At 42.7% G+C, this 72,089-nt stretch overlaps 3 protein-coding genes and 1 long non-coding RNA gene across 7 annotated transcripts in view; 1 reads left to right on the top strand and 3 right to left on the bottom strand.

The window, feature by feature from the left end:
* LOC124085373 (signal-regulatory protein beta-1-like) overlaps positions 1 to 7,678 on the bottom strand; it is a 9,279-nt gene extending 1,601 nt beyond the window's left edge. The window contains exons 1-2 of one of the 2 annotated variants that reach the window (XR_009225807.1): positions 7,094 to 7,678; positions 604 to 718 (exon numbers count right to left, since the gene is read on the bottom strand). Coding sequence is in view for 1 of the 2 variants with exons in the window: in XM_058575482.1 (XP_058431465.1) it covers positions 7,094 to 7,459 (366 nt within the window). In the remaining variant the exon portion in view is untranslated. The remainder of the gene's footprint in view (positions 1 to 603; positions 719 to 7,093) is intronic. The other variant, XM_058575482.1, reaches the window with a different exon arrangement.
* A 16,035-nt stretch (positions 7,679 to 23,713) lies between these two features.
* On the bottom strand, positions 23,714 to 66,800 carry LOC124085372 (signal-regulatory protein beta-1-like). Of its 3 annotated transcripts, none has more exons than XM_058575480.1 (4): positions 66,662 to 66,800; positions 36,202 to 36,555; positions 28,274 to 28,388; positions 23,714 to 27,803 (listed from the first exon to the last, which is right to left on the bottom strand). In XM_058575480.1, the coding sequence occupies exons 1-3, from the start codon at positions 66,732 to 66,734 to the stop codon at positions 28,276 to 28,278; spliced, it is 540 nt and encodes a 179-aa protein (XP_058431463.1). In that variant the 5' UTR covers positions 66,735 to 66,800; the 3' UTR covers positions 23,714 to 27,803; positions 28,274 to 28,275. The 3 variants fall into 3 exon arrangements, with proteins under 3 accessions (XP_058431463.1, XP_058431462.1, XP_058431464.1); XM_058575479.1 differs by having other exon boundaries at positions 23,714 to 27,710; XM_058575481.1 differs by lacking the exon at positions 66,662 to 66,800 and adding an exon at positions 50,819 to 50,975 and having other exon boundaries at positions 23,714 to 27,710.
* Positions 30,903 to 32,647, bottom strand: LOC131423772 (signal-regulatory protein beta-1-like). The gene has a single exon (XM_058575483.1). The coding sequence runs from the start codon at positions 31,379 to 31,381 to the stop codon at positions 31,073 to 31,075; it is 309 nt and encodes a 102-aa protein (XP_058431466.1). The 5' UTR covers positions 31,382 to 32,647; the 3' UTR covers positions 30,903 to 31,072.
* LOC131423773 (uncharacterized) lies at positions 34,759 to 38,305 on the top strand. Its single transcript, XR_009225808.1, has 3 exons — positions 34,759 to 35,078; positions 36,971 to 37,060; positions 37,414 to 38,305. It is a non-coding gene; the product is annotated as an uncharacterized LOC131423773 (long non-coding RNA).
* Positions 66,801 to 72,089: the final 5,289 nt, after the last annotated feature.

Genomic DNA, 72,089 nt, shown 5'->3' with positions numbered 1-72,089 from the left:
GTGGGAAACATGTCCACATTCAGTTATCTGCTTATCTTTATGACACATCTCCTGAGAGCTGTGATGTCCTGATGTGGTCGTCCTGGGATGCCTGTTGTCAGTGGCCCAACAGCCCCAAGACAGGACTCTGAGCTCAGCCTCTCCTATGTACTGACTGTCCTCCCTTCTCTTTCAGCTTGGCCACACTGAAGGTCAGAAGGGGAGCAGCCCTGAGCAGCCCATCTAGAACTTCTCGACATTGCTTCCTATAGTAGAATCTTCCTGTCCATAGAGATCTAGTGGTGGACTAATCTAGAGGTGGCCTCCAAGTGACACACCCAATCTGATGCTCTTCATTGCGCCCCATTATCCCATCATCTCTGGGGCCCCTAGGAATCAGTGCACACCCACTGACAATCCTTGATCTCATTTCCTGCAAACCCCACACATTTCCTGGGAGCTGGGACTCCATAGAAGTTGCCCGATATCCTGAGGGTGCTGAGAGGTGTGTGGCTGGTTCTCTATACCCCCTGACTCTGCAGCTGTGCACAGGTGGGCTTCCACTCCCCCTGGCCCTGCCCCTTCTGCAGCAGCCTGTTGTTCACCCTCCTCCTGGGGACTTACAGTCAGGACTTCTGTTTCCTGTGGACGTAAATGGCAAAGACACTGACAGCCATTAGGGTCTTGAGTCCAAGTAACAGGGCTATGAGGTATGAAGCAAGATTACAATTCACTTTTCCTAAAATCAAAGGACAGGAGGACCATTAGAAGGGCTCCCGGGAGTCAGCCCCAGGAACCTGCGCTTGCTCTAACTGAGGCTCCCTGGGCCCAATGTTGTGAAGCTTGAGCACACACACCTGTCCTGGCTGCCCTGGTCAAGCCTGAGGCAGAAGCCCAGTCAGAGTTTCCTCAGTCCCACTCAACCAGCCCCAGGTCCCAGGGTGTCCTCACTGACGGGAGGTGAAAACGTGTGCTCCGTGCACACTGCCCACCCAGCCATGCCAGTTCCCTACTTGATCCTCACTATCCCATGGGGAGGGATTATCATCTCCTCCTGAGAAGGAAACCGAGGACTGGGCCCAGAGAGGTTACGCCCCATTATCCCATCATCTCGGGGGCCCCTAGGAATCAATGGCATATAAAGGTGACACCGTAGATAAAATGGACCAAAATTCCTTAAGAACAGCCTACCCCAATACACATATTAAGAAATCAATCATATGAATGGCCCTAAACTACTAAGGAAATTTATCATTTTAAAACTCAGGAAAAATTTCTTGATGCTCATATATTTTCCCAGGGAAGTTGCACCATGCAATTAAAGATGAATTAAAACTAATTCTGGTGCACCAAAACCAGCTATAAAATGAATTTTGGAAAAATCGGAATATATGCTCCAATTATTTCAAATTATTGGAGAATTTTTGTTAATTTTATGATAATAAGCTGTATAATAAACATGAATACTACCTTTATTATTAATTTTCTTATCTAGAATAATGCTGTTGGATTTGTAGAGGAATGTCCTCTATCATTTGACCATTCCAGATGTGGACTCCACTTGCAGTGGTGTGCATACCTGGCTAAGTGATGAGTAGATGGGATTAGGCAGCTCCCCCATGTATCTCTAACTATGAGGGAAACTGTCATTCACTGCCTACCTACCATTAGTCTTCCTGCAGGAAGGCACAGGGACAAATCCGTGGCCCATGAGGACCATGATAGGGCATGCTGGAAGGAAACTGGCCCTTGAAAAAGTCTTTTGGAGTCTGGACCCACTCCTGTGTTACACAGGGAACTAAGTCACACTGGGCCACAGAATGGAGTCTCCAGACAACTGTGGTGTTTGGGACAATGTTCAGGGGAGAGGGAACATTTCTTTCATTAGCTTTATAGGCTGGCGATTTCCTTGTCCCCAGGGACCTTAGATTTGCCTTGAGTTGTGTAGATGGATCTCCGGGTGTGAGGGCAGGAAGTCATCAGCAACACCCCTGTTGCTCCCCAGGGCCATCCTAGTCCTCTTTCACAGGGTGCAAAAAAGGACACTGGAGACAAGTTGAAATTTGCATGTTGTGATGGTGATTGAGGTTGCCACCACGGCTGCCCAGAGCCTTTGTCTTTCTGTGTGCATTTCCGGAATCCTTCAGTTTCTAGAAGACCATCTTTTTGGATTTTGATTGGAATTGTGTTGATTCTAGAGATGGGATCAGTGAGGAGTGATCAGTCCCTCTGAGTATGTATTCAGATTTATTCAAAAATCCTTTCAGAGCTGGTTTTGGTGCATCAAAATTAGTATTAATTCATCTCTGGATTGGTCCATACTTAGTAGCCCATCCTCAGGGAGTCCTTTCCAAATTTCATCCAGGAGAGACAGAATTTTCTAGGTAAGGAAACAGATGAGTATGGAAAATTCCAATATGGAATGGAGGCTGGGCAGAGGATAACAGAGTAAGGAGCAGGGAGAGGCCCCGAGGAAAGATAGCAGAGCACTTGTTAGGTGCAGAGACAAGAGGCAGGACAATAGGATAGGCTGGTCCCCTCCCTCCCTGATTCTCTTCTTTAATATCTGCTTATGTCAGAACACCCATGGAGAGATGGATCAAGCTCTTCACAGAGGAGACTCTTGGGGTGAGGATGGGGGCGGGATTGCAGCTGACTTGATGGTTCTAGTATAGATTTATAGACTTGAGAATTATTCTGTAGTAAACATGAATATACTTTACCACTTAAAAAAGAGACTGGATACAAAAAGACCCCATCAGCTGGAGTGCTTATCATGCCAGGAGATGTTCATACCCTGCTCTTTCTGAGACATTCAGCCTCTGGTTCCTGGAGGTGGCTGGCTGCCCATCATGTACCACCTGGCAGGTGAACACCACGTCCCTGCTCTGGGAACATAAGTCCACCAGGAGCCAGCTCATGTGGTTATATGTCCCATCTTTGTTCTCTGTGATGACTGAGGTGGATTCGGTCCTGGACACATTTCCATTCTCCACCCAGGGCAGCTTTAGGCTCCGGGGGTACAACTGCATCACCTGGCAGGTGACGTTCACAAGATTCCATGCCATGGTGGGCAGTGGGGTGACCTCTGTGGAACTGAAACAGCACAGGCAGAAGCTGTGACCTTATGGCACAGACAGCTGAGCTCCTCCCAGCAGGGCAAGGGCCTCCCTTGGGACAGTACCAGGTGTGAAGCAGGGACTCAGACATTGAAGGTTTGCACGGGAGTGAATCACTAACCACAGGGCCTGCCATACCAGAGGTGCCAAGTGACCAGCAGCTCCTCTTAGGGTAAAGTGAGTAAGGTTGACAGGCTGCCTGCAGCAAGTGAGCAGAATAGATGAAACCTCCCTGCACATCAAGGCTTGGCTCTGAGAGGAGCTCAGCAGTGGTAGTTGCTTCTGGTCAATGAAATGAAGCCACCACTGATGCTGGACACAGGGCAGGAGTCCACATGTGCATGGAAGGTGACAGCACTGCTGGGAATTAGAGCAAATGCTCCTGGGGAGCAGCAGGCTGGGTGGCCAGGTGTGGGTTGGGGTGGGGAACAGGGTCCTATACCTTGTATGGTGTCAGACAACTTGGCAGTCCCACAATGAGGAGGGCCCCCCTGCAGGGTGAAGTGGGCACCTTGCAGATGATCTGAGAGTGAACGTCCTTGGGGCCCAGGGTCACTTGGGCTGTGCTGGGGGGACACACTGTAGGACACACTTTCTCCCGTGGGGTCCATGCTGGTCTGGGTGTACAAGAGCTCATTCCCATTTTTGAACCACTTGAGGGGTGATATTTTGGGAGGAGAAGCTGTGGGACTTGCAGGTGAAGCTCACCATCTGCCCAGGTGTGGCCCTGGTCACAGGACCTGACACCACGGGAGGAGAAGGTCTGGCTGAGGAGGAGCATTGACAGACAAGTCAGGAGATTGGGAGACCCCCCTCTGGCCCCAAGTATGTGACCCTCTGCAGAACCTTGTGAGTCATTTTTATTTTTTTTGTTTGTTGCACTGGGGATCGACCCTCAGGTGCATGCCAAGTACATGCTCCGTCCCTGGGCTACACCCAAATGACAAGACTTCATTTTCTTAATCCTCCTAATGAAGCTCTGTGCATGTGTAGCCCTGTGTGGTGTCCCTTCTCTTTGTCTCTAGGCAAGCACAGCTGTCCAGGCAGACAGTGAGGACCGTCAGCCCAGGTGCTGCCCCAGGCCTGAGATCCAAGCCTTCCTCTCAGCACCAGGGCACAGCTATCAACCTCGTCAGTGAGGAGCTTGTGGACCTTTCTCACTCTTTTTAATATCTGTTTCTGCACGCTGACCTGGCATCCTTGCCACCCAGGGAACTGTTTAAAGAAGCAAATACAGGGACAAATAGCACCAGGACACCATCATGAATAGGGGAACAAGGCTGTTTGAGTTTCATACACATGTATGACATGTGCTGCGCAGCACGTCTCTTCCCAAGCCACACGGAGCACAGTTGGCTTTGATCACATAGGGCTGCCTCTGGAAAATCAGCAAAGAGTGGGGTGCATTGGCTCAGTCCGAAATCTCAGCAACTGGGGAGGCCGAAGCAGGAAGACTGCAATTGCAAGGCTAGGTTGGGAAACTTAGCCACATCCTGCCTCAAAATAAAAAAATAACAAGAGCTGGGGATGTAGCTCAGAGGTGAAGTGCCCATGGGTTCAATCCCCAGTGCTAAAAACAAAACTAGACTAAACAAATCTGGCAAACACAGGTCCTCCTATTGGCAGATTTTATTCTGTGCAGGGTTCATCCACAGGGGGTTATGAATTCACCGATCATTCTCATTTCCACAAATATACCATGGGTCTCACCTGGGCCAGGGACTGAATTGAGAGGGAGAGGATGAAGGGGTGCTTTTCTGAATCTGGGTCACTTTGCATTGGAGTCACAGGTCACTGAGTGCAGAGGAAGCCACAGGGCTAAGATTTTAGAATACAATTTCTAGGTGAAGCCAGGGACTGATGGCCCAGGCCCCTGAGCAGATCCTTAGGGCATTCAGGGGAGAGGATGAGCAGGACAATTACCTGTGGACAGGTACTTAGAGGGATCCTTTGGTGTCTCCAGATTGCTCATTACCACCCAGCACCTTCTACAGCTGTCACCAGGCAGCAAATGCCATGAATATTTGTATCAGCAAATATTGACCTCACTGCCTGACATGCACACAACACTCAGAGGGCACAATATGGAGGGTGTCACTGAAGAAGTGGAGTCACCCAGACCACAGCAGCTTGGAAGTCCCTACAGGGATTAGGGATTTGGATCAAAGGCCACTTATCAAGAGCTGCTCAGCATCCTAACACTGTCCTGAGCCCTTGGAGCCTCTCAGCTCTTGAATCCCCACCTGTCCCATGAGCGGGTCCTAGTGAGAGCCCATTATGAGATAAGGCTCAGGAGGGACATGGCTGGCCAAACTCACCCAGGATGGGGGAGAGGTGAAAAGAGCAGACTCCTCCACACAGGAGGATTGCTCAATAATTATTTCTGCAGATGGAGTCCCTGGCTAACGCTGGATCTGAGCTGGCTCTGTCGGGAGACCCTGCCACAGGGCCCCAGAGAGCTGAGCCCAGCACTTGCTGTTCTGAAGCAACCACACTGAGAAACCCTCCCATGCTCTCCTTCATTGCCAGAGGAAAACCCCAACTTTCCTTCTGTGTCTTCAGGACATCTAGCTCAGGGTTTTTCAGCCCTGGCTGTGTGTTAGAATCTTCTGGAGTAAGTGAAAACTTCAGATGCCCAGACCCACGTCAGAGATTTTAGAATACAATTTCTAGGTGAAGCCTGGGTCTGGGGAATTTTGTCTTCAGTTTTCCCCATGATTCCTATGCACAGCCAGTGGGGAGCCCCCAACCCCACCCACCACAACAGTAAGAACAACTGTAACATCTCCACAGGAAGAAGGCTTTGCCCTTGTTCAAATAATGGAGCAGTTCTGTGTGTCCTGCTGGGGCATCTCCCTGTGGAAGGAGATCGTGGCCGACATTCAGGAGAGGTTCTCCAGTCACTGTGGGCTTCAGGGTGTGAATGTCAGTGGCACCTGAACCTTGGGAGATAGATGAGGACCAGAGATGCTGCTCGCTGCCCAGTGGGTCAGGTCAGGGTCTGTATTGAGCCCCTCCTGTGCCCTGGCTCCTCTGTGGGGACAGTGTCTATCCCCAGGGCAGCAAGGAGCCTGGGCTGGAGTCAGGTCTGGGCTCTGTCCCCTCCTGGCATTAATGTGCTGTGTGAGAGAGGGCCTGCCTGGGCCTCCAGCTCCCCAGGTCAACAGGGGTGGGCACAGTGTACTGACCACCTCAGCCTCATGGCTTAGGAAGAGTATGCAGAGCCTCTCAGGAAACAGAAAGTGAGCACCTGTGCTTCCTGAACCTGGAACCCCTGTGTCACATACATGGAGAACACTCTCTGAGTGAGTGACCCAGCTCTTCTCCTACCCTGCAGGGCCTGTGAGGGCTGGTCCCTGAGACACAGGGATTTACAGACAGACCCAAGGCAAAGGCCCCACCTCTTGGCAGCTCCTCCACCAGGGCCCCAGGTCTACAGGGAACCTGAGCCTGTCAGAATCCTCCCAGGTGCTGTTCCAGGAGGGGAAGGAAGGAAAGCATGCCCTGGCCCCTCCCTGCTCTGGAGGGCCTGGTCCTCACTAGGAACACTAGCCTGGTGGGAGGAGAACTTTACCTGCTCTGCTCCCAGCTCTTTCCAGAGCATCCTGGGTGCTTCTGGCATAAAGAGAAGGGTCACCCCCACAGGGCAGTGCTCTCTAAAGGTAACAGATATGGTCTGGCTCTGTGATTGGCAAGTCCCTCAAACCCTCAGAGCCCTCAGCTGGGGAGCCACAGGACAGGCCAGACTAGAAAAGGTCAGGGCTGTGGAGCAGGCAGGTGAGGGGTGCAGATGCCCCCATTTGCCAGCCATGGAGCCTGGACCAAACAGCATGGCCTCCACAGGCCTCTGCCTCCCTGACCTGCAGAAGGGGTGACCGCAGGTCATGACATGAGCACCCAGTGCTGCTCCTGCTTCTTAGCTGTGGTCCCCAGGATGGAGGGTGTGACCCCGACCTCCTGTCCCACCCCAGGGAGGAGGAGGCAGCTGCACTCACCTTGCACAGACAACTCGGTGCCTGGTCCAGACTTGTCGATTTCTGGAACTTCACACAGTAGTAGGTGCCGGCGTCTGCTGGGGTGACATTACTGATGCAGATGGAAAAGTCCTTGTTGTCCCTCTTTGTTGCATCTGAGGGATTTGTGACTCGGGGGAAGTGGCAATCTTTGAAGTTGTAGATCAACTCCCGGCCTGGCCCTGCCCCCTTAAACCACCAGATGGACCCCACAGGGAGCAGGGCGGTCACAGTGCAGTGCAGAGTGGCCGACTCTCCAGCAGCGACAGACACTGACTTCTCAGGCTGAATCACCTGCAGCTCCTGTGCAGCTGCTCCTGGGGGAGACACAGGGTGGTCACCATTCATCCTGGGGGATTCTCTTGGTTTATCACGTGGTATCAGCAATGCCTGTCACTGACTGAGTGCCCACAGAGTGGCCTTGAACTCAGCACAGGGCATGTGTCCTTCACACTGAGCCTCCCCTGGCCTGCACCTCCACACTGTGAGACACCTGCCCCTGAGGCCCAGAGCCCTGAGCAAGGTGGAGGGAGGGGACTTAGGGCCTGAGCACCCCCCCCTCCTGAACTCTCATGTCACCAACCATGTATTGCTTTTTCCCTTTCTGGCCACTGGTACAATGGACCATGCCATTGGGTGGGGTCCTGTGGCTCCTTGAGACTCCTGCGTTTTGGGGGAGTGGTGGGTACAGTTAGTAGGAAATGCATTTCATTATGAGAGTCTCTGGCTCAGCTTCCTTGTTCCACAGAGATTCCCAAGCTCATGATGGGGTTTCCTTCATCACCTTGGAGTGATCATAGTGCATACAGCCATGAACTTGCAGCTCAAGTAAGAAATGAAATATTGCTGAACTCCTCGCATATTTCCCCACAGTAAAATTAAATTATATCTAATGCCGCTGTGACAAATGACTGCACACCTAGTGCCTAAGACAATAGATCTATCATGTTATGGTTGTAAACATGAGAAATCCAAATTTCCTACCACTGGGTATCCACCCAGGGGTCCTCATGAGAGCTATGTTTCATTACAAGGCTTTGTTCCCTATTCTTTACATCCAGGGGGGCTGCCTGAGCTGCTTCCCTGTTTCCCATCCTCCTATGACTCCACCCTCTTGCCGTCCCCATCCCATATCCTTCCCTAGCTCACCCCTCCTGCCTCCTTCTCCTCAGGACTTGGTGGGCCCAACTTGATTAGAGACCAGCACTGTGAAGCAGCTGTCTCCAACAAGCTCTAGGAAAATATGGAAAAGTAGAAAAGGAAACGTGGAATGTGATCAGCAAATTGAAAACATCAATAAAGGGAGAGACAGTATAAAAATACACGAAAGAGACATTTGGGGGTTGTAAAACTCAACTAACTGAGAAGTTCACTGGAGATTCCACCACAGATTGGCATAGGCAGTTAAAAATCATGAAATGTGGAGCAGGACCCATTGATATTGCTGAGTCTGCAAACAGAAAAGAAAAAAAAGGGATCTTAGAAAGACCCTAAAGTCCATTCAGGATATTACAGAGTACACTGACACACTTATGAGAACCCCAGAGGAAAAAGCAAAGAGAAGGGCAGCAGTTTATTTGAAAAAGAAATGTCCTCCACAATCTTGAATGTGATCAAGTATATGAATGTTCTAATCCAAGAACAAACTCCAGGTACCATCAACATGTGCAGAGCCACACTGAGGCACATTGTAGACCAATCTGCCAAAGCTAAAGGAAAAGAGAGAATATTGAAGCAGAAAGAGAGGCCTGTCCACCACATACAGGGTTCCTCCTAAGGTTTGTATCAAGTTCTTAATGATGGGAACCAGAGGCAGCAAGATGATGTATCTACAGTGTTGGAAAAGAGGTACTAAGAATTCTCTACCTGGCAAAGCTGTCCTTCAACATGAATGAGAAATGAAGATATTCCCACATAAACAGAAACTGAGCAGGTCACTGCCTCTAGAAATGTTCTGCAAGAAATTCTAAGGGAGTCCATTAAGTTGCAATGAAAGGATGTTAGATAATAAGGCCAAATTGTACCACAAACTAAAGATCTGTTGTATCACAAATGTTTTAAGCTTCCTGATGCCCCAACAAGCAGATATGAACACTCCATTCAGCCAACAGGTTCATCAATGCAATACGCTGTTCTCTGTCCCAAGTTCCCTTGCTGCTCTCCCTGGACTGTGATCTAGTGGCATCCACACACACCTGTGAAATCCCTCACAATGTTGGCTTGTGTGCTCTGTAGAGACCCCCAAGAAGGTTCTTGCCCAGGGGTTCTGTCTCTAGAAACTATGTTCCTGATAAATCCTTAATTTCTTGTGCCTCTCCAGGTGCAGTTTCCACAGCTCTGTTGGCTTGGGCTTTAGGTGGCTCATCAGTGGGATTAACCCTCCCATTGACAACACAGTAGAGATGAGGAAGGGAGGTTCTAAAGTCAGGTGCAAAGTCCCTGGGGCATGGCCTCTGACTGCTCATGCCTCACTTCCTAGCTGTCCCCAGTGGCTCCACTATGTTGCACAGCTCTCTGGCCTGCTGGCTGACTTGTGCCCTCGTGTGTGCAGCTCACTGCTGGTGCCTGTGTAGTTCTAGGAGGTGCTGAGTGTCCCTTTATGAGTGCTAGTGTGAAAGTCAAGGGGGCAGAGGGCCACAGAACAGCTGGATGAGCCTGTTCATAGTGTCCAACATATGGTGAGTGGCATTAGTGAGAGATAATTCCTTTTCTGGACTTTACATGGTTCCCCAAATGATTCCCCCTAAATGTCCATGCTGCTCTGCTGGCAGCCCCTTCTCTGATGCTTTCTTGCTGATGTTGATCCCCACCTCCCACCCCGTCCATGGCTGCCATCCAAGGTGATGGGTGGCTCCTGATACAAGGGGAACAGAGGAAGGAGCAATTTGAGCTCTCTTTCCTTCAGATGCCCAAAAATATAATTTGAGGTTATAAATCTTACTTGGGAAATGTGCTTGGACTTTGAAGTGCTGCTGCCATTGACAGGCTATGAGTCTCTCTCTTAAAATTAAATGGTCACAAATAAAGAATTTAAAAGACACAGTTGAGACCACTATTGCTCCTCTGGATTGCTCCCCTGTGCTCTGCATTAGTCAACTTTGTTTGCTGTGGTCAACACCTGACAACAACAACTTAGAGGGGGAAAGGGTATTTTGGGCTCACAGTTTCTGAGCCAGTCCACTGTCAGTTGGCACCAAGGCATGATGTCCATGAGTGGAGGGCGTGTGGTGGACAACTGCTCAGTCCATGACAGTGAGTGCAAGGAGAGAGAGAGAGAGAGAGAGAGAGAGAGAGAGAGAGAGAGAGATAATAGTGGTGGGAAGAGCAAGTGCACATGACAGTCCAGGGATGAAATACAGTCCTCAGGGACAAGCCCAGGGACTTCTTTCCTTCCGCCAGTCCACACCTGCCTATATGACCACCACATTGGAATTCCAACACACTCCTGTCAGATGGCAGTCATCAAGAATATAAACTACAGATGGTGGTGAGGATGGGGAAAAAGGAACCCTTACTCAGTGTTAGTGAAAATGCCAATTACTAAACCTACTATGAAAATCAGTGTGGAGCTTCCTCAAGAAACTAAAAACAGAACTACTGTGTGGTCAACTCTATCACTGCTTGGTATTTATCTTAAAGAATTGAAGTCAGTACACTGTAGAGAACTGTAGAGGTACGTGCTTACCTATTGTTATGGTTTAGACATGAGGTATCCCTTACAAGCTCCTGTGAGACAACGCAAGAACGTGAGAAGGTGAAATGATTGGGTTATGAGAGCCTTAACCTCAACAGTGTCTTAATCCCCTAAGTGGAATTAACTGAGGGTGACTGCAGTCAGGTATGGTGTGCCTGGAGCAGGTTGGTACATGGGGGCATAACTTTGGGGTCTTTATTTGTTCTGTAAATGCAGTTTTATCTTTTTCTTCTTCTTGGTGGCCATGTCCTGACCTGCTTATTCTGCCACATACATCTGGTATGATGTTGTGCCTCAACTCTAGCCCAGAGGAATGGAACCTCTATAGGCTGAGACCTCTGGAAAAATGAGCTTTCAAATTAATCTATTCCTCCTCTAATTGTAGTGTCAGGTTTTTAGTTCACAGCAGAAAATAAGATGACTAAGATACCCATGTTTATCACAGCACAACTCACAATAACCAAATCATGAAATCACCTAAGTGTCCCTCAACAGATAAATGGATAAAGAAAATGTACTACATTTACACAATGGAATTTTTGTTAAACCATAAAGAAGAATGAAATTACATCATTTTCAGGAAAAAATGTAACTGGAGATCATCATTTCAAGCAAAATTGGAGAGACTCAGAGAGACAAGCAGTGTCTTCTACTTGTGGAAGATAGAGGGGGAAAAACCAGAGTATCATGAAAGTAGAGGGGAGGAAAGGGAATCTGGGGGGGGGAAGGAGGGTGCAGAGAGGTAATGGGGCATTAGGGAGTGAATTTAATCATTATGTTATATGCATGCATGAATATGCCAGAAAGAAATGCATTATTTTGTGAAATTCATATGTCCTCTGACTACAAACAAACAAACAAAACACAGAAACAGTGAAAAAGAAAGAGGAACAAAGCTCCCTGGCATCTTTCCAGCAGAGGAGGTTGGATGACCTTTGCAGATCAATGTTGAGGGATGGTTCAACCTATGTCAGCATCATAGCTGCTGAAAGGCTCACAGCCAACACAGGCTTGCAGCCTAGTTAAGGGAGCAGCCTGGAGTCTCCACAGTACCTGTGCATTGGAAAAGGATCTCACATCATCTCCTCACCAAGCCCAGAGCCCAGGCTGCTGTAGTGGTGCCATCCTAAGAAGTGAGTTAATGTCTGAATTTTTACTGCTTGAGGGATTAAAACACTATATATTCCTCACTCTGGTAGCCCATAATTGATGAAATAATAAGGAATGAAATTAGTAATCAATGATAAAATAAAGAATAGAAGTTACTCTAACACCTGGAGGCTAAATCATATGCTATATAATGACCAATGGGTAGCAGAAGAAATCAAGAATGAACATAAAAATACTGAGAGGTAAATGGAAAGAGTGATACAATTCATTAAGATCTCTGGGACACTATGAAGGCAGTTCTAAGAGGAAAATTCATTTCCTTGAGCTCATTCATGAAAAGAAGAGAAATTCACCAAATAAATAATCCAAATCACTCTCAAAGCCCTAGAAAAAGAAGAAAAAAATCAACACAAAACACAGAACAAGATAGGAAATAATTAAAATGAGAGCTGAAATCAATAAAATTGAAACAAAAATAATTTTAATAATTGAAGAAACAAAAGGTTAATTCTTTGAAAAAAGAAATAGAAGTGATAAACCCTTAGCCAAGCTAACAAAGAGAATTAGAGAGAAAACTCAAATTATTAAAATTAGTGATGAAAAATAAAATATCACCACAGACACTACTGAAATGCAGAAGATAATCAGAAACAATTTTGAAAATATATACTCTAATAAAAATAGAAAATCTTGAGGTCATTGCCAAATTTTGAGAAACATATGACCTAACCAAATTGAATCAGGAAGGCAGAGAAAATTCAAACAAATGATTTTAAGCAATGAAATTGAAGATGCCATCAAAAGCTAACCAAAAGACCCAGGCCCAGGTTAGGCCCAGGACCTCCCACACCACTAGCAACCCACTTCGGAGCCCAAGCCCAGGTCAGAGTCCAGGTCCAGGCCCAGGACTGTCTGGCAGACCCATGTGGGAGCCCACGCCTAGGTCACACCCAGGACCACCTTAACTGATCCACCTGGAGCCCAGGCCTAGCCTGCCTCTGTCTTGGGACACTGCAGCCATTACCATACCTCCCCATGTAGTAGCCTCCACTTTGGGACAACAGAAAGGGTCAGGAGGCAGCTTAGTTTCAAAACAGGCAGCCCCAAACCTCTGTAAGGCCCCCACTTTCAGCCCCATCTGTGAAAGTGGTTGCATCCATCTTGGGACACTGGCTGGACTGGAAGCCCAACATCAAGGTAAAGTCCAGGTAATATTCTGGGTCACTAGAAGATTATAGGGTAGAAACTGTAATACCTCAGATCCAATCTGCAAGAAACGAAGACACATAGATGACATGAAAAAACAAGGGAAGAAGGTGCCCCAAATAAACCAAGATACTACAACAATAGAATCCATTGACAAGGCAGTTGATGAAATGTCAGAGAAGGCGTTCAGAATGTACATAATTAAAATGATCTGAGAATAAAAGAATGACATAAGAGAGCAAATACAGGCAACCACTGATCACACCAACAAAGAGATAAGGGAGCCAAAACAAGTAGCAAAAGATTAGTTCAAGAAAGAGATAGAGATTCTGGAAAAAAATACAATCAGAAATCCTTAAAATGAAGGAAACAATAAACCAAATAAAAAACTTAATACAAAGCATCACCAACAGACTAGGCCATGTGGAAGACAGAATGTCAGATAATGAAGATGAAATATATAGTCTTGAAAATAAAGTTGACTACACAATGAAGATGGTAAGAAACATGAACAGAACATCCAAGAATTATGGGCTAGTATCAAAAGACCAAATCTAAGATTTATTGGGGTAGAGGAAGAAACAGAGATTCAAACCAAAGGAATGCACAATCTCTTCAATGAAATACTATCAGAAAATTTCCGAAACATGGATAATGAATTGGAAAATCAAATACAAGAGGCTTACAGGACATCAAATGTACAAAATTACAACAGATCTACACCAAGACACATTATAATGAAAATACTTACCATAAAGAATAAGGATAGAATCTTTTTTTAGAGAGAGAGAGAGAGAGAAAGAGAGAGAGAGAGAGAGAGAGAGAGAGAGAGAGAGAGAGAGAGAATTTTTTTTTGTAGATGGACACAACACAATGCCTTTATTTTTATGTGGTGCTGAGAATTGAACCCGGGTTGCATCCGTGCTAGGTGAGCACTCTACTGCTGAGCCACAATCCCAGCCCAAGGATAGAATCTTAAACGCTGCAAGAGAGAGGAATCAGATCACATATAGGGGGAGCCCAATTCAGATCTCAGTGGATTTTTCAACTTAGACCCTCAAAGCCAGGAGATCCTGAAACGACATATACCAAGCTCTGAAAGAAAATGGATGCCAACCAAGAATCTTATATCCAGTAAAATTAAGTTTCAGATATGATGACAAAATAAAACACCTTTCATGATAAACAAAAGTTAAAAGAATTTACAGTAAAAAAAGCCTTCACTACAGAGCATTCTCAGCAAAATATTCCAGGAGAAGGAAATGAAAAACAAAATGAAAATCAGCAAAGGGAGGAACTACATTAAAGGAAAGGCCAATCAAAGGAGAAACCAAGTTGAGTTAAAAACCAAAAATAAACCAAAGTGCCTGGGAATACAAATAATATTTCAATAATAACCCTGAATGTTAATGGCCTAAACTCATTAATAAAAGACATAGACTGGCATATTTGACTTAAAAAAAGACCCAACAATAGGCTGCTTTAAGAGATTCTTCTCACAGGAAAAGACATCCAAAGACTAAAGGTGAAAGGGTGGGAAAAATGTACTCATTGTTTTCACATGGACTGTGTAGAAAAGCAGGGGTTTTCATCCTCATATCAGATAAAGTGGGCTTCAAACCAAAGATGGTGAAAAGGGATAAAGAAGGACATTAAGGTATTCATACATCAACAAGACATAACAATCATAAGTATCTATGCCCCAAACAATGGGGCATCTATATGTGTAAAACAAACCCGTCTCAACTACAAGAATCAAACAGATCACAACACAATCACACTGAGTGACTTTAACACAGCTCTCTCACCACTGGATAGATCTTTCAAACAAAAACTAAGCAAAGAAACTATAGAACTCAATAAAACAATTAATAATTTAGATTTAACAGACTTATATAGAATATTCCATCCATTGAAAAGTGAATATATTTTCTCCTTAGCAGCACATGGATCCTTCTCCAAAATAGACCATATATTATGCCATAAAGCAAGTCTTAGCAAATACAAAAAAAAAATAGAAATATTAACCTACATTCTATCTGATCATTATGGAATAAAATTATAAATCAATGACAAAATAGAAAATAGAAGCAACTCCCACAACTGGAGACTAAACAATATGCTGTTGAATGATGCTTGGATAACAGAAGACATCAGGGAGAAGATAAAAAAATTCTTACAGATATATGAGAACTCTGATACAACTTATCAAAATCTCTGGGACACTGTGAAGTCAGTGCTAAGAGGAAAGTTCATTGCCTTGAGCTCACTCATTAAAGAATAAAAAGCCAAAAAATAAATGACCCAACATTACATCTAAAAGTCCTAGAAAAAAAAAGAACAAACCAACACCAAAAGTAGTAGAATACAGGACATAATTAAAATAAGGGTGGAAATCAATGAAATTGAAACAAAAGAAACAATTCAAAAGATTGACAAAACAAAAAGCTGATTCTTTAAAAAAACAAATTGACAAACCCTTAGCTACCTTAATAAAGACAAAAATAGAGAAAACTCAAATTACTAAAATTTGTGATGAAAAAGGAAATATAATGACAGACACCACTGAAATACAGAGGGCAATTAGAAACTATTTTGAAAATTTATACTCCAGTAAAATAGAAAACCTCAAAGACCCTGACACATTTCTAGAGGCATATAATTAACCCAAACTAAGTTAAAAGGACACACAATTTAAACAGATGAATTTCAAGCAAGGAAATAGAAGATGCCATCAAAAGCCTATCAACCAAGAAAAGCCCAGGATCAGGCAGATTCACATCTAAGTTGTATAAGACCTACAAAGAAGAATTAATACCAGTACTTCTCAAATTATTCTATGAAATAGAAAAGAAGAAAACCCTTCCAAATTCATTCCAGGAAGCTAGTATCATCGTGATATCAAAACCAGGCAGAGATACATTAAGAAAAGAAAATTTCAGACCAATATCCCTGATGAACATGGGTGCAAAAATTCTAAATGAAATTCTGGTAAATTACATACAAAAACATATTTTAAAAATGATGCACCATGATCAAGTGGGGTTCATTCCAGGGATGCAGCTTGGTTCAACATATGGAAATTAATCAATATAATTTATCACATCAATAGACTTAAAGATAAGAATCATATGATTATATCAATTGATGCATATAAAGCATTTGACAAAACACAGCATCCCTTCATGTTCAAAACACTAGAAAAACTAGGGATAGTAGGAACATACTTCAACATTGTAAAAGCTATCTATGCTAAGCCCCAGGCCAACATCATTCTAAATGGAAAAAAATTGTAAGCATTTTCTATAAAAACTGGAACAAGACAGGGATGCCCTCTTTCCACCACTTCTATTCAACATAGTCCTTGAAACTCTAGCCACAGCAATTAGACAGATGAAAGAAATTAAAAGGATATGAATAGAAAAGAAGAACTTGCCGCAGTCTGTCTGGGCACAAAATAACCGAGCCACCACAAAGGCCTTGTAGATTCAAACAGCAACTCTTTATTCCCGAACTCTCACCGACACTCTACACACACGTTCTGGGAAAATACACTCCTTCCACCGGGCTCTGCGTACCAATACTCTCAGAACCCCGCGAGAACTCAACTGGGAACTCCAAAGGAGCGGGTACCTGAGGCAGCAGGATCCGCCCTAATCCTGGAGCCGCCCTATTCCCAGCAGGATCCACCCTAAACCTGGAGCCACCCTAATCCCTGAGCAGGGTCACCTTTCAACCCAAAATGCCATGTGTCATTTCTACTTGGCTATAGCTTTCAGCAAGAACTCAAACTATCATTATTTGCTGCTGACATGATTCTATAGAGAATCCAAAAACTCTACCAGAAAACTTCTAGAATTAATAAATGAATTCAGCAAAGTAGCAGGATATAAAATCAATACCCATAAATAAAATGCATTTCTATACATTAGTGATAAACCCTCTGAAAGAGAAATCAGGAAACTATCCCATTCACAATAGCCTCAACAAACAAACAAACAAACAAAAAACATGGGAATAGAAGACATAGAGACAAATCCATGTAAATACAGTTATCTTATGCTATACAAAGGCACCAAAAACATACATTGGAGAAAAGATAGCCTCTTCAATAAACGGTGCTGGGAAAACCAAAAATCCGTATGCAGCAAAATGAAACTAAACTCCTAGCTCTCACCATGAACAAAAATCAACTCAAAGTGGACCAAGAACCTAGGAATTAGACCAGAGACCCTGCGTTGAATAGAGGAAAAAGTAGGCCACAATCTTCATTACATCGGATTAGGCTCCAACTTCCTTAACAAGACTCCTAAAGCACAAGAAATAAAATCAAGAATCAATAAATGGATTGAATTCAATCTAAAAAGTTTCTTCTCAGCAAAAGAAACAATCAATGATATGGAGAGAGAGGATATATTTTGGGACCAAATTTTTGCCACATGCACATCAGATAAAGCTGGAATCTCCAGGATATATAAAGAACTCAAAAACTTAACACCAAATAAAAAAAACCCAATCAATAAATGGGCTAAGGAGCTAAACAGACACTTCTCAGAAGAAGATATACAATTAATCAACAAATATATGAAAAACTGTTCAACACCTCTAGCAATTAGAGAAATATATATAAAAACTACTCTAAGATTTTATCTCCCCCCAGTCAGAATGGCAGTTATTAAGAATACAAACAACCATAGTGTTGGCGAGGATGTGGGGAAGAAGGCACACTCCTGCATTGCTGATGGGACTGCAAATTGGTTCAACCAGTATGAAAAGCAGTATGAAAATTCCTTAGAAAACTTGCAATGAAGCCACCATTTGACCCAGCTCTCCCACTCCTCAGTCTATACCCAAAGGACTGAAAATCAGCATATTATAGTAATGCAGCCGCATTAATGTTTATAGCAGCTCAATTCACAATAGCTAAACTGTGGAACCAACCTATATGACCTTCAATAGATGAATGGATAAAGAAATTGGGATACACACACACACACACAATGGAATATTACTCAGCATTAAAAGAGAATAAAATTATGGCATTTGCAGGTAAATGGATGGAGTTAGAGAATATCATGCTAAACGAAGTAAGCCCTCCCAAAAAACCCAAAGCCGAATGTTCTCTGTTAATTGGAGGGGTGGGGCATGGGAAAAATGTAGGAACTGTGATAGCACAAAAGAAGGGAGGGGGTAAGGGGGCAGGAAAGATGGTGGAATGGATGGACATCATTCCCCTAGGTACATGGATAACTGCACATATGGTGCGACTCTACATTGTGTACAACCAGAGAAATGAAAAGTTGTGCTGTAATTGTGTATGATGAAACAAAATGCATTCTGCTGTCATATATAGCTAATTAGCATAAATAAATAAATGAATTTAAAAAAGTTGATCAACAACAACAACAAAAAAAGCACAGGAAGGATTGTCAGCCTATTTCGAACAGTTCTTCAAAGAAGAACTAACATCAATCCTCCTCAAATTATTCCATGAAATAGAAAAGAAGGGAACTCTTCCAAACTCATTCTATGAAGCTAATATAGACAAAGACACATCAAGGAAAGCACACTTCAGATCAATATCCCTGATGAAAGCAGATGCAAAAATTCTTAATAAAATACTGACAAATCACATAAAAATGTGGGAAGCCACCCTGGATGAACACACCTTTAAGTCTTGATGCACCCGGGTTCTGAACAATTATAGCGTCACAGTAACTTGGACGTTACCTCAGCTTGGCTCCAGGAGTAGGCGTCACCTGCTGGGGTTGCATTACACTCACCTGTTCTTTTGTAATCCTATCCCTTCTGCCTTTTTCAGATAGTTTTAGAAATAGTGTCCCACCCGCCCCATAAAAGCCCACTTCTGAATGTGCTTGCTTTCTCTCGTCAGCCTCTCGTGACATTCTGTTGCCCCCCTTTTGGGGACCCTGAGGCCGGGAGATGGGAAAGTTTTCCTGAAACTTATAAAAGGTATTCTGTGTCTGTGTGGTACTTTGCATCACCCCAAATTCACACAAGTGACTTTAGTTCTGTTGCCTGTGCTGGTCAGGGGCAGCAAAAAAGCATATAAAAAAGATAGTGCACCATGATCCAGTGGGGTTCATACCAGGCAAGGTTGGTACAACCTATGGAAATCAATAAATGTAATTCATCACATCACATTAAACCGAAAGATAGGAATTACATGATTATATCAATAGATACAGAAAATGCATTTGATAAAATATAGCATTGATTCATATTCAAAACACTAGAAAAACTAGGGATAGTAGGAACATATCTCAACATTTTAAAAGCTATCTATGCTAAGCCCCAGGCCAACATCATTCTAAATGGAGAAAAATGGAGACACTCCCTGTATAAACTGGAACCAGACAGGATGATCTCTCACAACTTTTATTTACCATTGTCCTTGAAACTCTAGCCAGAACAATTGGACAGAAGAAAGAAATTAAAGAGATACAAAGAGGAAAGGAAGAATTCAAACTATCCTATTTGTTGATGAAATGATTTTAAATTTAGAAGACCCCAAAACTCCACCAGAAAACTTCTAGAACTCAAAAATGAATTCAGAAAAGTAGAAGGATATAAAATTAAGACTCATAAATTGAGTTTCAATATATCAGTGATGAATTAACTGAAAGAGAAAATAGAAAAAAACTATCTCATTCATAGTAGCCTCAAAAATATTTGGGAATCAATCTAACAAAAGAGGTGAAAGACTATTAGAATGAAAAGTACAGAATATTAAAGAAAGAAATTGAAGAAGACCTCAGGAGATGGAAAGATCTCCCATGTTCTTGGATAGGCAGAATTAATATTGTCAAAATGGCCATACTACCAAAAAATTATACAGATTTAATGCAATTACTATTATAATTCCAATGATGCTCTTCATAGAAATAGGAAAAGAAGTCATGAAATTGATTTGGAACAATAAGAATCTCAGAATAGCAAAAACAATCCTTAACAAGAAAAGTGAAGCAGGAGGCATCACAATACCAGACTTTAAATTACACTACAGAGCTGTAGTAACAAAAACAGCATGGTTTCAGCACCAAAACAGACAAGAAGACCAATGGTACAAAATAGAAGACAAACAGATGCATCCACATACACAGTTCTCTTATACTAGACAAGGCAGCATAAAACTACACTGGAGAAAAGATAGCCTCTTTGCAAATGGTACTGGCAAAACTGGACAGCTGCATGTAGCAAAATGAAATTAAACCCATATATGTAACTCTGCACAAAACTCAACTCAAGTGAATCAAGGGCCTAGGCATTACACCAGAGACCCTGTACCTACTAGAAGAAAAAGTAGGCCCAACTCTCCATCTTATCAGCTTAGGAACCAAATTCCTCAACAAGACTCCTAAAGTGCAAGAAATAAAATCAAGAATCAATAAATGGAATGATATCAAACTAAAAAGCTTCTTTACAGAAAGGGAGATAATCAAGAATGTGAACAGAGATCCTACAGAATGGGACAAAATCTTTGTCACTTGCACCTCAGAAACAGCATCAATTTCCAGGATATACAAAGAACTCAAAAAACTTAACACCGAAACCAAACAAATGAAACAAAAATCAGAACCACAAACAAATAACCCAATCTATAATGGAAAAGGAACTGAACAGTCACATCATAGAACAAGAAATATGATTGATCAGTATATTGATCAATAAATATATGAAAAAATGTTCAACATCTATAGCTATTAGAGAAATGCAAATTAATACTAAGCTGAGATTCCATCTCACTCCAGTTGAATGATAATTATAAAGAGTACATGTAACATTAAAATGTTGGCAAGGATGTGGGGAAAAAGGTACACTCATACGTTGCTGGTGGAATTGTAAATTGGTGGAACCACTGTGGAAAACAGCATGGAGATTCCTCAGAAAACTTGGAATGGAACCACCATTTGACTCAGCTATCCCACTCCTCTGTTTGTACCCAAACGGCCTTAAATAAGCACACTACAGTGACATGGCCACATCTATGTTTAAAACATCTCAATTCACAACAGCTAAGCTATGGAACCATCCTAGGTGCCCTTCAACTGATGAATGGATAAAGAAAATGTAGTATATATACACAATGGAATGTTATTCAGCCATAAAGAAAAATGAAATCATGGCATTTGCCAGTAAACGGATGGAAATATCATGCTAAGTGAAATAATCCAATCTGAAAAAAAAAAAAAAAACAAAGGCCAAATATTCTCTCTGATGTGTGGAGGCTAACAACAAGGGAGGATGAGGAGGGTGAGGAGGGATGAATAGTTTGTTGGATTAGACAAAGGGGAATGAAGGGAATGAAGTGGGAGATGGGAATAGGAAAGGCAGTAGAATGAATTAGTTGTAAATTTCCTGTGTTTATGTATGAATACACTAACAGTGTAACTCCACATTGTGTACAAACACTAGAATGAGAAGTTATACTCAGTGTATGTAAAATATGTCAAAACACACTCTACTGTCATGTGTATCTAAAGAGAACAAATAATTTTTTTAAAAGACCAACATCACTGCTGTTATTTCATTTAACCAAGCGAAACTAAATTCCCTTGGAGTTTCTAGATCACTCACAATGACCACAAGCTGCCCCATGGCTTTGGAGGCAAACATCTTCCCCTCATGGTCTTGTCTACATATCATAAGAGCAACAGTTGTCTGGTGACCCTTTGCCTCTCTAGGACTTAGATGCTCTGTAAATACTGATCACTTCAACTGCTCCCCACAGCTACCAAAGTCTGATCAGGAGAAGATAGAGCAAGAACTGGACCTCTGGTGTGTTTCATCTGCAGGATGGCATGGCTTCCCCATGCTTAGTCCCTTACTGGGTATCAGAGGGGGTCACTTCCCACCAGCCCCTTGGCTAACTGAAGCCCTAAGAATTAACCTAGAGGACATAATGGGAGTCACAGCAGGGACATCTGCTCTCATGCCCTGTGCACATTCCCCTCCTCAGTGATTCCCGCCCAGACCACCCCATTTGCAGTAGCTCTCTCCCACAGAGTCTCCAGTTCCCTTTTCCAGCTGATTGTTTTCACTTCACATTGATCACTGTTCAATATGTCATATGATTTACCTATTTGTTATGTATTGATCACCACCATTGTCCCTAGAATGATCTTAGCTACACAGGGCAACTCCTTTGCCTCTTTTATGCCCAACACACTGCAAGTTTCTTTAACAGTTCCTGGCACACTGTAGGTGTTCAATCAATGTGTGCTTATTTTATGAATTTCTCAATGCAACACCCGCTGCATTTCAGACGTCTATTTGAAATGCAGAAATTTTGTAGAAATGGCCACAGGTTGATTTCCCATATAGAATACTTGGCAGAACAAAAGCTATTTGCCAAATATAGGCAGGAAGCAGAAGAGCCCAGGAAAAAAAAAAACCCACAAACCATCTTTCCCTAACCCCACCATTCTCTAGGCCCATTTGCAGAAGTTGTAGAAACTGTGTCAATCAGGCAGCATATGCCAGATTTACTGATTTCACTTACAAATTACAACTAGGCAGAGAGAGAGAGAGAGAGAGAGAGAGAGAGAGAGAGAGAGAGAGAGAGAGAGAGAGGAGAGAGAGAGAAGAAACAAGATCAAAATCCTCCTTGGGTGTCTAGACCACTCATGATTAATTAAGATTTACCAAGCCTTTGGAAGCAAAAAATCTGCCCTCCCATGGTCTTATGCTACACATCATTAAAACAGAGTCAGGTCCCAGTGTTTGAAGATGGGTGGTTGAACCATGAGCTCCGGATCAGACTATCTGTATCCAAACCCCAGCCCTAGCACTGCTATTGAGTGACCACAGAACTCCTGGTACTTCTGTTTCTTATCTATAAGGTGGGGTGACCAGAGTGTCTGCTGTGGGTATCATGATCACATGACAGAGAGTTGTACAGCATCTCAAGAGAGTCTGGCCCATGATGAGTGATCAAAGAATTGAGATTTATCACTCAGCAGATTTCCTGAGTCTGGAGCCTTCCACTGGCACCCTATGATGTAATAAGGGTAAGGACATTGTCACAGCCTGTGTCAGTCAACTTTTCATTACTGTAAGTAATACCTGAGACAAATCCACTGATGAAGAGAAAAGCAGGATGACAGCTCACAGTTTTAGAGGTTTCAGTCCAGCATAGATTGGCCCCAAGGCTATTGGGCCTGTGGGAGGTAGGAAATCAGGGTGGAGAAGGCAAGATGGTTGAGGACCTGTACCTCAAGGCCAGACAATGAGAGAGAGAGAGAGAGAGAGAGAGAGAGAGAGAGAGAGAGAGAGAGAGAGAGAGAGATCACTCCCTGCGTGGCCTTGAGGTCTTGGGGGTTCAGGAGTTATGAGGACTTAAACATTGATCCTCTGGAGAGATGCTCTGTGAGCTGAAGTATTATAATATACAAGTCATTCTTGTCACTGCTGTTTGCAGCATCAGCTGATGTGATGCCTCTGGCCCCAGCTGCAGGGGAGGCCTCCCAGAGACAGAGCTCAGGACCCTTGGTCTGGGCTCCAGATAATGCCCTGTCCTTGCCATTGGTGGCAGAGTTTGTGTTTGTCCTGAGTCCCTGGGAGTCCAAGGGCAGAGCTGACCCAGGGGCCCGGACAGAGGAGTCTCCCCAGACAGTGCTCACTCACCTGTGAGTCCCAGCAAGAGGGTCAGCAGCAGGACAGGACAGGGACACTGGGGCCGGGAGGCAGGTGCAGACATGGTGGAGCCCTGAGGAGCCTGCTCTGTCCCAGTGTCTGTCCTGGGGAGATCCCTGACTCTGCTCTATGGAGGGAACTGACACCTGCCTCCCTTGTTGCAAGAGGAAGTGACTGTGGCAGAGTGACAAGCAATTTCCTCCAAAATTGTGAAGTAGAAACCAGGAGCACAGACAGCAAAGGTTAAGGGTCTCTCATGCTGCATGTTTAGAAGGAACTGGACAGACCTCGAGGAACAAGACAAGACTCCTTCCCCTGGGGCCTGGGCTGGCTCCATATGACCCTTCATGGTTAGTTGGGCGTTAGTGATGGTCAATTTGGGAGTCCCAGGACAAGAAAGGTGAGCCCCAGAATCCTGACCCTGAGACCCTGGTGTGACTGGCTGGTGGCCTCACTCTGCAGCAGCCTCACTAAGCGCTACTCAGCAGAGGGAGGAGGAGGGGCCTGGGGCCTGCTCAGTGTGAAGGAGGGACTGGTCATTTCCTGCAACGGCCACGGATTTTTCTCTTTAAAAGATTATAGTTACCCGTAATAGTTGGTTCATCCTGACAAAACCATACATGCATGGAGTTTGGTATTGGTTCCGGGTCCCCTTTTCCCTCCCGTCCTCACACCACTTGCCTCCTCCTTCTTGATTTCTACTAGACTTTCTTTTGCTCATCTCTTCATTTTATTTTTGATTGTTTTTAAAATTTATATATACAGATGAAATTCCCTGTGGGATATTTATACTTGCACTTATCATGATTTTTAATGGCTCATTCCACATTTCCTCCCTTTCTCTGTCCCTCCCCTCTGACTCTTGATCTCCTTGTATAACCCTGACCTTTCCTGTGCTTTATCCTATCTTTTCTCCTTCTTTCCCTTATTTAACTCTAGCTTCCACAGATGAGAGGAAACTTCCCAAGTCTGATTTTCTGAGTCCGACCTGTCTCACTTAACATGATGCTCTCCATTTCCGTCCATTTTACCAGCAAATGCCCTAATTTCACTGAGGATAATTCCTCTGTGTATAAAAACCAGAGTTTCTTAATCCGCTCATCTGTTGGCAGGAGCCTGGTTGATTCCTTAGTTTAGCTGCTGTGAACTGTGCTGCTATAAACATTTAGGTGGCTGCACTCCTGCACTGAGCTGGTTTTAGATCTTTTTGAAAAACACCAAGGAGTGGGATGGCGGGGTCACGTGGTGGTTCCCTTCCTAGTTATTTGAGGACTCTCCATGCTGCTTTCCTGAGTGGTGGCCTTCACCACTGTGTGAGTTACACTTTACTGACATCCTCGCCAACACTTATTATTATTTGTACTCTTGGCATTCGCCACCTGACTGCAGTGAGATGATACCTTAGTGTAGAATTGACTTATATTTCCCTGACGACAAGCAGTGTTCAACATTTTTTCATATACACATTGGCCATTTGTGTTTCTTTTAATGTTTCTGTTTGATTTTTTGGACCATTTGTTGATTGGGCTACTATTTTTATTGTGATTTAGATTGAATGTATTTGAGGTCTTTACATATTCTGAATATTAATCTCCTGTTGGGGAAGTGGCTGGCAAAGATTCTCTCCCATTCTGTACAATCTTTCTTCGTTCCCTTCATCATTTCCTTTGCTGTGCACAAGATTTTAACTGATGGAATCCCTCCTTATTGATTCTTGGTTTTCTTTCTTGCACTTTGGGGGGTTTTGTTAAGGAAGTTGTCACCAGGATCTACATCATGGAATGTTGGCCCTATGTGTTTTTTTTTTCCCTAGTGGTTGTAAGCTTTCTGGACTAATTCCTGTGTCTTTGATTCATTTTTATGTGACTTTTATACAAGGTGACAGGTATGGATCTGGTTTCATTTTCCTACATATAGGCAGCTATCCAGTTTTCCCAGCACCATTTGGTAAAGAGGGTTTTTTACGAAATGTATTTTGTCAAATGTCAGATGGCTGTGAGCATGTGGGTTTGTCTCTGTGCCTTGTATTCTTTTCCATTGGTCTTCATGTCTATTTCGTGCCAATGCCATGCTGTTTTTGTTACTGCAGCTCTGTAGTATAATTTAAATTCAGGCACTCTGATGCCCCCAGCATCATTTTTCTTGCTCTGTAGTGCTTTGGATATTCTGAGACTTATTCTTCCAAATGCATTTAAGACTTTTTTTTTCCAATTCTGTGAAGAATGATATTGGCATTTTGATGGGGATTCCACTGAATCTGCATATTACTTTTGGTAGTATGGCCATTTTGAGATATCAGTTCTGCCTAGGAAAGAACATGGGATGTCTTTCTATCTTCTAAGGTTTTCTTCAATTTCCTTCTTCAGTGTTCTGTAATTTTCATGGTAGAGCTCTTTTACCTCATTGGCTAGATTAGTTCTCATGACCCTTTTTCTTTCTTTCTTTCTTTTTCTTGAAGTTTTGTGAATGGGTGGTTTTTCTGATTTGTTCTGTGGATGAATTTGTTCTTTGTTTTTCATTTTCAGTTTCATTAATTTTGGCTCTAATATTATTCTAATATTTCCTATCTCCTCCTGTTTTTTGGGATCAGTTATTCTTTTTCTGAGGATATGAGGTACAGCATAAGCCGATTTATTTGAGATCCCTTTATTTTTTTAAGGTAGGCACTCAGAGCTGTAGATTTTACTCTCAGAACTACTTTCATAGTGTCCCAGAGAGTTAGATATGCTGTGTCTCTGTTCTCATTTGCTTCTAAGGATTTCCTGGTGTCTACTCTCAATCCCTTTTGGGTCCAGTCTATATTTAAAGAATAAGCAACAGAGATGCAAGTGCAGTGAGGACAGGACACGTGGAAATGCTGGAAGTGAGATTAAACTGGACACAGGCGGAATCAGCGTAGAAGTAGCTGTCCTTGGTGTGTGGACTCATTTCCCACATGGGGACTTGCCTTTGGCAGACAGAGGAACCCAGTGAAGGTGATGTTACCCACCTATGCGAGGGGAGTGGTGGTGCCCAAAGGGTGGTGGTGCCCAAAGGGTGGTGGTGCCCAAAAGCTTGCTTCACATCTTCAATTAAAGAGAACCAGGCTGACATGGTGGAAACTCCCTGGATAAGTTTTTACAAAGCAATAAAACTCTAATGCTCAGTGTTCAATGTTTCAAATCACTGTGCACTAAGCACTCATTTTATTATTGTTTTCATTTCCCTGTATGGTTAAGATGAAAATTGACTGATATTTTAGGTTTTTAAAAATATTTTGACAAATCCTGCAAAGGCAGAAGAACAATCATTATTTTTCATGACCACTGTGGAGATGGCTTCCCAGGGTTTCAGTTTCCAAGGTCCTTTTTACAATCCTGCTCTTCATGGAGAGTGGTGACTGCCTTTATCCAGGACAATAGTGTTGTTCATAAGTGCTGAGGGAGAAAATCAATCGGATTAAGAAGAACTTTTTTTTTTCCTGGGTTTGAGGACACAGAGGAAGGAGAATAATTTCTTCTTATTAAAGCAGAATGTTTCATGTGAGAACCTCAACAAGGCTGGGGAGGAGGGGTAGGCAGGAAAAAGATGGCTGAATGACTCTTGAGAGTGAGGACTTGGGATGCTTGATGGCCAAGCCCAAGGCAATGGAGGAGAGCCATCCTGATGTATCAGGTGAGGCTTGCTTGTCACATCTGGGGAGGTGTCATGAGTTGCTGCCCAGAGGTAGGTCCCATGACCCTGCTCAGGATGATGAGTGCAGACTCAGCCATGGGACATCAAGGACTAGACAGAGGAGCAACAGGGGCCTGTGGGCTGGTGTCCTTGGGGGAGGCATGTGGAGCAGAGGCTACAGAGGCTTCTGGGCAGCTCCTTCTCTCAGGCTGAGCACCATGGAGCAGGGAGAAGGTGGCAGAGACGGAGGGTCCCAGGCAGCAGGGAGTGATGAAGGATCTGTGGGAAACATGTCCACATTCAGTTATCTGCTCACGATTCGTGAGAGTCTCCTTAGAGCTAGGAGGTCCTGGTGTGGCCGTCCTGGGATGCCTGTGGTGAGTGAACCAACAGCCCCAGGTTAGGACTCTGAGTCTCTCCTGTGTCCTTATCCCCTTCCCTCTCCATGCAGTGGGCCACATTGAGGGTCAGAAGTAAGCACCCTGAGAGCAGCCCACCTAGGTCTTCTCAACATTGTTTCCTGCCCCTGGAGGCCTAGTGGTGGACTAATCTAGAGGTGGCCTCCAAGGCTCACACCCAGTCTGATGCCCCTCATTGCACCCCCTCAGCCTGTATTCTATGGAGCCTTAGGACTCAGTGGACACCCAATGCCAACCCTTCACCTCCTCATCTCCTGCACACCCCACAGACTACCTGAGACCCCACAGAAGTTGCCTGAGTCCTGAGGGTGCTGAGGGGTGTGTGCCTGGTTCTCTAGACCCACTGACTCTGCAGCTGGGCACAGGTGGGCTGGCACTCCCCCTGGCCCTGCCTGTGGTGCACCCTCCCTCCTGGGGACTTACAGTCAGGACTTCTGCTTCCTGTGGACATAGACGGCAGAGACACTGACAGCTAACAGGATCTTGAGGCCAAATAACAGGGCGATGAGGTGTGAAACTAGTGTAAACATCACTGCTCCTGAAAATCAAGGGACAAGAGGGGCTCTTAGAGGGACTCCTAGATGTCTCTTCCCAGAAAACTGCACTTGCCCCAGGTGAGGCTGTGGGGTCCCAACAGAGTTGTGAAACTTGAGCACACACATGCTGTCCTGGCTGCCAGAGTCAAGAGATTCCTCATTCCCACTCGCCCAGTCTCAGGTCCCAGGGTGTGCTACCTGAGCAAAGGTGAAAATGTGTGCTCCGTGCACACTGCCCACCCAGCCATGCTGGTTCCCTCCATGAGCCTCACCATCCTGCGCAGAGGGATTATCATCTCCTCTTGTAAGGAAATGGATTCCTGGCGAGTTTATGGAGGGTCACCATTTACTGGAATCCAAACAAGAGAAGTCCCCCCTCCCCTTTAGCCTTATATGGTGATTCCTGAATTCAAGTTCTTTAGACCCAGAGAGTGATCCAGTGTCTCTGGGCCATGAGAACAATTTTCAATGAACATGCGCACGGGATGGGAGCCGTTCCATGGTGAGAGAGGAGAGCAAGCCTGCCCGCTTAGTACCGTGGGTGAGCTCAGTGACACTGTGTCTCAGGAGAGCATTCTAAGGAGCCTGCTAAGGAGGTGCAGTCTGCAGCAACGAAATCACTGGCTGGGAAACAGTCTGGTGAATCAAGGAAAAGGTTCTCATACTTGGGAGGGGCCTCAGTCTCCAAATAGCAGACCTCCCCTCCAGTGCTATGTCACCTGAAGTCTTTCTGTTGGACACACAAAGCCAGATCCTGGCAAGCAGACCTGTGGGGTCTTTGCATTTTTACCATTAGTCATTTTTGCTTTTAAGATGATGCTAACAAAGATAGAAAAATTTTTTAATAAAGAAAGAAATGCTTCCTTGTCCTTAAGAAGGAGAGGACACTTCACCCTGGTGCCCTGCAACAACAGCCTGTGCTCCAGGCTGAGTGGTGCTCTCGACTCCCCCTCAGTGGAGGAGAGCTGCACTCCTGCCCCCTCCTCCCTCTAGAAGGCACCAGCATCAGAGCCTGCCTGAGCAGGGAGTGGAAGGCCCCGCCCCTCTCCTCCCCTGAAAGCAGCTCTGGGGCTCCTCTGGCTTCTGTGGGGGCAGCTGAGCTGCTGCTTCTTCTCTCCTCAGGTGGGAGACACCCTGATGTTGATCCTGAGAACATTCCAGAAAGCTCCCTCATCCCCTATGCCCATCACAGAGGGCACTTCCTATGGAAACCCAGCTCATAGTAGAGTCTGGGAATTGGATTCTATAATGTGAGTTTGAACCTGGGACTCATCAGCTGGCTGGTGACATGACCCCAATGCTGGGGGTCAGTGGCACCTGAGCAGGCACTGGTCTGTGTTGAGGTGCCCTTGTTCACACTTCCACCAGAAGTGAACTTGTTTAACCTCAGGAAGGGAATTCTTGGCATCTGGTGCTTGAACTTCAATTGGGAAATGGCTGTTATTAGGCTCTGGCTTTGGAGGGCTGGTTCTGCACATCAGTCCTTTGGGGAAAGACGATGAGAAGCTAAGTGTGAGGTGTATTGAAAATTCCAATATGGAATGGAGGCTGGACAGAGGTCCACAGGGTAAGGAGGAGGGAGAGGCCCTGAGGAAGGAGAACAGAGAAGTAGGTGGGTGGAGAGACAAGAGGCAGGACAGTAAGACAGGACGGTCCCCCTCCCTCTCCTTCTTCTTTAATGTCTGTTGAAAGATCCATGGAGAGATGGACCCAGGTCTTCACAGTGGAGACTCTTGGGATGATTTCAGGGGACTTAATCTATATTTATAAACTTTTGAATTATTCTATAATGATTAGGAATACTACCTTGAGAGAGAGAGAGAGAGAGAGAGAGAGAGATAAAAAAGACCCAGCTGACTGGAGTGGAGACTCCACCAGGGAGACATCTTTTTTGTTTTGGGTACCAGAGATTGAACCCAGGGGTATTTAATCACTGAACCACATCTACAGCCCTTTTAATATTTAATTTAGAGACAGGGTCTTGCTGAGTTCCTTAGGACCTTGCTAATTTGCTGAGGCCGACTTGGAACTTGTGATCCTCTTGCCTCAGCCTCTTGAGCTGCTAGGATTAGACACCTCACCTGGCCAGGAGGTGTCTGTACCCTGCTTTTTCTGGTTACCTTGACATTTAGCCTATGGCTTCTGGAGGTGGCTGGCTGCCTGTCATGTACCACCTGGCAGGTGAGTACCATGTCACCGCTCTGGGCACATGAGTTCTCCAGGAACCCACTCATGTGGTCACAGGTCCCATCCTTGTTCTATGGGATAGCTGAAGTGTGGACGACACATTTCCATTCTCTAACCAGGTCACATGCAAGCTCTGGGGATAGAACTTCTTTGCCTGGCAGGTGATAGTCACCTGGTTCTGTGTCACTGTGTATTTTTTGGTGACCTCCACAGTGGAAAGAAAGACAGGTAGAGGGGGAGGACAATTAGAATTGACATGTGTCAGGTGAAGAAGGCAAGAGGCGGCTGCCAGGACAGGCCCACCCCCCCTTCCTCCTTAGTGTCCCTGTTGAAGGCCCCATGAGATGTGTGCCCAACCCTACAGAGGAGACCCTCAGAGTGTGGGTGTGGGGAGCTGACTAAGACGCTGCTGTGTTCCCAGGCTCTGGGTGCCCTGTGGGAAGGAGGGGTCACTGCTCTCACATCACAACACACAGAGTCAAGATGAAGTTTAAAGCATTCAATCAGCTGGGAGAGGGCTCACCAGGGGTTGCTCCCTGGGATCAGCAGAGACCTTCAGGGTGTAGTTCCTGGTGGTGGCTGGCTGCCCGTCATGCTCCACCTGACAGGTGAACGTCACATCCTCCCTGTGCACAGAGGAGTTGACCAGCAGCCAGATCATCAGGTTGAAGGTCCCGTCCTTGTTCTCTGAGCGGGTCGAGCCTGTTTCTGTCCTGGACACATTTCCATTCTCCACCCAGGTCAGCTGTAGGCTCTGGGGGTAGAAGTGCTTCACCTGGCAGGTGACGTTCACCTGGTTCCCTGCCATGGTGGGCTGTGGGATGACCTCCAAGGTGGGTGGAACTGAAACAGCACAGGGAGAAGCTGTGACCTTATGGCACAGACAGCTGAGCTCCTCCCAGCAGGGCAAGGGCCTCCTTCGGGAGAGGGCCAGGCATGCAGAGGGGCTCAGACACTGGCGGTTTGCACAGGAGTGAATCACTAACCACAGGGCCTGCCACCACAGTGGCAAGTGACCCCTAAGGGTAAAAGTGAGTGATGTTGACAAGCCCAGCTCCTGGCCTGCAGGAAGTGAGTACAATAGATGAAACCTCCCTGCACGTCAAGGCTCGGCTCTGGGAGGAGCTCAGTTGTATTAGTTGCTGCTGGTCAATGAAATGAAGCCACCAGCACATGCTGGCCACAGGACAGGAGTCCACATGTGATGGCAGGTGGCAGCACTGCTGGGAATTAGAGCCCAGGCCACTGAGGTCCTGGAGCAAAGGCCCCTGGGGAGCAGCAGGCTGGGTGGCCAGTGTGGGCTGAGGTGGGGAGCAGGGTCCTGTACCTCGGATGGTGTCAGACAAGTTGGCAGTCCCATGAAGAAGGCTCCCCTGTAGGGTGACGTGGCCCACCACACAGATGATCTGAGAGTGGATGTCCCTGGGGGCCAGGGTCACCAGGGCTGTGCTGGATACACTGTAGGACACACTTTCTCCCCTGGGGTCCACGCTGGTCTGGGTGTGTGAGAGCTCCTTCCCATTTTTGAACCACTTGAGAGTGATGTTGTTGTGGGGAGGAGCCGTGGGACTGGCAGGTGAAGCTCACTGTCTGCCCATGTGTGGCCCTGGTCACAGGACCTGATACCCTCGGGGGAGAAGGTCTGGCTGTGAAGGGGATTGACAAGTCAGGTGATCAGGAGGCCACCTCTGACCACAGCGAGTGACACTGTGAAGACCCTTCCTAGACGTTGCTTTGTTGTTATTATTATTTGCTGTCCTGGGGTCATCCTCAGGTGCATGCTGAACGTCTGCACTGTCACTGGGCTACATCTGTTATCAGGACCATGATGCATTTCTGAATCCTCCAATAAAGCTCTCTGGGTGCTGTGCTTATCCCTGTTGGTGTCCCTACCCTCCCGAGTAGGCAAGCACAGCTGTCCACCAGACGGTGAGGACCTGAAGCCCAGGAGCTGCTCCAGGGCTGAGGTCATAGCTTTCCTCAGCACCAGGGCTCAGGGAGGAACTGGGGACCTGTGTCTCCCTTTCTTAACAACTGATTCCTGCTGGCCTGCCCTGGAAAGATTGGCACCCAGGGGAGCCATTTATAGAAACAAATGCAGGGGACAAATGGCACCAGGACACCACCATGAACATGGGAACAAGGCTGGGACTTGGCCCAGTGCCACATCAGTGAAGTGGGAGTGTTGCAGTTCTCCTCCCAGGACACACTGGTCACAGCTGGCCTTGGAACATTTGGTAGATGCTTCTGGGAACAAGCAAATGCTGGGCATGTTGGCCCAAGTCTGTCGTCTCAGGGACTGGGGAGGCTGAGGCAGGGGGATTGCAAATTCAAGGCCAGCCTGAGACACTACTTGCCTCAAAATAAAATATAAAAAGGGTTGGGGATGTAGTTCAGTGTAGAGTGCCATGATTTCAATCCTCGACCAAAACTAAAAAACCAAACAAATGAAAACAAAACAAACCCAGGTACTTCTTTTCCAGACTTATTCTATGCAGGGCTCGACCACAGGTGGTTATGAATTCACCTCGATTGTTCCTCTTTTGACAAATATGCCATGGTCTCTCCTGGGCCAGGACTGAATTTGAGATGGAGAGGAGGAAGGATCCTTTTTTGAATCTGGTCTTCCCTGGGTCACTTTGCATTGAAGTCAGAGGTCACTGAGAGCAGAGGAAGTTGCAGGGTTAAGTTCATAACTGATGGCTAATCATAAGAGATGCAGACCAGGCCTCTGAGCAGGTCCTGAGGGCACTCAGGTGAGAGGATGAGCAGGACATTTGCCTATGGCTGGATCCTCAGATAGGTCTTTTAGTGTCTCCAAATTGCTCATCACCACCCAGCACCTTCTACAGTTGTGACCAGCAGCAAAAATCATGAAGGTTTGTATCAGCAAATATTGAGCTCCCTGCCTGACATGCACCCAACACTTGGAGGGCACAATATGAAGGTTGTCACTGAAGAAGTGGAGTTACCCAGATTGCAGCAGCCTGGACATCCCTACAGGTGTTAGGGACTCTAGTCATTGGCCACTTATCAGGAGCTGTTCAGCATCCTGATGCAGGCTTGAGCCCTTGAAGTCTCTCAGCTCTTGATACACACCTGCCACATGAGGGGGTCCTAGTGAGAGATGGAGATGGTTGGCCAAGGGCACAAGGGTGGGGAGAGGGAAGAGAGCAGATTCCTGTCATCCACACTGGAGGACAAGGTAACACTTGTTCTTTTTGTACTGAGCCTCAGTGTCCCCTTCTATAGAGAGTTCTTTTTTTTTTTAAATGTATGTTTTACTTGTAGTTGGATACAATACCTTTATTTCACTTATTTATTTTTATGTGGTGGTGAGGATCAAAACCATGGTTTTTCACGTGTAAAGCTGTCACATCTCCAGCCACTATAGAGAGTTCTTAAAAGCACCACCCTGCAAGATAAGGATGAAGGCAAGGGACAGTGCTGGAATGGAGTAGGTGCCCAATAAATGGCATCTGTGGCTGCTATTGTCACACCTTCTAAAACCACACATTCATTGTTCAGCAACAAATGCAGTGGGGACCCCAGGAACAGTCTCCATCCTGTTACTGCAGCTGCCAGGAGGACCCCAGTGAGAGGAGGAGCAGACACCCCACCCTCGTGATGGTGCTCCACCTGTTTTCTTGTCCCCCCACCAGAGACTGAGAGTCTACCCAGGGCCTCAGGCGTGCTCAGCAGGCATTCACCACTGAGCTGCACCCCCACCCTCTCCCTGTGCTCTTAAGAGTCCCCACAGGAAACAAGGTGGCAAAGTGCTTCTCACATCATGAACAGCATCACAGAGAACAGCATCCAGAGAAGCTGTTTCTATAACATTGGGATCTGTGAAGGGACAAGGGACAGATGCCTGAGTGACATTCTGGGTCATCAAGGCAGGGAGGGCTGTGTGCTGAAGAGCCAGGACTCAGTGGCTCCAGCTCCTGTTCAGAGACAGACACATGTCAGATGTGGGCTCCAGGCTGACGCTGGATCTGAGTGGGCTCTGTCGGGAGACCCTGCCAAGGGCCCAGAGAGCAGAGCCCAGCATGGGCTGTTCTGAACACCCACACCTGAGAAGGCTCCCACGCTCTCCCTTACTGCCAGAGGAAAAATACCAACTTCCCTTCTGTGTCTTCAGGACATCAATCTCAGGGGTTGAGAGCCCTGGCTGTGTGTTAGAACCTTCTGAAGTAAGTAAAATATTCAGATGTCCAGACTCATGTTGGAATTTTAAAAGCAAAATGTCAAGGTGAACCCTGAATCTGGGAGATTTTGTCATCAGTTTCCCATGTGATTCCTATGCACAGCCAGTGGGGAGCCCCCGACCCCACTCAGCATAACAGTAAGAACAACTGTAACCTCTCCACAGGAAGAAGGCTTTTGCCCTTGTTCAAACAATGGAGCAGCTCTGTGTGTCCTGCTGGGGCATCTCCCTGTGGAAGGAGACCATGGCCGACATTCAGGAGAGGTTCTCCAGTCACTGTGGGCTTCAGGGTGTGCATGTGAGTGTCTTCCTGAACCTGTGGGAGAGGGAGGAGGAGCACAGATGCTGCTCCCTGCCCAGTGGGTCAGGTCAGAGTCTGTGTTGAGCCCCTCCTGTGTCCTGGCTCCTCTGTGGGGGACAGTGTCTATTCCCAGGGCAGCAGGAGCCTGGGCTGGAGTCAGGTCTGGGCTCTGTCCCCTCCTGGCATTAATGTGCTGTGTGAGAGAGGGCCTGCTGGGCCTCCAGCTCCCCAGGTCAACAGGGGTGGGCACAGGTGTGAAGGTCCATGTGTGCTGACCACCTCAGCCTCAAGGCTTAGGAAGGGCATGTAGTGCTTTTTGTAGGAACCACACAGTGAGCACCTGTGCTTCCTGAACTGGGAACCCCTGTGTCACCACATGGAGAACACTCTCTGGGTGACTGACCCACGTCTGCTCCTACCCTGCAGGGCCTGTGAGGGCTGGTCCCTGAGACACAGGGATTTCCAGGCAGACCCAGGGCAAAGGCCCAACCTCTTGGCAGCTCCTCCACCAGGGCCCCAGGTCTACAGAGAACCTGAGCCTGTCAGAGTCCCCTCAGGTACTGTTCCAGGGGAGGAAGGAAGGAAAGCATTCCCTGCCCCCTCCCTGCTCTGGAGGGCCTGGTCCTCAGGGAGGGACAGGAACAGTAGCCTGTGGGAGAAGAACGTTAGCCTGCACTGCTCCCAGCTCTTTCCAGAGCATCCAGAGTGCAGATTGGCACACAGTGGGTCCTGGGTGCTGGTGGTATAAAGAGAAGGCTCACCCCACGGGGCAGTGCTCTCTGAAGGCAGCACACATGCTCTGGCTCTGTGATTGGCAAGTCCCTCAAACCCTCAGAGCCCTCAGCTGGGGAGCCACGGGGCTGGGCCAGACTGGAAAAGGTCAGGGCTGTGGAGCAGGCAGGTGAGGGGTGCAGATGCCCCCATTTATCAGTCATGGAGCCTGGACCAAATAGCACGGCCTCCACAGGCCTCTGCCTCCCTGACCTGCAGAAGGGGTGGCAGCGGGTCATGACATGAGCACCCAGTGCTGCTCCTGCTTCTCAGCTGTGGCCCCCAGAATGGAGGGCATGACCCCTGACCCTCTGTCCCACCCCAGGGAGGAGGAGGCAGCTGCACTCACCTCGCACAGACAACTCGGTGCCTGGTCCAGACTTATACTCCTTATCAACAGGGGTTGATTTCTGGAACTTCACACAGTAGTAGGTGCCGGCGTCTGCTGGGGTGACATTACTGATGCGGATGGAAAAGTCCTTGTTGTCCCTCTTTGTGGCATCTGAGAGAACTGTGACTCGGGGGAAGTAGCCTCCTAAGAAATTGTAGATCAACTCCCGACCTGGCCCTGCCCCCTTAAACCACAGATGGGGACCCACGGGGAGCAGGTAGGTCACAGAGCAGTGCAGAGTGGCCGACTCTCCAGCAGCGACAGACACTGACTTCTCAGGCTGGATCACCTGCAGCTCCTGTGCAGCTGCTCCTGGGGGGAGACACAGGGTGGTCACCATTCATCCTGGGGGATTCTCTTGGTTTACCACGTGGTATCGGCAATGCCTGTCACTGACTGAGTGCCCACAGAGTGGCCTTGAGCTCAGCACAGGGCGTGTCCTCACACTGAGCCTCCCCTGGCCTGCACCTCCACACTGTGAGACACCTGCCCCTGAGGCCCAGAGCCCTGAGCAAGGTGGAGGGAGGGGACTCAAGGGCCTGAGCCCTCCCCTGAGCTCTCAAGTGTCACCAACTATTTTTTGCTCTTCCCTTTCTGACCACAAGGTCACTGGCACTATATGGACTATGACATTGGGTGGGGTCCTGATGCTCTTGAGAGTCCTGAGTTTTGGGGAAGTGGTGGGTACAGTTAATGGGACATGATTTTGACATGAGTCTTGGCTCAGCTTCCCTGTTCCACAGAGAGTCCAGCTTATGATGGGGTTTCCTCAGCCTGGAGTGATCATGGTGCATACAGCAATGAACGTGCAGCTCAAGTAAGAAATGAAACATTGCTGAAGCCCCTCACATATCTCCCCACAGTACAACCACCTTGTATAAGTTTCTAATGCTGCTGTGACAAAGGACTGCCCACCTAGTGCCCACAGCAACAGAAATCTATCATGTTATGGTTGTGACCATCAGAAGCTCAAATTCGCTGTCACTGGGCCTCCACCCAGGGCTCCTCGTGAGAGCTGTTTCCTTAGGAGGCTGTTCCCTGCTCTCCACACCCAGGGGGCTGCCTGGGCTGCTTCCCCTTGTTTCCCATCCTCCTGTCCCTCCTCCCTCTTGCCTCCTCATCCCATGTCCTTCCCTAACTCTTACCCTCCTTCCTCCTCCTCCTCCTCAGGACCCTAGTGACCTATTGGGCCCCACCTGAAAAGAGACCAGCACTGTGAAGCAGCTGTCTCCAACATGCTCCTGGAAAATTGGGATGAAGTGGAAGGAAAATCTAGAATATGATCAGCAAATTGAGAACATCAATAAAGAAAGAGGATGTATTAAAATATTCAAGCAGAAATTTGAGTATTGATAAGCTTAATTAACTCAGAAGTTCACTGGAGATCCCACAACAGGTTTGAACAGGCAGTTGAAAAAAATCACAAAATGTGGAGCAGGATCCATTGACATTGCTGAGTCTGAAATTCAGAAAAACAAAACAAAACCAAAAAACCCAAAAAACAAATAACAAAAAACTTGGAATCTTAAAAAGAACCTAGAGTCTATTCAGAATATCAAAAAAGCATCGACAAACATATGAGACTCCCAGAGATACAAGAAAGAAAAATGTTAAAAGGTTTATTTCAAAGAGAAATATTGCCTACAATCTTAAATATGATCAAGTATATGAATGTTCTAATCCCAGATACTGAACAAACTTCAGGAACCATCAACGTGAGCCGACCCACACTGAGGCGCATTGGACACCAATCTGCTAAAATTAAAATAAAGCCGAATATACTGAAGCAGAAAGAGAGGAATGATCACCAGATACTGGAGAGCTTCCTGAGGTTTGTATCAAGTTCTTGATGATGGGAGTCAGAGGCAGTAAGATGACTGATCTAAAGTGTTGAATAAAAATATATCTAGAATTCTATACCTGGCACAACTGTCCTTCCAACATAAATGAGAAATGAAGATATTTCCAGATAATGAAAAATGAGTATGGCACTAACTCTAGAAATGTCCCACAGGAAATTTGAAGGGAGATCATGAGGTTGAAATGAAAGTATTGTAGATAATAAGGCCAAGTTGTACCAAAAATAAAGATCTTATAAATGTTTTAAATTTCCTGGTGCCTCAGTTTCCCCAAGAACAGATATGAAAACTTCATTCAACCAACAAGTATATTAATGAGATAAGCCATTCTCAACCATGAGTTCCCCTGTGGTTCTTCCTGGACTGGGAGCTAGTGGAATTAACACACACCTGTGAAATCCCTCATGATATTGGCTTGTGTGCTCTGCAGTGACCCCAACCAGGCACTTGCCCAGGGGTTCTCTCTAGGAACTGTGTTCCTGAAAAATCCTTAATTTCTGGTGTCTTTCCAGGTGCAGTTCCCACAACTCTGTTGGCAAGGTCCTTAGGGGGCTCATCAGTGGGATGAACCCTCCCATTGACTACACAGTGGAGATGAGGGAGGGAAGTTCTAAAATCAGGGGCAAAGTACTTCAGATAAAGCCTCTGACTGTTCGTGCCTTACTGGCTGACTGTCCCCAATGGCTCCATGTGTTGCACAGATCTCTGGCCTGCTGGCTGTCTTGTGCCCTGCTTTGTGAAGTTCTCTGTTCCTTTTCAGAGAGCTTATAATGCTCTCTACATTAGAGTACTGCTCTCATCTCAACCCCAAGAATGCAGATTGAGATACCAGTTCCTAGCCTTGACCCCAGCTACAGAATCATCCTACCACTGGAATCTGGAAAACCAGACCATGTGAATTGGCTATTGACCAGTGCACTTGTGTGGGAATGTGATTTGAGGTAAGATCCCTGCTGGTGGGTGTGTGCAGAGAAGTATTAGCAGCATTAGGGAGTGAATTTGATCATGTTATGTTTTATGCGTGTATAAATATGCCACAGGGAAACCCATTATTTTGTAAAATTCATATGTGCTCCACCATCCAAAAATACAAAATAGTAAAAAAGAAAGAGTAACAAAGCCCCCTGGAATTTTCCCAGATGCCTTTCTAGGCAGAGGAGGGGTGACTCCCCTTTGCCGAGCAATGATGAGGGAAGTTCCAAACTATGTCAGTGTCATAGCTGCTATGAAGATCAACTTTGGAGGGGATCCAAGATGGCGGGCCAGAGGGAGGCAGCATTCTGTGTTGCTCTCTCACCTGGGACTCAATTAGTGAGAGTACTGCTTCTATGAGAGTGATATTCCTGCTTTCTCACAGAAATAATAGCCACTGTGCATTTTCAGGACACCAGGCCTCAATGTCAGAGTAAGTCTCCCATCTAGTCACCCATGCAGAACTACCAGATGCCCAATGCGGGACCATCAGCATCAGCACCAGTGCAGGATTTTTGGCCACTCATCTGAGCAGAAATCCAGAATGCTGCTCCCATGCAGGACTCCTGGTAGCTATCCATGTAGAGAAACTCTGGCCACCACTCCTGTGTGGGCCCCCATTTACCAACATGGGGCTCGCCTAGTTTCCCTCATCTTGGGACTCCACAACAATGGAGATAGTCCCCTATGCAGGGTATCCTGCCTGCAATGGGGACTTCACAATGGTCTGAAGACAACCAGCTCATCTCTGAACACATTGCCCAATGCAAAGCCTGGCTCCCCCCACCCTACCCGACACCCATTGCTGAAAGCAGCCACCTTCATTTGGGTCACCTCATCACCATCTCTAGTGAGGGCAACTCCCAGTTTGGAACTGTGGCTGGCCAGGTGCTGAGTCCATGAGTTGGAAAGCAGTCTATGTTGTCTATGTGAGGGACATTCAGGGTCCAGCACACTGAATCCGGATACTGTATTAGCACATTAACTGCACTCAGCCCCATCACCATGGGAATCTGGCCTCCCATTGATGCATAGCACGTCCCTTTCCTTCTGCATTTCTGCCATTGACCATTGAGCCCATTGGTTTCCACTCATAAGCATGTTGCTAGCTCTTTGGTCACTCGACCCTCGAATAAATCTGCCCAGTAACAGGCTCTGCATAAAAACTTTCCTTTGCAATAATGAAAGGAATTGAGTCCTCTGAAACTGATCTCCGGAGGACTCTTTTTGACTCTGTTGCCACATCCTCCTCAGCTGTTTGGTGGGCTTCGGCTGGATCTAGTGAGCCCACATCCAGGTACCCAGTTTCCACCCTGTCCCCCTAGCAGCTGCTAGCCTGGCATGTGACTGCCCAACACAAAACAGCTCTTAGCAGCAGATGCACAATATTTTCTAAGTGCCCCACACAAGACCCCCAGAGAGAAAAGTCCCTTATTAGGAACTAGTAAGGGAGAGGATGAGTGAGATAGAGTTTAGAGACTAACACAGAGACCAGGAACTGGGAGGTCTTCAGGCAAAATAAGGAGATAAAACCAGGTGTTCACATCACATGAGTGGGCCCCAAAAGAGATCCTTGAGGTACACTCTCCCTTTGGGGACCACTGGGTGCCACACCTCACTCCTTGGTACCCTCCACCCAGGACCAACCTTCCTACCTTGGTTTCCTTCACTTTCCTGAGGGCAGAGATACCAGCTAACAATAGACAACCCCACCTATTGGGAGAAGGAAAGCAGGAAAGATCCTGATCTCCAACCAAAACATTCCTGGTTTCTTCATTCAAGATTATTTTTCTTTCCTTTTTCTTCTCCCTCTCTATTCTCCCACCCTCATATCCCCAACATATGTGAAACCAAGTACTTTGCATGAATTAGGATTTTGAGGACTGGGGCGACTGAATAGTATATTACAGTTGTGTTGAATATTCTTTTTTTCCCTCCAATTTTTACTATTTTAACATTTTTAAATTTTTCTTAATACACATGTGTTTGTTTTATATACTTTACTGTTTTCCCTCTTACTTGTCTACCTAAAATTAATTCCTTTTTATTCTGCTACTAACTTTCTTCTTTAGATTTCTCATTCACATTTCTTAAGATATAATAACTCTATATCCTCACTCCTACCTCCTCAGCATATCATCCTACAAATCACCTCCAGATCTTTGTTCACTGTCAGAAACTGTAAATGCTTTTTACAAACCCACACATTATATTGTAGATAATAATTGAATTCAACATTTATGTATATTGTGACCAAACTGTAAACGTCTTAATACTATTTGTTTTTAGGCTGTATATTGTTTATATTGGGATCTGTTAACATTGCCTTTCTCCTCAAAGGAGAGGTATTGGAACCCTACAGGGGCACTATAATCTTTATAGAGTAAAAACGGTAACACCTTGGATCTGCAGTGCTAGAAGGGAAGACATACAAACAGCATGAAAAGACAAGGGAAGAAAGAGCCCCAAACAAACAAAGATACCACATTATTAGAATCCATGGCCAGCACAGCAGAGGAAATTACAGAGAAGGAGTTCAGGATGTACATAATCAAAATGTTCTGTGAATTAAAGAATGATATATGAGAGCAAACCCAGCGAGCAAAAGATCATTTCGACAAAGCTACATAAACAAACATAGGAAACAAAAGACTAATAGGGAGATCGAGGTTCTAAACAAACAAACTCTTGAAATGAAAGAAACAATAAACCAAATCAAAGTTCAATTGAAGCATCACCAACAGAGTAGACCATTTGTAAGACAGAACATCAGACAATGAAAACAAGATATATTATCTTGAAAAGAATAATACCACCCAGTGAAAATAATAAGAAACCATCAGCAGAACATTCAAGAAATATGGAATAGCATAAAAAGACCAAATTTAAGAGTTATTGGGAGATAGAGGATAGCACAGAGTTGCAAAACAAAGGAATGAATAAAATATTCAATGAAATAATATCAGAAAACTTTTCAAACACAAAGAATGAATTGGAAAATCAAATTCAAGAGGCTTACAGGATGGCAAATGCACAAAATCACAACAGATCCACACCAAGACACATTACAATAAAAATGCCTTATGTACATAATAAAGAGAGAATATTAAGGGCCACGAGAGAAAGGAATCAGATTACACATTGGGGAAACCAATTAGGTTATGTGCAGATTTTTCAACCCAGACCCTGGAAGCTAGAAGGTCCTGGAACAACATATATCAAGCTCTGAAATAAAATGGGTGCCAACAAGAATCTTGATCCAGCAAAATTACGATTTAGATTTGATGATGAAATAAAAACTTTTCATGATAAATGAAAGCTACAAGAATTTACAGGTAGAAAGTCCCACTACAGACATCTTGGCAAAATATTCCATGAAGAGAAAATAAAAACAACAATGAAAATCAGCAGACGGAGGTATTACACTAAAGGAAAAACTAATCAAAGGAGAAATTAAGTCAATTAAATACCAAAAATAAACAAAAAATAGCTAGGAATACAAATCATGTCTCAGTAATAACCCTGAATGTTAATGGCCTAAACTCACAAATCAATGGACATAGGCTAGAAGACTTGATTAAAAACAACAACAACAACAACGAAAACCCAACAATATGTTGCCTCCAGGAGTCTCAGCTCATAAAAAAAGACATATACAGATTGAAGGTGAAAGGTTGGGAAAAATCATACCACTCCCATGGACTATGGAAGCAAGCAGGGGTTTTCATTGTCATGTCAAATAAAGTAGACTTCAAGCTAAATGTAATCAAAAGAGATAAAGAAGAACACTACATACTGCTCAAGGGAACCATACATCAACAAGACATAACAACCATAAATATATATGCCCCAAACAATGGAGCATCTATGTTCATCAAACAAATTCTTCTCAAGTTCAAGAGTCAAATTGTCCACAACAAAATAATTTTGGGTGACTTTAACTCACCTCTTTAACACTGACTAGATCTTCCAAAAAAAGCAAACAAAGAAACTATAGACCTCAATAATGCAATCAATAACTTAGACTTAACTCACATATATAGAATATTTTATTCTTCAATGAATGAATACACTTTCTTCTCATCAATACATAGATCCTTCTCTAAAATAGACCATATATTATGCCACAAAACAAATCGTAGTAAATATTAAAAAGTAGAGATAGTACCCTGCATTCTATCAGATCAAAATGGAATAAAATTAGAAATCAGTGATAAAATAAAAAATAAAACTACTCCAACACCTAGATACTAAAAAATAAGCTACTGGATTAATGGGTTGCAGAAGACATCAAGGAAGAGATCAAAAAATTCTTAGAGGTAAATGAGATCACAGATACAATATATCAAAATCTCTGGGACACTATGAAGGCAGGACTAAGAGGAAAGTTCATTGCATGGAGTTTATTCCTTTAAAGAAGTTAAAATCAACAAATAAATGATCTAACATTACCTCTGAAAGCACTAGAAAAAGAAGAACAAATCAACACCAAAAACAGTAGAAGACGGGAACTAATTAAAATTAGAGTTGAAATCAATGAAGCTGAAACAAAAGAAACAATTGAAAAAATTGACAAAACAAAACGTTGGTTATTTAAAAAAATAAATAAAATTGCCAGACCCTTAGCTATGCTAACAAAGAGAAGGAGAGAGAAAACTCAAATTACCAGCATACGTGATAAAAATGGTAATATCACAAAAGATACGACAGAAATACAGAGGATAGTTAGAAATTATTTTGAAAACTTATGCTTCAATAAAATAGAAGATATTGAAGGCATCAACAAATATCTTAAGTCATATGATTTGCCAAAGTTGAATCAGGATGTTATATACAATTTAAACAGAACAATATTAAGTGATGAAATACAAGATGCCATCAGAAGCCTACCAACCAAGAAAAGCCCAGGACTGAATGGATGCACAGCCAACTTCTACAAGACCTTTAAAGAAGAACTAATACCAATACTCTTCAATTGATTTCAGTAAATAGAAAAGAGGGAGCACTTCCAAACTCATTCTATAAGGCCAATATCACTCTGATTCCCAAACCAGGCAAAGACACATCAAAGAAAGAAACCTTTGACCAATATCTCTAATGAATACAGATGCAAAAATTCTCAAAAAATTCTGGCAAATCAAATACAAAAACATATCAAAAAAGATTGTGCACTATGATCAAGTGGGACTCATCCCAGGGATGCAAGGTTGGTTCAACACTCAGAATGTAATTCATCACATCAATAGACTCAAAGATAAGAATCATGATCATCTCAATAGATGCAGAAAAAGCATTTGACAAAATACAGCACCTATTTATGTTCAAACCACTAAAAAAACTAGGGATAACAGTAACATATCTCAACAATGTAAAAGCTGTCTATGCTCAGCCCCAGGCCAACATCATTTTATTTTTTAATTTTTTCACTGTTTCTATTTATTTCAAAAACATTTTTTATTTATTTCTTACATACATGACAATAGTGGAATGCATTACATTGATAATTGTCCATTCATAGCACAATTTTCGTAACTCTGTATATAAAGTATGTGCATTTAAAATGGAGAAAACTTGAAGACATTCTGTGTAAAAACTGGAATGAGACAGGGATACCCTCTTTCACCACTTATATATAACATAGTTTTTGAAACACTGGCCAGAACAATTAGACAGGCAAAAGAAATTAAAGGGATACGAATAGGAAAAGAAGAACTTAAATTAGCACTTCTAGCTGATGATATGATTCTATACCTAGAAGACCCAAAAAGCTTTCCCAGAAAACTTCTAGATATAGTAAATGAATTCAGCATAGTAGCAGGATATATAATCAACACCAATGTATCAAAGGCATTTCTATATGTCAGTGACAAATCCTCTGAAAGGGAAAGGAGGAAAACCATCCCATTTACAATAGCCTCAAAAAGATAAAATACATGAAAATCAACTTAATGAAACAGGAAAAAGTCTATACAATGAAAACTATAGAACCCTAAAGAGATGAATCAAAGAAGGTATTAGAATACGGAAAGATCTACCTTGCTCTTGGATAGGCAGAACTAATATTATCAAAATGACCATACTACCAAAAGCACTATATAGATTTAATGCAATTCTGATTAAAATCCCAATGGCATTCCTCAGAGAAATAGAAAAATCAATCATGAAATTCATCTGGAAAAACAAGAGACAAGAATAACTAAAGCAATTCTTAGCAGGGAGAATGAAGCAGGTGGCATCGCTATACCAGACCGTAAATTATACTACAGAGCAATAGTAATAAAAACAGCATGGTGTTGGCACCAAAACAGACTGGTAGACCAATAGAGGACATAGAGACTAACCCACAAAATTGCAATTATCCTATATTAGACAAAGGTCCAAAAACATGCATTGGAGTAAAGATAGCCTCTTCAACAAATGGAGCTGGGAAAATTGGAAATCCATATGCAACAAAATGAAATTAAACTCCTATCTCTCCCCATGCAAAAAACTCAACTCAAAATGGATCAAGGACCTAGGAATTAAACCAGACACTCTGTGTCTAATAGAAGAAAAAGTAGGCCCTAATCTTCATCATATGGGAATAGACCTCAACTTACTTAATAAGACTCCATTAGCACAAGAATTAAAACCAAAAATCAATAAATGGGATGGCCTCAAACTAAAGTTTCTTCTCAGCAAAAGAAACAATCTGTGAGGTGAAGAGAGAGCCTACATCTTAGAAGCAAATTTTTACCCCTCACACATCAGATAGAGCACTAATCTCTAGGATATATGAAGAATTCAAAAAGCTAAACACCATAAAAAATAACCCAATCAATAAATGGGCCAAGGGCCTGAAACGACTTTTTCAGAAGAGGATATACAATCTATCCACAAATATATGAAAAAAATTCATCATCTCTAGATTAGAGAAATGCAAATCAAAAATACTCTAAGATTTCATCTCACTACTGTCAGAATGCTTTTATAAAGACAAACAACAATAAGTGTTAGTGAGGACGTGGGGATAAGGTACACTGATACACTGCTGGTGGGACTACAAATTGGTGCAGCCAATCTGGAAAGCAGTATGGAGATTCCTTGAAAAACTGGAATGGAACCACCATTTGACCCAACTATTCCTCTTCTCAGTCTACATCCAGAGGACTTAAAAACAGCACTCTACAGGGATACAGCCACATCAATGTTTATAGCAGCTCAATTCACAATAGCTAAAATGTAGAGCCAACCTAAATGGCCTTCAGTAGATGAAAGGATAAAAAAATATGGCATATATGCACAATGGAATATTACTCAGCAATAAAAGAGAATAAAATCATGGCATTTGTAGGTAAATGGATGGATATGGAGAATATAATAGTAAATGAAGTTAGCTAATCCCAAAAAACCAAATGTTGAATGTTTTCTCTGATATAAGTGTACTCACTCATAATGGGAATGGGGGAGGTGGTGAGAATGGGAGGAATAGACAAACGCTAGATACGGCAAAAGGTTCTGAGGGTAGAGAAGGGGAATGGGGTGGAAAAGATGGTGGAATGAATTGGACTTCATTACTCTAAGTACATGTATGACGACATGAATGGTGTGAATATACTTTGTAGACATCCCGAAAAAATGAAAAAAAAAAAGATTCACTATAAACCTAGGCCTGGAGCCCCATTAGGGTAGCAGTCTGGAGTCTCCAGAGTAGCTGTGCATAGGGGAAGGATCTCACAGCATCTCCCAGCAACCCCAGAGCACAGGCTGCTGTAGCTTGGTGCTGTTTTGAGAAGTGAGAGATTATCTGAATTTGTACTGCTTGAGGGAATGAAACAGCTATATATTCTCTACTCTGATACCCCACAGTTGATAAAATGAGAATGGAATAAAATAAGAAATCAATGATAAAAAATACAAACTACTCTAACACCTGGAGAAAAATAAAACACCTTTGAGTGACTGATCAATAGCAGAAGAAATCAGGGATGAATAAAAAAAATACTTAGAGGTAAACAAGAATAGTAATACAATATATTAAAAGCAGAAGGTAGTCAGAAGCTATTTTGAAAATATAAACTCTTAGAAAATCTTGAAACATTGAGAAATTTAGAGACACATATGATCTACTCATTCTGAAAAAGAAAGACATAGAATATTCAAACAGATCACTTTAAGCAATGATATTGAATATGACATCAAAAGCTGACCAATAAATAAAAGCCCAAGACCAGATGGATTCTCAGTCTAGTTTTAAGATCTTCAAAGAAGAAGTAACATGAATCCTTTTCAAATTATTCCATGAAGTAGAAAAGGAGAGAAAACTTCCAGGCTCATTATTTTTTGAGGCTGGTAACACCCTGGTATTATGACAAAAACTAGACAAAGACACATCAATGAAAGAAAACTACAGATTAATATTCCTGGTGAACATAGATACAAAAATTATTAATAAAATACTGACAAATAACATAAAAATCATATTGAAAAAGTAATGCACCATGATCAAGTGAGGTTCATCCCAGGGATGCAAGTTTGGTTGAACATAGGGAAATCAATAAACATAATTCATCATGTCAATAGACCTAAAGACAAGAACCACTTTGTTATCTGAATAGATACAGAAAAAGCATTTGACAAATTCAGAATCAATTCATATTCAAAACACTAGAAAAACCAATGATAATGGAAACATACCTCAAAATAGTCAAAGCTATGTATGCAAAACACAAGTCCAACATCATTCTATATAACAAAAAATTGACAGCATTCCCTCTATAAACTGGAACAAGACAGGGATGTTCTATCACCACTTTTATTCAACATCATCCTTGAAACTCTAGCCAGAGCAATTAGATAGAAGAAAGGAATTTTAAAAATATGCATATGAAAAGAAGAACTCAGACCATCTCTGTTTGCAGCTGACATGATTCTATACATAGAGGATCCAAAATAATTCCACCTGAAAACATCTCTCAGAAATGAATTCAGCAAAGTAGAAGGATATAAAATTAATACTCATAAATAAATTGTATTCAAATATATCAGTAATAAATTAACAGAGATAGAAATTAGGAAAACCATCCTATTCATAATGGCATAAAAATATTTGGGAATAAATCTTAAAAAAAAGAGGTGAAAGACCTCTACTATGACAAGTACAAAACACTAAAGAAAGAAATAGAATAAGACTTTAGAATGTGGAAAGATTCCTCCCATGTTCTTGGATAAACAGAGCTAATATTGTAATGATGGCTATACTACCAAAAGCACTGTACCTATTTAGTGCAATACATATTATAATTCCAAGAATATTCTTCATAGAAATAGAAAAAGCAGTCATGAAAATCATTTGAAAAAATAAGAGTCCCAGAATAGCAAAATAATCCTCAGCAAGAAAACTGAAGCAGGAGGCATCACAATACCAGACCTTAAATTATACTACAGAGCTATAGTAACAAAAACAGCATGGTTTCAGCACCAAAACAGAAAGGAAGACCAATGGTACAGAATAGAAGACAAAGAGTTGCACCCACATACACAGTTCTCTCATACTAGACAAGGCACCATAAACCTACACTGGAGAAAAATATCATCTTTGCAAATGGTACTGGCAAAACTGGACAGCTGCATGTAGCAAAATGATATTAAACCTCCATCTCTAACCCTGCCCAAAACTCAACTCAAAGTGGACCAAGGACCTAGGCATTACACCAGAGACCCTGCACCTACTAGAATAAAAGTAGGCCCAACTCTCCATCATATCAGCTTAGGAAGCAAATTCCTCAACAAGACTCCTAAAGTGGAAGAAGTAAAATCAAGAATCAATAAATTGAATGGTATCAAACTAAAAAGCTTCTTCACAGCAAGGGGAACATCAAGAAGGTGAACAGAGATCCCATGGAATGGGAGAAAATTTTTGCCACCAGCACCTTAGATACAGCATTGATCTCCAGGATATATAAAGAATTCAAAAACTTAACACAAAAACAAACAAACAAACAAACAAATAACCCAATCAATAAATGGAAAAGGAACTGAACAGTTGCTTCATAGAAAAAGAATTATAATCAGCCAACAAATATATGAAAAATGTTCAACATCTCCAGCAATTAGAGAAATGTAAATTAATACTACAGTGAGATTCCATCTCACTCCTGTCAGAATGGCAATTATCAATAACACAAGTAACAATAAAATTTTGGCAAGGATGTGGGGAAAAAAGGTATGCTCAAACATTAATGGTGGGACTGCAAGTTGGTGCAACCCCTCTGGAAAGCAGTATGAAGATTCCTTAGAAAACTTGGAATAGGATCACCATTAAACCCAGCTAACACAATTCACTTTTTATACCCTACGAACATAAAATCATTAACTACAATGACATGGCCACATCAATGTTTAAAACAGCCCAATTCACAATAGCCAAGCTATGGAACCAACCTAAGTACCCTTCAACAAATAAATGGATAAAGAAAATACGGTACATATACACAATATAAACAAGAATAAAATTATGGAATTTTCCAGTAAATGCATGGAACTATCATGCTAAATGAAATAACTCAATCTGAAACAAAACCAAAAGCCAAATATTGTCTCATATGCAGAGGCTAACACACAACAAGGGAGGATGAGGAGGGAAGAATAGAAGTTCACTGGATTTAACAAAGAGAAATAAAAGGGAGATGCAATAGGATTAGAAAAGTCAGAATAAATTGCACATAAATTTCCTATATTCATATATAAATGCACAACCAGTGTAACCCCACAGCATGTACAACCACAGGAATGGGAAGTTATACTCCATGTATGTATAATATGTCAAAATACATTCTACTGTCATATATAACTAAAAAGAACAAATTTAAAAAATTTTAAAAAGACCAACAAACACCACTGTTATCCCATTTAAGCAGCAGACAGAAATTCCCCTTGGAGGCACTGGACCACTCACCAGGATCATAAACTGCCCCATGGCTTTGAAAAATTCTTCCCCTCACGGACTTGTCTACATATCATGAAAACAACAGATGTCTGGTGACCCCTTGGCTCTCTAGGACTTAGATGCTCTGTAAACATTGATCACCTCAACTGCTCCCGACAGCTATGAAAGCATCATCAGGACAAGATAAAGCAAAACCTACACCATGTGGCCTTTCCACTGGCAGGATCGGGTGACTTTCCTAGGCTTAGACCCTTACACAAAGCCTGGATATCTCAGAGGGTCACCTCTCACCAGGTCCCTTGGCTAGCTGGAGCCCTAAGAATTAACCTAGTGGATGTAATGGAAATCCGTGGACTGTAGGAATGGCACAGCCACCATCATACACCCTGGAACTCAGTGGGATGCGGCTGCCTTCCACCCCTTAACCAGAGCCTCCCTCTAAAGCATGGGAACAGGACAACACACCTTGCAAAGCCCAGGCAGCCTCCTGAGCTCAGGGCAATTCACCTCTCTGTTCCACACCTGGAAGTGGCTCCCATTTGAATCACAGTGAGAGGAACTCCCTTGAACACAGCAGGGGCATCTGCTCTCACAGCCTGTGCACATGGGGTTTCTCTATCAGGAAGCCCTTCTGCCAGAAAACCTCAGGGCCACTCCTGCCCCTCCTCTTAATCTCTGCTCAAATTCCCCTTCTCAGTGATGCCTGTCCAGATGACCCCATTTACAGTTCCTCTCTCCCACTCGTTCTCCAATTCCCTTATCCCGCTGACAGTTTTTAAGTTGCATTGATCACTGTTCAATATGTGATGTGACTTACCTCTTTGTTGTGTGTTGATCACCACCATTGTCCCTAGAGGTACCTTAGCTACACAGGGCAAATCCTTTGCCTCTTCTATGCTCAATGCATTGCAAGTTTCTGTAACAGTTCCTGCACACAGTAGGTATACAATAAGTGTGTACTTACTGTGTGAATTGCTCAGTGCAACCCTTCCTACATTGCAGAAGTCAACTTTAAGTGGGTACATTTTGTAGAAATGGCCACAAGTTGAGTTTCCCACACAGAATATTTAGCAAAACAAGAACTATTTGCCAGAAATAGACAGGAAGTAGAAGAGCCCAGGAGAAGAAAACCACAAACCCTTTTCCTCCACCATTGTCTAAGCCCATTGGCAGAAGCTGTACAAAGCGTGTAAATCAGTCCACATATGCATCGTTTACTAATTTCATATAGAAATTTAAACTTATTGCCTTAAAAAAGAAAGAAAAGACAAGAAACAAGATCCAAACCCTCTTGGGGTCTCTAGACCACCCATGATGAGCATGAGATGCCCCAGGTCTTTGGAAGCAGACATCTGACCACATGATGTCGTGCTCACACCATTAAAACAATGTCTGGCTATATGTAGGGTCAGGGCCACAGAGTTTGAGAAGATGGTGGTTGAACCACGAGCTCCAGATCAGAGCATCTGCACCCAAACTCCAGCCCTAGCACTGCCCCTGAATGACCACAGAGCTCCTGGTGCTTCTGCTTCTTAGCTGTAAATGGGGTGGCCAGAGTGTCTGCCCTGGGACACGGCCTCTGACTGCTCATGCATTACTCCCTATCTGTCCTCAAGGTTCCACCATGTTGCACAGATCTCTGGCCTGCTGGCTGTCTTGTGCCCTGCTTTGTGAAGCTCTCTGTTGCTTTTCCAGAGAGCATATAATGCTCTCCACCCTAGAGTGCTGCTCCCATCCCTACCCCAAGAATTCACAGTGAGATAACAGTTCCTAGCCTTGACCCCAGCTACAGAATCATCCTACCATTGAAAGGAACACCAGACCATGTGAATTGGCTATTGACCAGTGTACTGTGTGGGAATGTGATTTGAGGAAGGGCCTCTTATGGTGGGTGTGCAGAGAGGTATCAGGGGCATTAGATTGTGAATTTGATCATTTTATGTTATATGCATATATGAATATGCCACAGGGAAATCCATTATTTTGTAAAATTCATACGTGCTCCACCCTCCAAAAGAACAAAATAGTAAAAAAAAAAAAAAAAGGAACAAATCCGCCTGGCATTTTCCCAGAAACTTTTCTAGGCAGAGGAGGGGAGATTCCCCTTTTCAGAGCAATGATGAGGGAAGTTTCAAGCAATGTCAGCATCATAGCTGCTATAAAAATTCACTGTGGAGGGGATCCAAGATGGCGGGCCAAAAGGAGGCACATTCTGTGTCACTCTGTCACCTGGGACCCAAGTAGTGAGAGTACTGCTTCTCTGTGACTGATTTTTCTGCTCCTGTGCAGGAATAATGGCCACCATGTGCATGCAGGGCTCCAGATCTCAGTGTCAGAGTAGGTCTCCCAACTACTCACCTACACAGAACTACCAGGTGCCCAAGAGGAACCATCAGCATCAGCACCTGTGCAGAACTTATGGCCACCCACATGAGCAGAAATCCAGAATGCTGCTTCCATGCAGGACTCCTGCATGCTACCCATGTGTGGGAACTCTGGCCACCACTCCTGTGTGGACCTCCATCTACCAACGTGGGGCTCCCCTGGTAGCCTCCATCTTGGGACTCCACAGCAATGGAGATAGTCCCTGATGCACGGTAGTCTGCCTGCACCTGGGGACTTCATACAGGCTCCGAAGACAGCCAGTTTATCTATGAACACATCGTCCAATGACATTTTCCAGCTCCTCCCACCTGACCTGACACCCCATGCTGAAAGCACCCGCCTCCATCTTGGGTCACCTCATCACCCTCTGTAGTGGGGGCAAGTCCCAGTTTGGAACTCTGGCTGGCCAGGTGCTAGGCCCATGAGTTGGAAAGCAGCCTATGTGGCCTATGTGAGGGACTCTCAGGGTCCAGACACTGAACCCGGATACAGTGGTTAGCACACTACCTGCACTCAGCCCTATCACCATACCTGGCCTCCCTCAGGTGCACAGCATGTTTCTTTCCTTCTGCTTTTCTGCCATTGACCTTTTAGACCATTGGCCGCCACTCGTAAGCATGTCACTAGCTCATTGGGTTATTTGACCCTCAGATGAATCTGCCCAGTAACAGGCTTTGCATAAAAACTGGCCTATACAATAATAAAGTGGACTGGGTTCTCTGTAACTGACCCTTGGAGGTCTCTTTTCGACTCCATTGCCACACCTTCCTCAGCTGTTCCGTGGGCTTTGACTGGACCTAGTGAGCCCATAGCCAGGTACCCAGTATCCACCCTCTCCCCCAAGCATCTCTAGCCTGCACAGTGACTGCCCAACACAAAACAGCTCTTGTAACATGCCCAAAGTGCCCCACACAAGATCCCCAGAAAAAAATGTCCCTTATTATGAACTATAAAGGAGAGGGTGTGTGTGATAGAGTTTAGAGACTAACATAGAGACCAGGAACTGGGAGGCCTTCAAATGAGATAAGGAGATAAGACCAAGTGCTCACATCATATGAATGGGCCCAAAAAGAGATCCTTGAGGTGCACTCTCCCTTTGGGGACTGGCGGGTACCACACTCTACTTCCTGGTACCAACCCTCCCACGGTGGTTTCCTTCACTATCCTGAGGGTGGAGATACCAGCCAACAACAGACGACCCAACCTATTGGATGAGAAGGGAAGGAGGAAAGATCCTGATCTCCAACCAAAACATTCCTGGTTTCTTCCTTGGAGATAATTATTTTTTCCTTTTTCTTCTCCCTCTCTATTCTCCTGCCCTCACTTCCCCAACATACGTGAAACCAAGTATATTTTGCATGAATTAGGATTTTGAGGACTGGGATACTGAATAGTATATTTCAGTTGCGTTGTAGATATTTTTCCCCTCCAATTTTGACCATTTTAAATTTTTCTTGATACATATGTGTCTGTTTTATGTACTCTACATTCTTCCCACTTGTCTACGTAAAATTACTTCCTTTCTATTTTTCTGCTACTAACCTTCTTCTTTAGATTTCTCTTTCACACTTATTAAGATATAATAACTCTATATCCTCACCTCCTATCTCCTCAGCATATCATCCTACAACTCACCCCCAGTTCTTTGTCCACTGTCAGAAACTGTAAACCCCTTTTAAAAACCTACAGATTATGTTTTAGATAATAATTGAATTCAACATTTCTGTATATTATGACCAAAGTGTAAATGTCTTAATAGCAACTATTTGTTTTTAGGCTGTATATTGTTTATATTGGGATCTGTTAATATCACCTTTCGCCTCACAGGAGACATATTGGAACACTACAGGGGCACTATAAGCCTTAGGGTAAAAACAGTAACACCTTGGATCTGCAGAGCTAGAAGGGAAGACACATGAACAACATGAAAAGACAAGGGAAGAAAGAGCCCCAAACAAACCAAGATACCACATTATTAGAATCCATGGCCAGCACAGCAGAGGAAATTACAGAGAAGGAGTTCAGGATGTACACAATTAAAATGTTCTGTGAATTAAAGGATGATATAAAAAAGAAATTACAAGCAGTAAAAGATCATTTTGACAAAGATCAACATAAAAATACAAGAAGCAAAAGATTACTTCAATAGGGAGATAGAGGTTAACAAACAAACAAACAAACAAACAGAAATCCTTGAAATGAAAGAAACAATAAATCAAATTAAAAGTTCAATTGAAGAATCACCAACAGAGTAGAAGACAGAACCTCAGACAATGAAGACAAAATATATAATCTTGAAAAGAATGTAGACCACACAGTCAAAATGCTAAAAAAACACGAGCAGAGCATTCAAGAAATACTGGATAGCATAAAAGACCAAATTTTAAGAGTCATTGGAATAGAGGAAGGCATAGAATTCCAAACCAAAGAAATGAACAATCTATTCAATGCAATAGTATCAGAAAAATTTCCAATGTATGAATGAATTGGAAAATCAAATTCAAGATGCTTATAGAATATCATTTGTACAAAATCACAACAAATCCACACCAAGGCAAATTATTATAATAAAAATGCCTAACATATAGAATAAGAAGAATATTAAAAGCCACGAGAGAAAGGAATCATATTACATATGGGGAAACCAATTAGGTTGTGTGCAGATTTTTCAACCCAGACCCTAAAAGCTAGATGATCCTAGAACAACACATACCAAGCTCTGAAAGAAAATGGATGCCATCCAAGAATCTTGTATCCAGAAAAATCAAGATTTAGATTTTATGATAAAATAAAAATCTTCCATAATAAACAAAAGTTACAAGAATTTACAGCTAGAAAGTCTTTAGTATAAAAGATCCTCCGCAGAATATTCCATGAAGAGAAAATGAAAAACAACAATGAAAATCAGCAGAGGGAGGTATTACACTAAAGGAAAAGCCTATCAAAGGAGAAAATAAGTCAAATTAAATACCAAAAATAAACAAAAATGGCTGGGAATACAAATCAAGTTTCAATAATATCTCTGAATATTAATGGCCTCAACTCACCAATCCAAAGACATAGGCTTGCAGATTGGATACAAAAAAATGATACAACAATATGCTGCCATGAAGAGACTCATCTCATAGGAAAAGACATCCATAGACTGATGATGAAGGGTTGGGAAAAATCCTACCACTCACACGGACTCCGGAAGCAAGCAGGAGTTTCCATCCTCATTTCAAATAAAATAGATGGCAAACTAAAGTCAATCAAAAAGGATAAAGAAGGATATCTCATACTGCTCAAGGGAACCATACACCAACAACACTTAACAATAATAAATATATATTTCCCCAACAATTTAGCAGCTATGTTCATCAAAAAAACTCTTCTCAAGTTCAAGAGTCAAATAGACCACAACACAATAATTTTGGGTGATTTTAACTCACCTCTTTCACCACTTTATAGATCTTCCAAAAGAAAGCTGAATGAAGAAACTATAGAACTCAATAATACAATCAATAATTAGACAACATATATAGAATATTTCAATGAGAGAATACACTTTCTTTTCACAAGCATATGGATCTTTCTCTAAAATATATCATATGCTATGCCACAAAGAAAATCTTAGTAAAATATAAAAAAATAGAGATACTACCCTGCACTCTATCAGATCAATATGGGATAAAATTAGAAACCAATGATGAAATAATAAATAAAATCCACTCCAGCACCTGGATACTAAATAATATGCAACTGAATGAACAATGGGTTGCAGAAGACATCAAGGAGATTAAAAATTTTTAGAGGTGAATGAGAACACAGATACAACATATCAAAATCTCTGGGACACTATGAAAGGAGTTCTAAGAGGAAAGCTCATTGTATGGAGTTCATTCCTTAAAAGAAGAAAAAATCAACAAATAATTGACCTCACTTTACATCTCAAAGCCATAGAAAAAGAAGAACAAAGAAACACCAAAAACAGTAGAAGACAGGAAATAACTAAAATCAGAGCTTAAATCAATGAAATTAAAACAAAAGAAACAATTGAAAAATTAACAGAACAAAAAGTTGATTCTTTGAAAAAATAAGTAAAATTGACAAACCCTTAGACATGCTAACACAGAGAAGGAGAGAGAAAACTCAAATCACTAACATACATGATGAAAAAGGAAATATCACAAGAGTCACTACAGAAATACAGAAGATAATTAGAAATTATTTTGAAAACTTGTACTTCAATAAAATAGAAAATATTAAAGGCATTGACAAATTTCTAGAGTCATATAATTTGCTCAAATTGAATCAGGATGATATACACAATTTAAACAGATGAATTCCCAATGATGAAATAAATCATGCCATCAAAATCTACCAACCACGAAAAGCCGAGGACCAATAGACACACAGCCAAGTTCCACAAGAACTTTAAAGAGAACTAATACCAATACTCTTCAGTTTATTTTAGGAAATAAAAATGTGGGAGAACTTCCAAACTCATTCTATGAGGCCAATATCACCCTGATTCCAAAACCAGGCAAAGGCTCAGCAAAAACAAAACAAAACAAAACAAAACTTTAGATCAATATTTCTAATAAACAGATGCAAAAATTCTAAATAAAATTCTGGCAAATCAAATATAAAAACATATCAAAAAGATCATGCACCATGATCAAGTGGGTTTCATCTCAGGCATGCAAGGTTGGTTCAACATATGTAATTCATCATATCAATAGACTTAAAGATAAGAATCATATAATCATCTCAATAAATGCAGAAGAAGCATTTCACAGAATACAGCACCCCATTATGTTCAAAACACTAGAAAAATTAGGGATAACAGGAACATATCTCAACATCATAAAGGCTATCTATGCTAAGCCCCAGGCCAACTTCCTTCTAAATGGAGAAAAATTGAAGGCATTCCCTTTAAAAACTGGAACAAGACAGGGATGCCCTCTTCCATCACTTCTATTTAACATAGTTCTTGAAATACTGGTCAGAGAAATTAAACCTATGAAAGAAATTAAAGGGATACACATAGGAAAAGAAGAACTCAAATTGGCACTATTTGCCGATGACATGATTCTATACCTAGAAGACCCTAAATATTCCACCAGAAAATTTCTAGAACTAGTCAATGGATTCATTAAAGTAGTAGGATATAAAATCAATACCCATAAATCAAAGGCATTTCTGTACGTCAGTGACAAATCCTCAGAAAGGGAAACGAGGAAAACTACCCCATTTATAATAGCCTCAAAAAAATACTTGGGAATCAACTTAATGAAATAAGTGAAAGACCTCTACAAGCATAAAACTACAGAATGCTAAAGAAAGAAGTCAAAGAATACCTTAGAAGATGGGATGATCTACCTTGCTCTTGGATAGATAGAATTAATATTAACAAAATGACCATACTTCCAAAAGCACTATACAAATTTAATGCAATTCCCACCCAAATCCCAGTGACATTCCTCATAGAAATAGAAAAAGCAGTCATGAAATTCACCTGGAAAAATAAGAGACCCAGAATAGCTAAAGCAATCCTTAGCAGGAAGAGTGAAGTAGGTGGCCTCACTATCCCAGACCTTAAACTATACTACAGAGCAATAGTAACAAAAACAGCAATGGTATTGGCACCAAAATAGACTGGTAGAAGAAGTCTACCAGTACAGAATAGAGGACACAGAGACTAGCCCACACGGTTACAGTTATCTTATATTAGACAACGATGCCAAAAACATACATTGGAGAAAAGATAACTTCTTCAGTAAATGGTGCTGGAAAACTGGAAATCCATATGCAACAAAATGAAATTAAGCCCCTATCTCTCACCATGCACAGACTCAACTCAAAGTGGATTAAGGATCTAGGAATTAAAGAAGAGACCCTGTGACTTATAGAAGAAAAAGTAGGCACAAATCTCCATCATCTTAGATCAGGCCCTGACTTTCTTAATAATGAAGATGGAAAAATATACCCTGTTCATGGATAGGCAGAACTAACATCATCAAAATGGCGATATTACCAAAAGTTCTCTATAGGTTTAATGCAATGCCAATCAAAATCCCAACGGCATTTCTTGTAGAAATGGATAAAGCAATCATGAAATTCATATGGAAAAATAAAAGACCCAGCATAGCAAAAGCAATGCTAAGCAGGAAGTGCGAATCAGGCGGTATAGCGATACCAGACTTAAAATTATATTACAGAGCAATAGTAACAAAAACAGCATGGTACTGGTACCAAAACAGGAGGGTGGACCAATGGTACAGAATAGAGGACACAGAGACTAATCCACAAAGCTACAACTATCTTATATTTGATAAAGGAGCTAAAAGCATGCAATGGAGGGAGGATAGCATCTTCAACAAATGGTGCTGGGAAAACTGGAAATCCATATGCAATAAAATGAAACTGAATCCCCTCCTCTCGCCATGCACAAAAGTTAACTCAAAGTGGATCAAGGAGCTAGATATCAAATCAGAGACTCTGCGTCTGATAGAAGAAAAAGTTGGCTCCGATCTACATATTGTAGGGTCGGGCTCCAAATTCCTTAATAGGACACCCATAGCACAAAAGTTGATAACAAAAATCAACAAATGGGACTTACTTAAACTGAAAAGTTTTCTCTCAGCAAGAGAAACAATAAAAGAGGTAAATAGGGAGCCTACATCATGGGAACAAATTTTTACTCCTCACACTTCAGATAGAGCCCTAATATCCAGAGTATACAAAGAACTCAAAAAATTAAACAATAAGAAAACAAATAACCCAATCAACAAATGGGCCAAAGACCTGAACAGACACTTCTCAGAGGAGGACATACAATCAATCAACAAGTACATGAAAAAATGCTCACCATCTCTAGCAGTCAGAGAAATGCAAATCAAAACCACCCTAAGATACCATCTCACTCCAGTAAGATTGGCAGCCATTATGAAGTCAAACAACAACAAGTGCTGGAGAGGATGTGGGGAAAAGGGTACTCTTGTACATTGCTGGTGGGACTGCAAACTGGTGCGGCCAATCTGGAAAGCAGTATGGAGATTCCTGGGAAAGCTAGGAATGGAACCACCATTTGACCCAGCTATTGCCCTTCTTGGACTTTTCCCTGAAGACCTTAAAAGAGCGTACTACAGGGATACTGCTACATCGATGTTCATAGCAGCACAATTCACAATTGCTAGACTGTGGAACCAACCCAGATGCCCTTCAATAGATGAATGGATAAAAAAAATGTGGCATTTATACACCATGGAGTATTACGCAGCACTAAAAAATGACAAAATCATAGAATTTGCAGGGAAATGGATGGCACTAGAGCAGATTATGCTTAGTGAAGCTAGCCAATCCCTAAAAAACAAATACCAAATGTCTTCTTTGATATAATGAGAGCAACTAAGAACAGAGCAGGGAGGAAGAGCAGGAAGAAAAGATTAACATTAAACAGATACATGAGGTGGGATGGAAAGGGAGAGAAAAGGGAAATTGCATGGTAATGGAGGGAGACCCTCATCGTTATACAAAATTACATATAAGAGGTTGTGAGGGGAATGGGAAAATAAACAAGGAGAGATATGAATTACAGTGGATGGGGTAGAGAGAGAAGATGGGAGGGGAGGGAGGGGGGATGGTAGAGAATAGGAAAGGTAGCAGAATACAACAGTTACTAATAGGGCATTATGTAAAAATGTGGATGTGTAACCGATGTGATTCTGCAATCTGTATTTGGGGTAAAATTGGGAGTTCATAACCAACTTGAATCTAATGTATGAAATATGATATGTCAAGAGCATTATAACGTTTTGAACAACCAATAAAAAAAAATAATACTCCCATAGTGCAAAAATTAAAATTAAGATTCATCAAATGGAATGGATTCAAACTAAAAAGCTTCTCAGCAAAAGAAACAATCAATGAGGTTAATAGAGAGCCTATATCTTGGGAACAAATTTTTACCACTTGTACATCAGATAGAGCACTAATCTCTAGCATATATAAAGAAGTCAAAATTCTTAACACCAAAAAACCCCACAAATAATCCAAACAATAAATGGACCAAGGAACTGAACAGACACTTCTCACAAGATGATATACAATCAATCAACAAATATATGAAAAAATGTTCAACATCTATAGCAATTACAGCAATGCAAATCAAAACTACTCTAAGATTTCATCTCACTGCAGTCAGAATGTCAGCTATTAAGAATACCAACAACAATAAGTTTTGGTGAGGATATGGGGGAAAAGGCACACTCATACATTGCTGGTGGGACTGCAAATTGGTGCAGCCAATATGGAAAGCAGTATGGAGATTCCTTGGAAAACTGGGAATGAAATCACCATTTGACCCAGCTATCCCACTCCTTGGTCTATACCCAAAGGACTTAAAAACAGCATACTACAGGGACACAGCCACATCAATGATTATAGCAGCACAATTCACAGTAGCTAAACCGTGGAACCAATATTGGTGCCCTTCAGAAGATGAATGAATGAAGAAAATGTGGTGTATATTCACAATGGAATATTATTCAGCATTAAAAGACATAAAATTATTGGATTTGCAAGTAAATGGATGGAGATGGAGAATATAATGCTAAGTGAAGTTGGCCAATAACAAAAACAACAACAAAAAAACAAATGCCAAATGTTTTCTCTCATATAAGGAGGCTGATTCACAGGGGTTAGGAAGGGGAGCATGGGAGGATTAGACAAACTCTAGATAGGGAAAGGGTTGTGCATGGAAGGAAAAGGACATGGGGGTAGAAAAGATGGCAGAATGAGATGGACAACATTACCCTAAGTTCATGTATGAAGATATGAATGGTGTGAATATACTTTATATACAACCAGAAAAAAAGTGGAAAAAAAAGATTCACTATCAACATAAGCTTGGAGCCCAGTTAGGGAGCAGTCTGGAGTCTCCAAAGTAGCTATGCATTAGAGAAGGATCTCACAGTATATCCCAGCAACCCCAGAGCCCAGGCTACTCTAGCTTAATGCTGTCTTAAGAAGTGAGATGTTGTATGAATTGTACTGCTTGAGGGAATAAAACAATTATATATTCTCTACTCTGGTACCCCACAGTTGATGAAATGAGAATGGAATAAAATAAGAAATCAATGATAAAAAATAGAAACTACTCTAACACATGGAGAAAAACAATACACATTTGAGTGACCAATGGATAGTAGAAGAAATCAGAGATGAAATAAAAAAAATATTTAGAGGTAAACAAGAAGAGTAAGACAACATGTCAAAACTCTGGGACACTGTGAAGGCAGTGCTAAGAGGAAAGTTCATTGCATTGAGCTCATTCATTAAAAGAACAGAAGTCACAAAATAAATAACTTAGTATTGTATCTGAAGACCTAGAAAAACAAGAAAAAAATCAACACCAAACACAGAAAAATACAGGAAATAATTAAGAGATGACGTCAATAAAATTGAAACAAAAACAATTTTAAACATTGAAAAAGAAAAGTTTGGTTTTTGGAAAAAGAAATAAAAGCTATAAATGCTTAGCCAAGCTAACACAGAGAAAGAGAAAGAAAACTCAAATTATAAAAAATTGTAATAAAAAGGAAATATTACCATGTACACTACTGAAATGCTGAAGATAATCAGAAACTATTTTGAAAATATAAACTCTTATAAAAAATCTTGAAGATATTGACAAATTTTGAGACATATATGACCTACCCAAATTGAATCAGAAAGACATAGAAATAAAGATGTCATCAAAAGCTGACCAATAAAGAAAAGCCCAAGACCAGATAGATTCTCAGCCTAGCTTGAACAGATCTTCAAAGAAGAAATAACATCAATGCTCCTCAAATTATTCTATGAAATAGAAAAGGAGGGAACCCTTCCAAACTCATTATATGAGGCTGGTATCATCTTAATACCAAAAACCAGACAAAGCCACATCTAGGAAAGAAAATTTCAGATCAATATCCCTGGTGAATATAGATACAAAAATTCTTAATAAAAACATAACATAAAACATATTAAAAAGATAATGTACCATGATCAAGTGAGGTTCATCCCAGGAATGCAAGGTCGGTTCAACATATGGAAATCAATAAATGTGATTCATCATGTCAATAGACCTAAATATAAGATTATTTATTATCTCAATAGATACAGAAAACATATTTGACAAAATTCAGAATCAATTCATATTAAAAACACTAGGAAAACTATCGATAATGGGAACATTCCTCCACATTGTCAAAGCTGTATATGCAAAACACAAGGCCAACACCATTCTGTATAATAAAAAACTGAGAGCATTCCCTCTATAAACTGGAACAAGACAGGGATGCCCTCTCAATACTTTTATTCAACATCATCCTGGAAACTCTAGCCAGAGCAATTAGACAGAAGAAAGGAATTAGAAAGATATGCATAGAAAAAGAAGAACTGAAACCATCTCTGTTTGCCACTGACATGATTCTATACATAGAAGATTCAAAAAATCTCACCAGAAAACATTTCTCAGAAATGAATTCAGACAGCAGAAGAATATAAAATTAACACTCATAAATAAATTACATTCCTATATATCGGTGATGAATTAACTGAAATAGAAATTAAGAAAATCATCCCATTCAGAATGGCATTAAAAATACTTGGGAATCAATCTAAAAAAGAGGTGAAAGACCTCTACAATGAACAGCGCAAAACACTAAAGAAAGAAATAGAATAAGACCTTAGAATGTGGAAAAATCTCCTCTGTTCTTTGATAGGCAGAGTTAATATTGTCAAATGGCTATGCCACCAAAAGCACTATGCCTATTTAGTGCAATACATATTATAATTCCAATAATATTCTTCATAGAAGTAGAAAAAGCAACTGTGAAATTCATTTGAAAAAAAGAGTCCCAGAATAGCAAAATAATTCTCAGCAAGAAAAGTGAAGCAGGAGGCATCACAAGAGCAGATCTTAAATTATACTACAGAGCCATAGTGACAAAAACAGCATGGTTTCAGCACCGAAACAGACATGAAGACCAATGGTAGAGAATAGAAGACAAACAGATGCACCCACATACAAAGTTCTCTCATATTAGACAAGGTACCATAAACCTACACTGGAGAAAAGATAGCCTCTTCCCAAATGGTACTGGCAAAACTGGACAGCTGCATGTAGCAAAATTAAACCTCTATCTCTAACCCTGCACAAAACTCAACTCAATGGACATAATGGAAATCTGTGGACTGTAGGAATGGCAAAGCCACCTGGATCAAGGGCCTAGGCATTACACTAGAGACCTTGTGCCTGCTAGAAGAAAAAGTAGGCCCAACTCTCCATCATATAAGCTTAGGAACCAAATTCCTCAACAAGACTCCTAAAGTCAAGAAGTAAAATTAAGAATCAATAAAAGGGATGATATGAAACTAAAAAGCTTGTTCACAGCAAGGGGAACATGAAGAAGGTAAACAGAGATCCCACAGAATGGGAGAAAATTTTTGCCACTAGCACCTTAGATACAGCATTGATCTCCAGGATATATAAAGAATTCAAAAACTTAACACGAAAAACAAACAAACTAACAAACAGACAAATAAATGGGAAAGGAACTGAACCATTGCTTCATAGAAATGTTGAACATCTCCAGCAATTATAGAAACGTAAATTAGTACTACAGTGAGATTCCATCTCACTCCTGTCAGAATGGCAATTATCAATAACTCAAGTCACAATAAAATGTTGGCAAGGATGTGGGGAAAAGGTTCACTCAAACATTAATGATGGGGCTGCAAATTGGTACAGTAAATGAACAACCAGTGTAATCCCACAGCTTGTACAACCACAAGAATGGGAAGTTATACTCCATGCATGTATAATATGACAAAATACATTCTACTGTCATGTATAACTATAAATAAAAAATTAAAAAAGACGAACACACACCCCTGTTATTCCATTTAAGCAGCAGACAGAAATACCCCTTGGAGGCACTGGACCACTCACCAGGATCATAAACTACCCCATGGCTTTGGAAAATTCTTCCCCTCACGGACTTGTCTACATATCATGAAAACAACAGATGTCTGCTGACCCCTTGGCTCTCTAGGGCTTAGATGCTCCATAAACACTGATCACCTCAACTGCTCCCACAGCTACGAAAGCATCATCAGGACAAGATAAAGCAAAACCTAGACCATCTGGCCTTTCCCACTGGCAGGATGGGGTGACTTCCCTAAGCTTAGACCCTTACACAAAGCCTGGGTATCTCAGGGGTCACCTTCCACCAGGCCCCTTGGCTAGCTGGAGCCCTAAGAATTAACCTAATGGACGTAATGGAAATCCGTGGACTGTGGAATGGCACAGCCACCTGTCATACACCCTGGAACTCAGTGGGATGTGGCTGCCTTCCACTCCTTAACCAGAGCCCCCCTCTAAAGCATGGGAACAAGGACAACACACCTTGCAAAGCCCAGGCAGCCTCCTGAGCTCAGGGCAACTCAACTCTCTGCTCCACACCTGGAAGTGGCTCCCATTTTAATCACAGTGAGAGGAACTCCCTTGAACACAGCAGGGGCATCTGCTCTCACAGCCTGTGCACATGGGGTTTCTCTATCAGGAAGCCCTTCTGCTAGAAAACCTCAGGGCCACTCCTGCACCTCCTCTTAATCTCTGCTCAAATTCCCCTTCTCAGTGATGCCTGTCCAGATGACCCCATTTGCAGTTCCTCTCTCCCACTCGTTCTCCAATTCCCTTATCCCGCTGATAGTTTTCAAGTCGCATTGATCACTGTTCAATATGTGATACGATTTACCTCTTTGTTATGTGTTGATCACCACCATTGTCCCTAGAGGTACCTTAGCTACACAGGGCAAATCCTTTGCCTCTTCTATGCTCAATGCACTGCAAGTTTCTGTAACAGTTCCTGCACACAGTAGGTGTACAATGAGTGTGTACTTAGTGTGTGAATTGCTCAGTGCCACAACCCTTCATTGCAGAAGATGATTTTCAGTGGATACATTTTGTAGAAATGGCCACAAGTTGAGTTTCCCACACAGAATACTTAGCAAAACAAGAAATATTTCCAGATATAGGCAGGAAGTAGAGCCCAGGAGAAGAAAACCACAAACCCTTTTCCCCCACCATTCTCTACACCCATTGGCAGAAGCTGAACAAAGTGTGTAAATCAGTCTACATATGCATCATTTACTAATTTCCTATACAAATTAAAACCAGGCACCCTTCTTATTGCCTTGAAAAAAAGAAAGTAAAGAAATAAGATCCAAATCCTCTTGGGGTCTCTAGACCACCCATGATGAGCATGAGATGCCCCAGGTCTTTGGAAGCAGACATCTGACCCCATGATGTCGTGCTACACACCAGTAAAACAATGTCTGGCCACATGTAGGGTCAGGGCCACAGAGTTTGAGAAGATGGTGGTTGAACCACGAGCTCCAGATCAGAGCATCTGCACCCAAACCCCAGCCCTAGCACTGCCCCTGAATGACCACAGAGCTCCTGGTGCTTCTGCTTGTTAGCTGTAAGGTGGGTGACCAGAGTGTCTGCTATGGGTATCATGGTCATGTGACAAGCTGTACAGCATTTCAGAGAGTCTGGCCCATGGTGAGATTTCAAAAAAATTGAAAGTCATTACTCAGTAGGTTTCCTGAGGCTCAGGACCTTCCAGTGGCCCCCTATGATGTAGATAAGGGTAAGGACATCGTCACAGCCTGTGTCAATCAACTTTCCATTACTATAAGTAATACCTGAGACAAATCCACTTATGAAGAGAAAAGTAGGATGAGCTCACAGTTTTAGAGGTTTCAGTCCAGCATTGATTGTCCCCATGGCTATTGGGCCTGTGGGAGGCAGGAAATCAATGGAGAGGAAGGTATGATGGGACAAAGCCATGTACCTCAAGGTCAGACTATGAGAGAGAGGGGGGTGGGGAGATCGCTTACTCCATGGCCTTGAGGAGATTACCTCACCTTGGCTATCTCAGAAGTTATCAGGATTTACACATTGATCCTCTGGAGAGATGTTCTGTGAGCTGAAGTATTATAATATGCAAGTCATTCTTGTCACTGCTATTTAAAGCATCAGCTAATGTGATGTCTCTGACCCCAGCTGCAGGGGAGGCATCACAGTGACATTTTCAGGACCCTTGGTCTGGGCTCCAGATAACGCCCTGTCCCAGCCTCCATGGCAGAGCCTATGTTTGTCCTGAGTCCCTGGGAGTCCAAGGGCAGAGCTGACCCAGGGGCCAGGACACAGGAATCACCCCAGACAGTGCTCACTCACCTATGAGTCCCAGCAGAAGGGTCAGCAGCAGGACAGGACAGGGACGCTGGGGCCCGGAGGCAGTTGCAGACATGGTGGAGCCCTGAGGAGCCTGCTCTGTCCCAGTGTTTGTGCTGGGGAGATCCCTGACTCTGCTCTCTGGAGAGAACTGACACTCTGCCTCCCTTATTACAAGAGGAAGTGACTGTGACAGAGTGACAAGCAATTTCCTCCAAAATTATGATGTAGAAACCAGGAGCACAGACAGCAAAGGGTAAGGGTCTCTCATGCTTCATTTTTGGAAGGAATTGGAACATATCTCACAGGATAAAGTCCTCCTTCCCTGTGCCTGTGCCTAGGCCCCTCGTGGTTTCCTGGGTCTTAGTGACAATCTATTTGGGAGTCACAGGGCAGGCAGGATTGCCACAGACTCCTGACTCTGAGACCCTGGTGTGGCTGGCTGGTGGCCTCACTCTGCAGCAGCTACACACAGAGCTACTCAGCTGGAGGTAGGAGGGGTCCTGGGGCCTGCTCAGTGTTGGGGAGGAACTGGTCACCTCCCGCCATGGCCAAGCATTGCAAAGCTTTGTTTTTTCTGTAAAGTATCATAGTTCCCATAACAGTTGGGTTCATCCTGACAAAACCATACGTGCATGGAATTAGGGATCAATTCTGGGTCTCCCTTTTGCTCTCCCGTGCTCACCCCACACCCTCCTCCTTCCTAATTTCTACTAGACTTCCTTTTGCTCATGTCTTCATTTATTTTTGTTTGGTTCTTTTGATTTATCCCTAAATGTGAAATTCCCTGTGGTTTTATTTATATTACACTTAACATAATTTAAAAATAATTCCTTCTGCATTTCCTCCCTTTTCCATCCCTCCCCTTTGACTCTTGCTCTCCTTCTGTTCTACTGACCTTTCCCACATCTGTGTGACATCCTGTCCCTCTCTCCTTCTTTCCTTTATTACACTCTAGTGTGCAGAGCTGAGAGAAAACATTAGACCTTTGACTTTCTGAGTGTGACTTCTTTACTTAGCATGATGTTCTCCATGTCCATCAACTTACTGTCAAGTGCCATGATGTCATTCTTCTTTGTGGCTGAGGAGAATAGGAAGTGACCGTGATGGAGTGAGAAGCAATTTCCTCCAAATTGTGAAGCAGACACCAGAGAGCACATTTCCAAAAAAAAAGCATATTTTTAAAATCTATTTATCTATTGAGAGGCACCTGGTTGATTCCATGATTTAGCTATTGTGAACTGTGCTGCTATAAACCTTTATCTGGCTGTATCCCTGTAGGATGCTAATTTTAGATGTTTTGGAAAAATACAAGGAGTGGCACAGCTGGGTCATGTGGTGGTTCTATGCCTAGTTATTTGAGGATTCTCCTTTCTACTTTTCTGAGTGGTGGCCTTCATTTGCTGGTCCACCAACAATGTACATTTCAGTGAACATTTAACCTGCATCCTCGCCAACACTTGTTTTGATTTATAATCTTGGCATTTTTCTGACTGCAGTGAGATGAAACCATATTGAAGTTTAGATTTGCATTTCCTCATGACAAGGAATGTTGAACATTTTTTCATGTACATATTGGATTTTTGTGTTTTTTCTTTTGAGAAGTTTCTGTTTAGTTTTTTGGCCCATTTGTTTTTTGGGTTATTGTTATTATTACGATTTTGGTTGAATATATTGGAGTTCTTCACATACTCTGAGTACTAGTCCCCTGTTGGGGAGTGGCTGGCAAAGCTCCTCTGCATTTCTGTAGGCTCTTTCTTCATTCCCTTCATCATTTCCTTTACTGTACACAAGATGTTAACTGATGGCATCCCACTTATTGACTCTTGATTTTCTTTTTGCACTTTGGGGCTTTCAGTAAAGAAGTTGTGGCCAGCACTACAATGATGGCCCTATGTTTTCTTTAAGCATTGGCAAGGTTTCTGGACTAATTCCCAAGTCTTTGATCCGTTATGATATGACTTTTGTGCAGGGTGAGAGACACAGACCTATTTTCCTTTTCTACATATATCTAGCATCCAGTTTTCCCAGTACCATTTGTTAAAGAGTCTTTTTTACAAAGTGTATTTTTAGCACTCTTGTCAAATATCCCTAGACAGCTGTGAGTGTGTGAGTTTGTCTCCGTGCCTTAATATCCCTTTACATTGGTCTTCATGTCTATTTGTAGCCAATGCCAGGCTGGTTTTGTTACTATAGTTCTGTCTTATAATTTCAGGTCAGGTATTCTGATGCCCCCTGCATCATTTTTCTTTCTCTGTGCCTCTTTTTGATCCAAACGAATTGAAGAATTTTTTTCTAATTTTGGGAGGAATGTTATAGTCCTTTGGATGGGATTGCATTGAATCTTGGTAGTATGGCCACTGCTCTTGGTAGTATGGCCATTTTGAGAGATTAGTTCTGCCTGTGAAAAAACATGGGCATCTTCTACACTTTTCTTCCATGTCATTCTTCAGTGTTCTTCAATATTCATGTAGAGCTCTTTTAATCCTTGAGTAGATGAGTTACCGTGACCTTCAATTTTTTTGTGTGTTTGTGTGAATGGGATAACTTTGATGATATCTCCCTTGGCTGAATCACTGTTAGAGGACAGGAAAGCAATTGATTTATGGGGGTAAATCTTGTGTCCTTTTCCTTTGCTGAATTGATTTATATCTCTGGAAATCATCTGACGAAGTATTTGGGCATCCTGTAGTGACAGCATCATGTCATTTCCAAGCAGATGGCTTGTTCTCTTCCTATTTGTATCCCTTAATTCCCATCTCTTGCCTGATTGCTCTGTCTTGTGTTTCAAGACCTATATTGCACAGGAGTGGGGACAGTGGACAACCTTGACTTGTTCTTTATATTAGTGAAAATGCATTTAAATTTTCTCCATTTGGTGTGATGCTTGATGACGTTTCTGGTTCACAGCTTTTATAATGCTGAGGTAAGATTCTTCCTTCCTAACCTTCTTCAGCATTTTAATCATGAATTGACATTCAAAAGATCTTTTCTTTACCTATTGAGATGGTCCTGTGATTCCTGTCCATAATTCTGTCTAAGTGGTGAACAACATTTATTGATTTGTGACTGTTTAACCAACCTAGCTTCCCTGGGATGAAGCCCATTGATCATGCTGTGTTAGCCTCTTGCTGTGTTTTTCATTCAGGTTGGTAATATTTCATTAAGTATTTTTGTATCTATGTCCATCAGTGGTATTGGCCTGAAGTTCATTTCGTTTGTCTCAGTCTGGTTTTCATATAAATATTCTACTAGCTTCATAGAGTGCTCCCTCCCTTTCAATTTCATGGCACAATTAGAGAAGGACTGGTATTAGTTTTTCTTTAAAGGTGTGGTAGAACTTAGCTGATGATGCATGTGGTCCTCATCTGTTCTTTGTTGGAAGCCTTTTAATTGCTGTTTGAATTTCCTTCCTGACACTGTTCTGTTTAGGTTTTCTATATCTTTTGGGTTCAATCTGGGCAGGTCACATATGTCTAGGAATTCGTCAATGTCTTCTAGATTTTCTAACTTTTTTGTGTCTGAATTTTGTACACAGTGTCCAGACTTTCTCTGGATTTCAGGAGTATTTCCAGTGATGTTTCTTTTTTCATATCTAATTTGATATATTTGGGTTTTTCTCTCTTTCTGGTCATTTGGCTGAGGGATTTTCAATCTTATTTAACTTTTTAAAGAACCATCTCCTCCTTGCATTGATCCTCTGTGTTGTTTTTCATTCTCAATTGCAATAATTTCTGTTCTGATCTTAATGATTCCCTATCCTCTACTCTTTCTGAAATCAGTTTGTTCTTCCTATCCTAAGGCCTTGTGTTAGAGTATAACCTTATTTATTTGATATTTCTTTATTTCACTCAGGTAGGCACTCAATGATTTAGATTTTCCTATTAGAGGTGTTTTCATAGTGTCCCAGAGATTTAGATATGTTGTATCTCTGTTCGAATTTGCTTCTAAGGATTCTTCATTTCTACTCTCATTTCCTCTTTGATCCATTCTATATTTAAATACCTAATCAACACAGAAAAAATCACAGTGAGGACAGGAGAGGTGACAATTATGGAAATGACATTAAACTGGGCACAAGTGGGTCAGAACAGAAGCAGCTGGCCGTGGTGTGTGGACATGGATCTCGTATGAGGACTTTGCTTTGCAGATAGACAAACTTACTGAAGGTGACATTATCCATATACACACGAGGAGTGGTGGTGACCCAAAGGGCAATGATATTGAAGGGGCTGATAATTCACCAAGGTAGAAAAGGTGCTTGCTTTGCATATTCAAATACAGAAGAACAAGGCCAGCATCTTGACACTCCTCTGGATAAGTTTTTACCAAGGTACAAAACACTAACGCTCAGTGTTTCTGTTTCAAATTTTATTATTGTTTATGTTTCCCTATATGTTTAAATTGACATTTAACTGATATTTTTTCATATTTTGACAAATGCTGAAAAGTTGGAAGAACCATGAATAGTTTTTCATGATCACTATGGAGATGTCTTCCCAGGGTTTTGGTTTCAGTTTTCATGGTCATTTTTACAATCCTGCTCTTCTAGGGAGAGAGAAGACTGCCTTCATCCAGGACAATAGTGTTGTTCATAAGTGCTAAGGAAGAAAATCACTCATGTTAAGAAGAACATTAGGAGGACTCCTATGCATCCATTCCCAGGAGCCTTTACTTGCCCCAGTTGGGGCTACCTGGGACCCCAAATTATGAAGTAATAGCACACACCCTGTCCTGGCTGAGTTTGAGGCATAGGACACTTTGGTAAAGAGGAAGGGGAAAAATTTTTCCTTATTAAACTAGAATGAGTTTCATGTGAGAACCTCAACAAGGCTGGGGAGGAGGGGTAGTCAGGAAAAAGATGGCTGAATGACTTTTGAGAGTGAGGACTAGGGGTGCTTGATGGCCAAGCCCAAGGCAATGGAGGACAGCCATCCTGATGTGGTCATGTGGGGCTTGCTTGTCACATCTGGGGAGGTGTCATGAGTTGCTGTCCAGAGGTAGGTCCCAGGGCCCTGCTCAGGACCACGAGTCCAGGGTCAGCCATGGGGCATCAAGGACTGGGCAGAAATGCAACAGGGGCCTGTGGGCTGGCTGTTGTCCTGGGAGGAGGCATTTGGAACAGTGTACAAAGGCTTCTGGGCAGTGCCGCAGCCCGGCTGGCTCGGCAAACTAACCGGGGGTGAGGAGCAACTTGTGTAGATTGATACAGCAGGAGCGGGAGCCGTTTATTGTAGGACAGGAGGGGTATATATACATAACTGAATACACAGCTTAACTTAATTAACATAAACTAGATACAGCAGTCAACCTTTTATGAACATAGCAATATGGGGAATCACATTATAGTTACAGGTGGGAAATTCAAAAAGTTCAAACACATGACCCTATAATCTTCAGAAGGCAACTAAATGTAAAATAGAGGAAAGAT

Source organism: Marmota monax, unplaced genomic scaffold (assembly GCF_021218885.2).
Source record: "Marmota monax isolate L192 unplaced genomic scaffold, Marmota_monax_Labrador192_F-V1.1 WCK01_AAM20220418_F8-fsc00014, whole genome shotgun sequence".
Taxonomy (NCBI): Eukaryota; Metazoa; Chordata; class Mammalia; order Rodentia; family Sciuridae; genus Marmota; species Marmota monax.
Note: the sequence above shows the minus strand (reverse complement) of the source record. Positions and strands in the feature narration are given on the sequence as shown.

Bases quoted from the DNA above. Each gene is read 5' to 3' on its own strand.
- LOC131423772 (XM_058575483.1), bottom strand. From the start codon at position 31,381: ATGGCAGGGAACCAGGTGAACGTCACCTGCCAGGTGAAGCACTTCTAC.
- LOC124085372 (XM_058575480.1), bottom strand. From the start codon at position 66,734: ATGTCTGCAACTGCCTCCGGGCCCCAGCGTCCCTGTCCTGTCCTGCTG. The intron at 36,556-66,661 runs GTGAGTGAGCAC...GTCTCCCCCCAG, and splicing joins CCTTCTGCTGGGACTCATAG to GAGCAGCTGCACAGGAGCTG. The intron at 28,389-36,201 runs GTGAGTGCAGCT...CTTGATTTTCAG, and splicing joins CACCGAGTTGTCTGTGCGAG to GAGCAGTGATGTTTACACTA.